This window comes from Rhyacophila brunnea, unplaced genomic scaffold, assembly GCF_057557595.1.
Source record: "Rhyacophila brunnea isolate RB1 unplaced genomic scaffold, BYU_Rbru_1.0 scaffold_1, whole genome shotgun sequence".
Taxonomy (NCBI): Eukaryota; Metazoa; Arthropoda; class Insecta; order Trichoptera; family Rhyacophilidae; genus Rhyacophila; species Rhyacophila brunnea.
The window spans coordinates 63,053,454-63,125,542 of NW_028232751.1; the positions used below are offsets into that span (position 1 = coordinate 63,053,454).

Consider the following 72,089-nt stretch of genomic DNA (forward strand, 5'->3'; position numbering starts at 1 on the left):
AAACCAAGCATTTTGCTAGATCTAGTACTGATGTTAAGAATATGCTGATTGAAAGTGAACTTTACATCATACAATACACCCAAATCTTTTATCTCCGTTACCATACTCAATATTATACCAGACAATGTGTATGGGAACAATAAGGTGTGCCTTGAACGACTGAATGAAATAATATTACATTTGGAGGTAGCGAATTCAAGTTTATTCAATATAGACCATTGCGAGATAGCATCTAGGTCAGACTGCATGATCGCACAGCATAATGGGGTTTCAATAGTTCGAAAAAGTTTAAGATCATCTGCGAATAGCAAACAAGAAGAATTGGTTATAACTTTGACAATATCATCAAAAAATATTAAAAACAAAATTGGGCCAAGATTTGAACCTTGAGGAACACCAGAGTTTGTTCTAAAAATCCGCTATTCATTCCCATGGTAATCAACAAATTGTCGGCGATTTTGCAAATAAGAAGCAAAAAAACATATACTATATGACGCGCCAAATGTACAAAGCTTTTGTAATAAAATATCGTGATCAACACGATCAAATGCCTTGGAAATATCAGTGTACACAGAATCAACTTGAATTGACTTATCTATAGAATTTGAAATAAAATTATTATACACTATAAGATTTGTTACTGTGGACCGCCTAAGTCGAAAACCATGCTGCGAATCAGAGATAGATATCTAAATCCTCTTCATACAACACTGGTTTCTGTACCATGTGCGCTCCTGATTTACTCTATTTAGAATACGTTCGCAACACGGAATTCGTAGAAATGATTTGTTCAAAAAACGACGAAGATTAGCAAACGTTATTTTCCATGGCTACATCAAGTTCGCAGATGTTATATTCCATGCTGACTTTTGATTTGAATGTTATATCGACATCTATTGTCAACGATGGATTCTCTAAATTTTTGTATTATCGATCGCATAAACCCCGCAAAAAATATGTACTGATTTCACGTCCATTTGCACATTTCTATGCCATGTTGTCAACGTCTTAGACTTAAGCACTTTACTAAGGCTCAGAGTAACTGTATACTAAGCTTTGAGTACCAGGCCACATTCTGAGGATGCCTCATCCGAATTTAAATCTGGCTAGTCTGTTCTTCAAGCCAACCAGATTCTGACATAAAAAGAAAAAATATATATATGTAAGAAAAGATATGACATTCCGCATAATGCCGGAGGATATACCAGCATGGCGGGTTATGTATGAACCCCCGAGGGCAATAGAAGACCTGCAAGGCTGAAATTGAGATGGCTGAACTGTGCACCAGGAGATTTAAGAACGCTCTGTCAAAGCAACTGGAGATTGTCAACGCTCGATCATCCAGGAGGGCGATTCACGAATGAATCAGTATGACCGGTTGCGCAAGGTAAGCGCAAGCATACTACAACGAAGTATATTAAAAGTTGACCGGTAGTGTCGTGGAGGAAGTTTTTAAAGGAGGTCAAGACCCGCCAAGGGTTATACTGCCATTAATGATAATGGGCATTCGAACCGGAACATGATCATATTTGCCTGCATTCTAATATTGAATATATATTTTCTAATATATATTTTGAATATTCTAATATATATTTTGATACATTCTAATGTTGAATAATTATACCCATAATGTTACAGCACCCGACTATTGCTTCAGTGAAATTGTAGTACATTCATTATCGTCCCTGTCTATCAAATTCTATAAATCCACTTAAATTTTATGTTTTATTTATTTTATTCGTCTCAACAAAATTAAAATATTTACATAAATTATTATAATCTCATAATTTACATTATCACTCTTAACTAGGGAATCCAATCCCGAGCCAAAATTCTGATCCCGGGATTTCGGGATTACAATTTGACAATCCCGGGATCCCTGGACTAGTCCCGAGATTGGCATTTTTTCCATGGTTTATATGTTTTTTTTATATTTACAAATAACATTATTAAAATTGGTCAAAAATAAATTTAGTATAATTTATACTATTTAAGACATTTTTATTAATATTGTGTACGTTCAATCTTGAAAATACATCAGTTTAATATAGTAAACAATATTGTTATATAAATAATCATCATCATCATCAGCCTGAATCTATCCACTGCTGGATGAAGGCCTCTTCAAGCTGCTTCCATTTTTCTCGGTCCTGTGCGTTGCGTTGCCACGTACTTCCGCAGAACTTTATCATTTCATCGATCCAACGGCTCCTAGTCTACATTGCGGACGGACTTCTTGGATACCAATGTATGACTAGATTTGTCCAACGAATGTCTCTTGTTCGAGCTTCGTGTCCAGCCCATCTCCATTTAAGGCTTTTAATAAACTCTATTACATCGCAAACCCTTGTCTGCTTTGTTATCCACTCATTCCCCTTTTTATAAGATATAAGATCATTTATAAGTAATGGACATGGTCGAAAACAAAATGTGTCATAATATGTAAGTATTTAAAGACTACCACGTCGCGAGAATCTATATGAACGTACATTGAATTTATTACATTTTTCATCAGAATGTGTCATTGTATGTCTTGTAAAACATTAATTCGCGAGCATCTATATAAACACAAACCAATCGCATTTATGAGGGTGTGCACCGTTACGTTTTATTTTATTGATTTTAAAGTTTCTAGGTTCTAAGCATTTTTTTATAAGGTTTTTGAACACTATTTTTTATCATCTAATGTATTTTTAAACTAGCGAGCATCTATATGTACACTGATCACATTTAGGTTCTTCATCACAATGTGTTATTTCACGTTTTTTACGAGTACTGCTGGCACCATTTATTCTGCTTTGCGAGAAGCGGAAGGTTGAGAAGGCTTGAAAGTCTTGGTTGCTCAAAGGATGACAAAATTTTAAAGTAGTCAATATTCTCAGCCATGAGTATACAACCAAGAAGAGAGGAGAAGACAACTAATTTGCCAGCATCTATATGAACATTCATCGCATTTATTAGGTTTTTTTTTATCAGTATTGCCATTCCATATGTTTTAAGCTTACTAGGTATTTTTAAATTACATATTTTTGATTATATTGGAAATCACATTCATCACACGCAAATGGTTTTTCCCCTGAATGTGTAAGTTCATAAGTTTTTTCATTGAATAAGTTTATGTAATTTTAATATGTTTCTGATATTTCTTCCATCTACCTTCTGTTGAAAATAATGTAATTTCTATGACATTTTACCATAATATTAACAAACTTATTTCGGGAGTCCTAACTTTTAGCTCTACTATTAAAAAATAATAAAAATGTTAGGTAATAGTATTACAAAGATTTTACCACTGCGTTTCATTGGTTAGATTTTTATCAAGATTAATACTGTAAACATCTTTACAGTCTTTTGATGGTGGGAAATTGAAAAATCAAGAGTTACGTATTTTTATCAACATAATGAATAGCCAAAAAAAACACTGTTCTAAAAATCAGATTATCTTGATTTTTTTTCTAGCAAACGTATATAAGTATAGACATCTTATCGGTGGTAAGCTCAAAATACCTAAACTATCGACTTACGAACATTTGGCAGCAACGTATTGTATACGTTGTTTGAGAACTCATAAACTTACACATTCAGGAAAAAAACCAGTTGCGTGTGATGATTGTGATTTGAAATGTAATCAAATATGTCATTTAAAAATACCTTGTGGTCTTAAAATATGTGGAATGAAAATACTGGTGTACACCCTCACAAATGCGATTTGTGTTCATATAGATGCTCGAGAATTAAAGTTTAAAAATACATACAATGACACATTCTGAAGAAAAATCTAATAAATGCAATGTATGTTCATATAGATTCTCGCAAATAATGTGCGCACTTGCCAGACCGAGGATTAGAACCTGGGACCCTTGACGCAATATGCCAACACTTAAGCCGCACGGCCATTTTTGGTGGATGGTGAAAAACCTTATAAATGCAATTTATGCTCATATAGATGCTCGCAACTCAGTCATCTTAAAAGCCATAAAATGACAAATTCTGGTGAAAAGTCTTGCGTCTTGTCTAAATGCGTGGTACTTTGTTGTCTTATACTTACATATTATAATATAGAACATACACGTGAACAATCTTATAAGTGCAATGTATGTTAAGTTAAAAAATGGTGAATAACCTTTTAAATAAATTGACTACTTATACGGAGGCTCTCCACAACATTATCTTAACGCTCATAAAACGAAATAGGAGAAAAACTATTTGCGTGTGATGAATCTTATTTTGAATGTAGGTACCTTAACAAATATGTCATTTAAAACTCATAATTGTGATAAGTTTAAATATAAATCTAAACAAATATGTAAGTAGGTAAGTACGTTGTTTAATAACTAATAAACACACACATTCAGAAGAAAACCATTTTCGTGAAATACCTAATTGTCGAAGCCGTCAGAGGCAATAACTTTTTAAAGTACCTACAAAACTTCATTTGATATCGATTCTGAAGAGCATAATATGAAGTTTTTGTATAACACTTCTCTCCTAACATAATACCTACCAGAACTACAAGCATACGTTGCACCATCTGGAGAAACAGAGAAAAAGAATAAAATCATAATATGCAAATATTATTAGGAAGAGTTAAGTGCCTGCAAGGTACCTCCTATATATAAAATAAATATAAATGTCATTCCAATATTATTTTTTGAAGAAAATATCGTTGCATAAAAATATATTGCATTTTTCAAAAATATGCATACCAAAATGTATTCTAATAACTTATTTATTTTTATTATGGATCATATTGGTAAACAGCAGGTACATTTACCTTTAACACCCAATATTAAAACTCCAACTTTTTTTGGGTACATTTGATTGTGCATCGTAAGTGCACGTTTTTTTTCCATTTGTGCACCTATAATAAACGAAAAATTCCAATTTCAAATTGGTTGTTCGAGCTAAACGTTGGGTCACCCAATGTTGAAATTTTACTTTTTTTGAGTGCATTCGTTTGTGCACGCATTTTTTTCGTTTGTGCACGCACATTAAGGGGACGTTCTACAGAATTGGCCTTGAGAATTGAAAATATGATTTTTTAACATGTGGTCCATAATATCTGGTCTACTAGTTAATATAAAAAGGTCGTGTGAAAGTTGTTTGTGTCAATAAATTTGCTCTATGACTCGATCCGACTTATATTTCACATTTATTTCATCAGGGCTGTCGAAGACATAAATCAGAAATATTTATAATTTTAAATTTTTTATTTATTTTATGTAAGTTTTGTGCATCTAATGCCGGGTCCACACTGGCAACAAGTTAAGTTGCTGGCAACCTCATTAGATTTTCCGATAATTATGATGATTATCGTAAAATTTCTTAAACAATTATGGTAAGTATCGTTAAATTTAATGAGGTTGTTAGCAACTTGTTGCCAGTGTTGAAATGGCCTAATATCCACTGTGGTTCACGTAGTGGCATGGACCTGGGGTTAACTAATTCAGGAAGTCAACACCCATAATAGAATTTTTTCCAGTTTTGGTTGCATTATATTCCAAAACTCTTCTGTAAAAATCGTTTCCGATTTTATAAATGGAAATTTCTCGGTGTACATAGTAAACAAACCTACGAATAAAAAAAGACAAGAAGGAACATAGGTACTGATTCATCGCAGTAAAATCTGGCAATCAAATTCGCCATTTTGAAAAGTGACTATTTTGCGTAAACAAATATCACGTGGTCTGTACGTGTGCGGCAAACTTCGAATGTGTTTGTAATTTTGTGTATTTTATGTTTGTGTATCACACATTGTCGGCAATATTTGCCGGCCTTTCTGGTTGCCGTGATTTGTACACATCTTCCTTCCTGTCTTTTTTATTCTTAGAAACAAACAGTAATTGTTATTAGTTATATGAAGTTGGCCTTGAATCTGTAATAAAATAATACACAATTAAAAGATTTTGAAATAGAAAAAATTACATTTCCAAGCTTTCAGCCGTACTCCCTCATAAATGTCATTCGTCATTTAGATAAGTTGATAAGTATATACACACTTTGATGTTATCTTGCAAAGTGCGAATGTAATGTTTTCAAATAATTGATATGGATTAATTATACCATCGTACTATTTTCTCGAAATCATAAACATACTATAATAGTATTCAGTGGCGCACCCAGGATTTCATATTGAAGGGGGCCCAAGGAGGATAATGTAAATTAGTCCCATAGGATCTTTTTATTCTTCACAACCTAATTTCTCGTTTATTGGCCTTTTGTTTATTGCACTCGGTGTACCTACACCATGGTCCCCACATCCTGAAACGAGCCCTCAGGATTGGATATTTGGCGGTCCCCCTACCTACCGTGAAGATTAAAGGCAGTGTGAAACACTATATTAACGTTTTTCAAATTGTGTTTTAGTTGAAATTGAGGGAACTCATACAGTGAATTATTGGCGATTTTTAATATATCTACTTTAATAATGGAGCTGCCGAGTATCGACACATAATAATCAAAAAATATATTGCACAATTATATAAGTAATTAAAAATGTATATGGCCATGAAGTATAATAGTGCCGCAGGCGACTTTTTTTTACTATTAAAGCTAATGTATGATGTGTGTTTATCTCACTTATCTGGTCAACCCGACACGCCGGGCTCCCCACAGCCCGACCTCCCAGGCTAGAGCCCTGTCAGCCCCCCCCCCCAGCCATTACCTACACCACTCCGGAATTCGGGTGGACACCGAGAATTTTTTGACAGTTTCATTAGGGATTGGGTTTCTAAAAAACCTGACAATAGTGTTTCGAAATTTTTGTGTTAGAAATTAAAATCTAAGAAATTTTTCTAAAAAGGGTGCTGGAGAATTACAAATCATTTTTTTGCCGTGTTTTTATTTGTCTAGCCCAAAAGTATAATTTATCGGCTTTCAATTTCAATGTTTAAAATCATTCTAATAATTTTGGGGGGTGCCAGGGCCCCTTGCCCCCCCCCCCTGGGTGCGCCACTGATGGTATTTGACTATCAACCTATGTTGAATTTGAATTGGGTTATAATAATAATATACCCGTATATATATCAAGAGAATGTTTGCTACAAAATCCACCCAAGTTATCAGTACGTACTTGTACAGGTTTGATTAAAAACTATGATGAATTAACATTTAAAAAATATTAATTCATAATATTATTTTGACAGCCCTGTTTTATGATCGGCGTACATCTTGCAGGTGTTTATAAAATAATAATAATGTTCAGCGGCCGACATAAAATCTCCGATGATTAGTGATTTTTGCGAAAAGATCGATTTCAATTAACGTACTTACAACGCCGAGATCCTTTTTATACTAAATGATATTTGAATGTCTAGCTCTTCAGCCCCCTTAAGGGGGTTATTCGCATATTAATTTGGGTGACCCAGCTAAATGCTGGATACTTGTCTCACTAAACTTGCGTTTTCTCTTATACCTATTTAAATTGTAAACACTTGTGCGTTGGTAGTTAGCGTTAGTGCACGATTTTTTTTGCTTTTTCACCTATATTCAGTGCGCTATTTAATCTTTAAGTTTGTATGCAAAACCTGTCTAAGTGGGTTTAAAATTTTTTTTTAGTGAAATCACTTGATGCATAGCTAGTGTGCGATTCTGCACACTTTGTTATTTTTTTTCTCATATAGTACATGAGTTATCCGATATTAAATATTTGATGAACGTTAAGTAGAACCACTTCACAAACTTTTTTAAATTTTTATTATGTCATCAATATGTCTATTATTGGCTTACGTTTGAGCACATGCTCTTTTTGTTTTCTCGATTATATCGTGAGACATATTATTTTTTTAATTAAGTGACTTGATACTTAAACCATTAAATTTGTCCTAAAATTTTTTTGTTAAGTGAATCTGATTAAATATAGTTATGTTTATTTTTAAAATGTCTTTTTCAATTTTTTTTATCTGTTATATTAAGCTAGTCATTTGATTTTGAGTGGCCGTCAAGTTTTAACACCAAACATTTTTTTTCCACATTTTTTAAATGCACACCTTTGAGTAATTTAATTACATGATTTTTATTGTTTGAAGTTTTATTGTTTTTCCGTTTAAAATACTCAAAAAATTCGCATTTTTTCATTTTCACCAAGTACTCCGTCAAAATGTCCCGAACAAAAACAACGCATCCGTTTGGAACGTCCAGTCAAAATTGCCAAAACGGTATAATGCTCACTAAATATGTCGGTTTATAATAGATAACCATAAAAATGATATTTTGATTACACAAAAGTGTCAAAATTACAAAAACATTAAACATTCTTTACATGTATCTTTTTATTTATGATTTTGAATGGATCAATGTCAGTTTCATAAGGAAAAAAGCAGTAAATAATATTTATACTTACCTACTGTTTTTTTAACATGATCCGTAATAAAAATAAATAAGTTATTAGAATACAATTATGTACTTAGTTAGGTTTGCATATTTTTGAAAAATGCAGTAAATTTTTATGCAACGATACTTTCATCAAAAGATAATATTGGAATGACGTTTATATTTTTTTTATGTACAGGATTTACCTTGCAGGGATTTAACTCTTCCTAATGTCAGCGCTCCATTGGCGAGCCAAAAGTCCGAGGACAATAAGTCTTCAGTTTTTTCTACGTTCTGCTACTGGCTAACAGACGTTCAACGAAACGAGGTATATTATTAACTTGACGAGTAAAACCGTCGACTTTGACAGCATAGATAATATACGTAAATTTGACAGTTAAATCGTGATGGCGTTAAATGATACCGACGTTTTGTGTTTTTTCGGTTATTGGGTGGCAGATAATCTAATAACGAATCAAAGGGTACACAAATACTGGGTGAAACATTGGATAAGGAAACAAACGACATTATCCCACACAAATTTAATACGAGAATTGCGTTTGCAACCGAGCGATTTCCGCAATTATTTGCTAATGTCGGAGGATGTATACACAGAACTGTATAATTTGGTCTCCCCATTTATTAAAAAAAAATACTATTATGAGGGAAGCTATTTCTCCTCATGATAGATTATGTGCAACCCTGCGATTTTTGGCTGCAGGCGAAACGTTCACTGACTTGCATTATAGAACTGCGATTGGAAGACAAACTCTGGGCAAAATAATTCCCGAAACTTGCCAAGTCATCATTGACGTTTTGAAAGGAGAATATCTCAAGGTGTGTATTATATTATACGTCATCTAATAAAGTTGGGCAAATTTACAAATATATAATAAACAAGTAGACATCGGTTGGTCTTATAAAGTGAACGTTTAGTGGATTGTTTTACCTATATAACTCATAGACGGCAACAGCATAAGAATGACAGACAAGATGCATTTGAGATAGGTATATAATATATAGTCACAAATAAGGCCATCGTTGACATGCTAAATATTCAATAGACCGTCAGAATTCTGTACCTAGCCAGGACTCTCCATATAGGCTGTAAGCAAGCTACTTAATTATTCCTGTTGAATGTATTGTAATACTAGTCATATTCTTCGAAAAGCAAGCATGGAATTTGATTTCTAAATGAGGCCACATAATAATATAGGTATGCTAACATAACTCAAATACTTACCATTTGTTGTATCGCTTAAGTCTTAAGGTTTATAGGCATAAAAAACAAACAAAAAAACAAATATTTTACAAGATATTTATTCACACAAAAAACATTAATTTATTATACCGGCTTTTGTACATTTTTGCTTAATATACGATAAACTGGTTATGTACCGTATGAACAGTAGTTGCTGGCATTATTTTGTCACTTTGTCCCATAAAGGCAACTTCATGCATCAGCTTCTCGGCCAGCAATCTTTGTCCCTGTGACATCGATCGTAGTTTCATGGCCATCATTTTGCCAAAAACATCAAATTCATCTTCAGTCTTGCTTAGTTTGTCGGTGATTAATTCTAACACTTTGTTGGCGCTATCATTCGATTTTTTTCGTTTGAACGATGGGGGTTCTGGTGCTCTATTGAGATTCGACCTTCGAGTAGTCGACAACGTTGATGTTGATGGCGAATATTCTATCTGTAAATAAAATATTGATTATTTTTTGTTGCAGTTCCCTGATACGCACGAAGAAATGGAGACGATTGCAGAAGAATTTAATAGTAAATGGCAATTTCCAAATTGCCTGGGCGCAGTTGATGGGAAACACATTGCAATCGTGCCACCTGCAGGCGCCGGCTCCCACTTTTATAATTACAAACATTTCCACAGCATTATTTTGATGGCGATTGCAAATGCTAATTATGAATTTATTTATGTTGATGTTGGAACAAATGGACGTATTTCTGATGGAGGCGTACTGAGAAAATCTGATTTTTTCAAACGTTCAGACGAAGGCAGATTAAAAATACCTGCACCAAAAAAACCTACTGCCAATTCTGATGCACTGCCATTTGTTTATATTGGCGATGAAGCCTTTGCATTACGTAACGATTTCTTAAAGCCGTATTTACAAAGGCAATTAAATCACAGTAAAATAATATATAATTATCGGACATGCAGGGCCAGGCGAATTATAGAAAATGTTTTTGGCATTTTAGCTGCTAGATTCCGCATTTTTCAAGCTCCAATAAACATGAAAATTGAAAATATCAATACAGTTGTATTAGCTTGCTGTGTGCTGCACAACTTTCTTCATCGCAAATCAACACATTCTTTTACTCCTTCTCATGATCTTGATAGGGAAAATCCTGAGACAGGTTTAATAGAGCTCGGAATGAGGTCACAGGACACCTTAGCGCCTTTGGAAGCAACGACTAATCGGAACTCGACTGCCAATGCTAAGAAAGCGAGAGGAGATTTTGAAAAATATTTTAATACTACCGGGGCTGTCACATGGCAAGAAAGTATGATAAGCAATAGATAAATTAAACCAATGTAACAATTTAGTTAAAATGTTTTACCTCAATACAATCTTCGTTGTTTAACGAGTTGGAGTAACTCTCATCAGGAGACATGTTTTCCAAATCGTCCGCCATGCTGGATATTGAGCTCGATTCTGTAAAACAAAATGTAAATTGTTAAAATACAACATAATACTCAAACTTGTTTTTTATTATCTCTCCCCTAAGTACCCATTCCTTCATACGGTTAATATTGATATTGGTATAATTGGTGTAATCCAGTATATCGGGTATTTTCAAAATGTGTTTTCCGCTGTATTCCTCATAACCAAACTGTACCATTAATTTTGATTGATGATTGACGATTTATTGATTGTCTCTGAAGGAACCTAACTCGAGCGATTTTTGATTTTATGATCATTTCTTTTCTTCTTCTTTCGACCATGTCCGATCATAATATGGACCTCCACGGAGTGGAGGTTTGTATTGACAGATTTTGTTTTTACGAGAAATGGATGTCAGCCACTTGCTCAACATATTAGGTCCATACTCTGACTCATACACAAATTGAAATTCAATGTGTACTTGCCAGACCCAGGATTTGAACCTGGGACACGACCACGACTCAATAAGCCAATGCTTAAGCCGCGCTTCCACCGCCATGATCGTACCTATATATTATTATTTCTTACCTACCTCAGCAAAGAATAAGTAATTTTATTGTGACTAGAAATGATTCATAGCTGTATGTTTTAATTGCTTAATAGTAGCTAATCTAATGCGATGTCACTTTCAGAGCTACGACAATGTCATAGTCTGCACGTGTATAATAAATAGCTTTGAAGCATTCCCTCGTACCTATATATTATTATTATTTATTACCTACCTCAGCAAAGATTAAGTAATTTTATTGTGACTAGAAATGATTCATAGCTGTATGTTTTAATTGCTTAATAGTAGCTAATCTAATGCGATGTCACTTTCAGAGCTACGACAATTTCATAATCTGCACGTGTATAATAAATAGCTTTAAAGCATTCCCACGTACCTTCCATTTGGTCGTTCAAGAACTCCAAATTTTTATAGTACTCGTACCACAGTTTGGGTAGATATACTGCGTCTGTGCCGGCTCCGCTTCGATATGATGTCCTTACTTTATTTCTCTCCTTTCTGTAACCCGACCTCAATGTCTGTATTTTCTTTTTGACATCGTCGACCGTTGCCTGCGGCTCCACCTTGATTAATATTTCCAAAAGTTCCGCATACGCCAAGGACTTGGCATCACGATTCTTGTATAGTGGGCTGGTCGTCTTCCACAACGACGGGTTGTCTTTAAAACAACTAATAAAATCTTCCAATAAACTTTTCGAATGCACTCGTAGATCTACCATTGTTGTTTTCGATGTCCGAACACATTGAATGACAGTAAAATAATGATGGCGCTCATAGACTAATATATGGCGCTGTCGTCCGTCGGCATATATATAAATAATATGACGGTAAAGCGTGATGAACGTACAAATTTCAGCGGCTCGGCGAGTAAAATATCAAACATGTTTGAAATCCAACGAGCCTGGTCTGCGGATTAAAAAGTCCGCAGACCTGGGGTGCTCCACGCGAAAAAAATGTCCGAAGACTGTAAATCGTCTGACTTGCGTGCCAATGGAGCGCCGGCATAGCCAATACGAGCTTGATTGGCGAATAATTCGCTGCGAATATTCGCTTTGGTTTGGGGGAGGCTTAATAGGGGAAGGTATGATATATCGTACCACTTCGTACTTAACTCCTTTTATTTATCGATTGAAAAGAGTCTGGAAAGTGAAAGAGGATTTAAATGAAAGTTTATTTAATTTCATATAATATTTTATTAAAAAGAAAACTTTTAAATAACTGGAACATATTAAAATATGAAGTTTTAAAAAAAAGACTTTCGGTACGATTTGACGAATTGGTAGGATAAATCGTACCACAAGTTCGGTAAATCGTACCTAGGTTCAACATCTCAAATTTGCAAACAGGAAAAAAAAAATTCTAACGCATGCACGAATCGCATATATCCGGATTATTTGTGCAAGTTTCGTGTACCCATCTACCGCACCGCACGCACTGAATCCAGTCTCGTTTGGGTCCTTTCTTATCAAAATAATTGCCCATGCACATGTGGCACGTGTTTTCATCATCCAACGATAGATCCGAATCCGAATCATTCAAAACCATAACAGTATCAGATAGTTCATCATCATTGCTGCTGCTAGAAGCAGTCTTCTTACGTCGAACAAAATTTTTGCCTCTACTGGGCTTCTTATCCTTTTGATTGATGAAGACTTCATCTTTAATCTTTTGGCCAACAACTAATTTTAATTTTGGTAACTTGGCAGCCGAACGCTTAGCAATAGAAGCTTCCAGATCAATTTTGAAAGGGCTTGCGGTTATTTCAGCAGCTTTCTGAGCAGTTCGCTTATTTTTGGTCCCCTTATTCTTTGGAATAGGAGAAATCTCATGAATTGAGACTTGAAAATCTTTAGTCAATGTTGGTTGCTTAGATGTAGATGGAATCAGGTCCGATGATTGCTCCAATGACCCAGGAAATACTCCTGGCTGTGGTTCTGAACTACTTAAAGCTTCAGATGCAACGAAGAGGTGGTCTTGAAGGATATGTCTATTTGGTGGCCAAATACCCGAACTTTTGAAACCATTAACAGCATTTCCAATAGCTGCTGAACGTTCGTAGCTCTCGTTTAGTAATTGCGAAACCTGATATTGTGTTACTGGCTGTCCAGCATTTGCCCGCAGCCATTTTTCCATAGCTTGTGTGTAGTAGGTACTCAAAGGTTTAAAGAAAGACACATCCAAAGGTTGAAGCCGATGAGTGGTATGTCCAGGCAAATGCAAAAGAATTATACCATGTTCTCTTGCAAGTAAAAGTGCATCTAAATTTTTAGTGTGCGTAGTATGGCCATTGAGCAGCAGCAATACTTTTTGTTGAAGCGTAGGCTTAACAATTTCAATGAAATGTTTCATCCACGCGACGAATAAATTGGCATTAATGTAGCCTGTTTCAGACACCGTAACAATACTCCCTGCAGACGCGCCTTGTTGAAATTGTGGATTCATGCGCATTCTTTTAAAGATAATCATTAGTGGAACATAATGACCAGCAGCTCTAACAGCACAGACCACTGTTGTGTTGACACCTCGCTCTGCGCTTGTAATAACGCCAATTTGTTTCTTACCCCTCTGCCCGATTATTTTCTGGGGCCTTTTCTGCACCGTGGAAAATCCCGATTCATCCATATTGTAGATGGCAGTGGCGGTAATTTTATTTTCATCGATGACTTTTTCCAACAAGTCAAAGAAATGAGTAATATTTTCTCGATTAAACCTTTTGGCCCGGTTTAACGATGTCGATTCTGGCTGTCGGATGCTCAATTCTGGATGGCGTTTCATAAATGTATAAAACCAACAGTTACCTGCCATTTTATTAATTTTGCTGAAAGTATGTGAAATACCGTTTTTCTCAGCAACTTGATAAGCTAATCGACGGACATCACTGATGGTCAAACCAAACATATGAGCCTCAAGTGCCAGTAAATGTTCAACAAGCTTATTTTCGAGCTCAGGTATAAAAATTGTTGGTCTTCCTTTTTGCAAGATCAAATCATTTGCGTATACATTCCGTTTTTGCATATGTCTCCTGAGTGTAGGTTTAGAAACTTTGAATACTCGCGAAGCCTCATTTGGTCCCATTTCATTATTGTTGATTGCCGAAATTGCTGCTTGTAAATCTGTATTAGTCCATTGGTAGTATTTTCTTGTGGATGTCATCTGAAATAATAACAGGAAAACAGTTTTGTCACTAAACAACAACTAATGCTTTTATTCAGTGCTCGAAATGGAAAATTTCACGAACAGGAACGCTCTATAATTTTCCGAAAAAACGGTATGCTTAATTTTTTTCTTTACATACGTACGTATGTTGGATGTATAAATGCAACAATAAACTTTGAACTTCTTACGCGGATGTATATTGGGCAAGTGGGCAAGGATTGTCAGCGCCGCAGGCGAAAGAACCTCGTCTCAACAAAGTATACCGTCAAGAATTGTATTATTCTTTACTCTTACTTTATCTACCACCCATAATCAGCAGGCATGTTACTTCTACCACCACTCGTCACTGCTTATAACTTATATTACTGTGTCATTTGGGATAGTTCAGTTTGTTAATTAATTAAACTTAAAAAACAACATATCCACATACCTACCATAAAGATTCAAATTAAAAATTAATTTACATATAACAAATTTTACAGATTATAGATTCAAGACGAGCACAGAATATTTTAAAAAAAATTAAAGAAATAGTATTAAAATAGTGTTTAAAAATAAAGAAATAGATGCAGCAACTATTAGAAAAAATAGTAGGTACCTATACAGAGACGAGTAAATACAAAATTTATACAGGTCATATCTGTATACCGATAGAGCTAACTACGCCATTTAATTATTTAAGAAGTTATCAAACTAAGAATTTATAAATCGTTCACATAAACTCCTTCTCACGCAGGAGGAATATACCAATATCCGAAGCGACTTGGTTGAACATAGTGTGTAAGCGTTCTTAAGATAAATCAATCGGATAAAGCCATGGATGGCATCCACACAGCTTCAAACAAAGGATCCTCAAAGATTTCTTTTGGACCTTCTCCACCATAAGGGCCATTAGGCCATACCTACTTCTAAGAAAAGCTTCAAGCCATCATTACCAAACTACGTAATTATAGCATTTTAAATTACCAATGGTGTATCATTAATTATCGGCTTTTGAGCTTTGAGAATCGATGTCTCCGCCGAATCTTAGGGGTACATTGGTACGACCGCGTTACAAATACCCGAGTTCGTGAGCACAGCAGCCTTCGGTGATTGAAGTTATCACGAAGAGACGATTTACGTGGCTGGGACACGTATTCCGGATGCCGCCAAAGAGTGCGGCACTTCGTACCCTTGTGGCACAGCCTCAAGGGTTCCATCGCCGAGGCCGCCTCTCCCTCACCCTGCAGCGTTGCTACAAAAGCGACCTATTTGCTGCAGGTCTGACATGGCGGGAGGCGCATGGCGATGGACCGAGGGAAGTGGCGCCAATGCTTGCCCTATGCCCCAATATTAGGACATGACAGGGTAGAAGAAGAAGTATCATTAATTATATAAGATAAAACATGACGGAAGGTGCAACTCGAGTTGCTAAACACGATTCCTATAGAATAATATAAAATTGTCATTAATCAGTAGGTACCTACCTATATTCAACATTATAAGGACTAATATTGTAGTGTATGTATATACCTATACCATAGGCCCCACATCGTGAAGCTGGCCCCCAGGCTAGGATCTTTAGTGGGGCCCCCTTCTTATCGCTAAGAATAAAGGCAGTATGTACGGGGTAACAATAATCTGTATATTTAGTGTTTTATTGTATATTTTAAAACATCCATACGAATTATGGAGATGTCGAGTATTGATAAACAATTAAGAATTGTTTCGTATAACCACATAACTATAAATAATAGTATTGTAAGAAAATTCTTTTTTTTTACTATTAAAGCAAATTTGTGATGTGTGTTTATCTCACTTATCTGGTCGATTCGCCTTGCGGGGCTCCTCCTGAGCACGGGCTCCCAGGCTAGAGCCCTTTCAGCCCCTCGTTGTGGAGACCATGACCTATATGTTACAATGATGATGCTTTGGTTACCATTATTGTAATATACGTACACTTACCACCTCAGATTAAAGAACTTACCACCGTTTTTATTTAATCTTATTACTATGACTACCATCTAAAATTATTTGTTGTCCGCACTGAACACGTACCTACCTAATTTGTGAGTGTATTTTAAGCTAAACGATTCAATTTGTGATGTTTTTCCTTACCTAGTCTCATTATAGTCATTATTATTGCCACGGTGATGAATAATGATAATACAGAACAATAATTTATTATTATGATAGTAATAAAATTTTATTGGAGGATATTCCTTTTTTTTAAAACAAATTTACAAACAAAAATTAACTAAAAGTTCTCTACATTTTTTTTTTTTTGACCATGTCCGATCCTGATAGGATCATATGGGCCTCCACAGAGTGGAGGTTTGTATTGACAGATTTTGTTTTTTACGAGAAATGGATGTCAGCCACTTGCTCAACCTATTAGGTCCATACCCTGACACACACAAATTGAAAAACAATATGTGTACTTGCCAGACCCAGGATTCGAACCTGGGACCTACGGCTTTATAGTCCAACGCTTATGCCGCGCGGCCACCGTCTCTACATAGTAGGTATCTATTATTTCTATTATTTTTAAAGTAGCAAGTTACAACGTATGTAATAACACAATAGAAACGTCCCTTAAAAATAAACTAATTACGGTAGGCTATTCAATAGTTTCATACCAAAAACATTTTTGTAGGAAAATGGCATAATGGTGCATTTATTTATTACTCTTGTAAAAATAAGGGTTTACGACACGTCATAAATATTTTTAATACGTCGAGTCAATTGTCGAAATGACATTGAATCAGAAAACCCTGTTTCAACTGTATTGTCGATCTTAAATGCTTATCGGAGTGAATTCTTATTTTTTTAGCAGATTTACACGAAGTACCTACTACTTAATTAAACCTTCATAAAATTTATAAATATCCACTCATATTTATCATTTTCAAAACGAAAAAATTCTGCTTGTGGCCACTGGTCAACAGCATTATATGTTAAATCAGTTTGGATACCAACGACAAAAAATATACTTATATGTAATATATAGAAAGGTATCGCCTGCTGAGATGTTTAACCAAATTTCAAGAGAACAAATTTAAATAATACAAAATGTTTTAAAAAACAAGCGATTATCACTAATAAGTAGATTTTAGCGGAATTGTACGATTTAAATTACCAAACTTTATCATATTAATTTTACCACCGAAAATTTTGCCCGCAAAAATAGACGTGGGTATAAAATTAACACGGCGATTAGATGGCGATGAAAATAAATAAGTTTTATCACTCACAATAAAATATAAGTAATAAATTAGTAGGTAAGTAAATTCGCAATGCATACCAGTCAAAGGTAAAAGCGAGACTGTACTGATATATTTCATACTTTAGAAATTATTATACAAATATGTAGGTGCCATCTTTATTTTTAATTGAATTTAAGTTATTTAAGTACAAAAGGTTTTCAAACAATGTCAGCAAAGGCACAATTCTTTTGTAGCTTGCAGCTGTAGTTACTTTTTTTATGTAAGTATGCAATTATTTGGAGTGTTTAGACAATGCATTTAGACACGGATGTATCGACACAAAAAAGAAAATTGAAAGAAATTTAGGGATGTCATAAATTTTATTTTTAACCCTTGCACGCCCGGCATGACATAACTTCGTTAATTTTTAATTTTGAGAAAAACTTTAAAAGATACATTCACACATAAATACCTCAATCTAACGAACCGCAACGCAATTTTAAATGAATCCACGAGCCGGAACGGTATATTTGGAATTCCACGAACCACAACGGCGCTCCGGTGCGTTCCTGTCCATTTCGAGCGCTGCTTTTATTGTGGTAAGGTAAATCGTACCGGTACGACTTACCAAACCATGGGTGGTACGATTTATCCAACTCTGAGTTTTGTAGAATTAATAGCACCAAAACATAACCTATACGTTTAAAACATTTTTTCCGTGACTCAATATTAAACTGTATGAACATGTTAGCAGAACTTTGTTTGAAAAAAAATTAAAAGACTTACCTTCACCTTGGAATCACCTTACGCAAGATCCGAAAAAGTTAGATGAAGAATGCAAAAAAGCCAAACTACTTAATAACAAACGTACGCGTGCATCGAACAAAATCAAAAATGACAGGTCGACTATGAAGTTGATTACGCTTCCCTGATTGTTGCTAGTCTTAAAAAATGTTGGTTAATTTTAGAGATATTGAAGTGGTACGATTTATCTGACGGTACGATATAGCATACTTTCCCCTATTATTATCCTAAGAGATTTTGGAAAAAGCACCATTTTTTTTATTTAAATACCATTTTGTTTATTTTTAAACTATTTTAATTCATTTTTTAGAGTCCCGAATCTACTTCCATTTGAATCCGGCACAATCTGATAAAACTCAACACAATCACAGATAAAATCATTTTTAAATCGCGTTTTATATCCGTCACCATAAATTTTCCCTACTTTATTGTCTATTTACCGCAAATTGATTATAATGTCACTTAACTTTCTATATAATCGATATTTCACAAATCAGAATGATTATTCCACAAAACTATTCCAATCTGAAATCGCCACATTGGTGTACTATGAGTTTTAACAAGAAATAAATGCATATTTCCTCACTAATTACTACAAAATTATAATCAAAAACGACGTCACTGTCTTTTATTTGTCAAAGTAATAGACTAATGATTGTCACGCCTATAACAAGCTCATTTGCGTGTCAGAATTCAAATTTAAAATTTAGAATTTGCAGGAATATTCGAAAAAATGTGACATTTCTATTGACATCCATAAATAATCACAACATTTATTATTATAAGACGAAGATAATTTTAATATTGCTATGAATAAATTGAATAATTTCAGACTTACGAGTAGGTAATATAAGAAACTACATAATATTACGTTCTTCTCAACATTATAGTAAGTATCACATACTATCCTGATTCAGTAATAATTGTATTATTTTTACATTTAGGTACCTAGGTAAATGAAATTGATGTGACGTTTAATACAAATACTTAATTCAAAATTAACAGTGACGTCCCGTGGGGGTAGGCAGATTGAGCGTCGCTTGGGGGCGGCAGTTACCCAAAGGGCGGCAAATCGATGGGAATCATAGCTACATAAACTTAGTAATAACGGAAATATCTTTCCATTAAAAAATTCAGCTCACTGGTTGGAAACAAAATATATCTATTAATTAGTTACCTACAATAAAAGTTTTAACAGGACTTTATTTTTTTGTCGGGTTCGCGATGTCTAGTTTACTTCCGTTGTCCTTGGACGTCACGTTCTTGGTGAAAAGCAATGACACGTGCATACCTAATTTAAAATTTATCCAAATAGGTTTGCCAATCACTAGTGAGTTTTGGAAGTTGTCAGATGTATTTTTAAATGTACCTATCTACAATTTTATTGTAGACTCGCAATATTGTCTATAAAATCAGAGATGGCATTTAAATTAGATTTAGTGGTATACCTATGTCATGTTAGTAATGTATCCATACAACACATTTCTTAGATATTGGAGTCATGAAAGGATGATAAAAGTACTGTACAAAAAAATGTGGCGGCATTTTGGCACTGCCTAGGGGCGGCATTTTGTCTAGGATCGTCACTGAAAATTAATGATGTTTATATATTTTATAATAATTATATATAAAATTACAATAACCTTACTTCTTCTTTTATATTATTAGTAACTGTTAATACTCAATAAAAATTTAATTTCAATAATGTTTCTTTTAATAATGACATTATGCATGTGGTTTGCTATTTTATCGTTGATCACTTCTAAGTGAAATATAATATACTTATAGTCAAATATAATCAATTATGACCTTTTTACGACACAATTAAGTACAATTAGTAAGTACCTGCTACCTTTTCCATTTTTTTACATGATAAATATATTTTTTTCCCCCACCCAGATAATTTGTTAAATAATAATTTTAGCATGTTGGAATTGATTCATTAGTATATTGACGAATTTTAAAATAACATACTCGTACCATTTTTGCTCCTAAGCAGAGCATATGGATACACCCCTTCAGAATGGTAATTACGAGTATGTTGAAAGACTTATTATGAGAAATAGTTTTTACATTTTTTCAATCTATTGGGATCTTCCCACACTGAATTAAATAAAACGTACTATAACGCAATAGTCTAAATGTATGAAAAATAAGACTATCCTGCAGTGGCGATAGGTGGAGTGGATCCAACATAGATAGTACAGACTAAAACAGGGGGGGGGGAAACTTTTTGGATAGAGAGCCAAATTCAAGAATTCAAAATGAGCGGCGGGCCGCAAGTAAAATACCATTTTTAGATATACAATATCTATTATTCGCTATTGACTCTGAAGTCCCTTGAGATGTTGATCGTATTTTTGCCTTGTGTTCTTCTGCGCTGGCCCCTTTTTACCCCCTTTTCTTCTCGATTATTTACCTCTCTGGTTGTTCATCTTGTTTTTTACCGGCTGGCAGGACTGACGCTTGTATCGCGGCGTGCTTTGTCTTTGGTATTCAATTGTTTGATTGTAGTGCTTTGTTCGAAAGCGAAAAATTTTTGTCAGTGCAGTTAAATTGTGAAAATTGTGCAATAATGGAGCGTAATGAAGCCAGTAACGTCGCGGAGGGACTAGCGATGGAGACCGACTCGAATGAATCGGAATTGCTGTTGGAAGATCCAGTGGGTGAGCTAAGGGAAACAGTTAGATCCCTGGACAACAAGGTATCACAAATTTTTTCAATCTTGACCCAACAGGGTCTGCCTGCAGTGGTGCCTACTCCGCAGAATCCGATGGTAAACATCGACTCTCCGGTAAGTTTTTTACGGCCGCCCGCAAGGCCTGAGACAGCGGAAAAACCCAACAGGATTCCGTTGCCTGTATTTAGCGTCATAGTTCAGGAGCCTGCTTTTCCGACGCCAGACAAAGCTCGGGTAGCGGAACTTACCAGGCTCCAACTGTTCGACACAGATAATTGGGCGGGGGTTCGCTACGCTGAAACCCAAAAACAATATTTGGCGGCCCCGTCTTTCGTTGAGTTGGGACTCAACGATGAGTTACGCCCCTACGACCATTCATCGCAAACAATACATTTAATGGAGCGTACGATTGCCGGCCTCCAAAATGCAATGCTTGCTCAAAAAGAGTGTATTCGGGACGCGTTGCAGCGAGTGGTCGACTCTGTCAGCGACCACACCATCGGTACGGCTCTTTTTGAGACGGTCGTAAAGGAGTTCGGGCCCTCTTCAGCACTCAACAAAGTGTCTGAGGACGTCACCCGAATCCTTTGTGGAAAGCGGGCAGAGTTAGTTCAGACGAGGCGGAAGAAAATCCTCTCCGGTATAAGAGACACCTTCACCCGAGAGGCTCTTAACAAGATCCCACCTAGCGCCGAACACATCTTCAATAAAGATAAACTGGCGGTATTCCTAGAGAGAGGTGGGGGTCGAGAGAAGGTCTTCGATCAGACCACCAAAGTGGTTGACCAGGTCAGGGAGAGTCAACCTAGCACTTCGTCAGGTGGACGCAAGGACACCTTTCGGAGGCAGGGATATACGAGGAGGATACCAGATCAGGTTAGGGGTGGCCTGCCGAAAGGCCCACGCCCATCCAACCGAGGTTTTCCCAGAGATAACCGAGGTGGTGCAAGGGGCACTTACCCAAGACGCAGGTGACCGGGTCTCCCTCACCACGTTCAAAGGGGGACGCCTCCAGCATTTCCAGGAAATCTGGCAGGCCAAGGGTGCACCACCACCATTATTAAAAATAATAACGGGAACCCGTATTCCGTTTATAAAGAAACCCCCTCTAATAATGCCTTCCGTGCAATTCCAGAAGGATTTCCAAACGCGACAATCGCCGGAGATCACTTCACAAATCGCGGAACTGAAGGAATCGGGAGTATTGGAATTGGCAGAACCATCTCCAAGCTTCCTCTCAACCCTGTTCCTAGTAAGGAAGCAAGACGGCAGTCAACGACCCGTCTTCAACCTAAAACGCCTAAACGGTTTCCTACAACCAAGGCCGTTCAAACTGTTCCACCACTTCAAGGTCCCAACATTCCTGCAAAGGGAAGACTGGTTAGTAAAAATAGACCTAAGCCAAGCGTACCTACATGTACCTATAGCTATACAACATCGCCGATTTCTTCGGCTAGTTTACCAAGGAGAACTCCTTCAATTCACGTGCCTTCCATTCGGACTGTCGGCAGCACCAAGACTGTTTGCCTCGTTAACAAACTGGGTGGCCGAACACCTCCGGGGAAAGGGTATGAGAATCGTCACTTACTTAGACGACTTTCTCATGGCAAATCAGTCCAGAGAGATTCTCCTGTCGCAACTGACTTATATGATAGATTTCATGCAAGCTCTAGGCTGGATAATCAACAAGAAAAAATCTGGTCTGATTCCAAGCCAACAGCGGGAGTTCTTGGGTATCACGTGGGATGCTCACAACAATCGGAAATATCTATCAACAGAGAAGTGCACATCACTTCGTCACCACCTGCAATTGCAGATCCAAAAAGGCAGTTGGTCGCTCAGGCAGGCCCAACGCCTCCTCGGGCGACTCAACTTTGCAACCTTCGTCACTCCACAGGGGAGGTTGCATTGCCGACGTCTACAACGTACGAGCGCTCAATTATCGAGGAGCCACCCTCACAAATCAGCATAGATTCCTCCACAAGCTCGAGAGGACATCATGTGGTGGATTCGAGCGGTGGGCTCCTCAGGAAAGATTCACAGGGCAACCTACAATCACTTCCTCACCACAGACGCAGCCGATTCAGGCTGGGGAGCGCAGTTAGACGAGTACCACCTATCAGGTACATGGACAAAACGCCAATCCACGTGGCACTCCAACCGAAAAGAGCTGTTTGCGGTACTTTCAGCCATACAACTCCGGGAACAAACGCTCAGGGGATCAGAATTACTCCTACAAACCGACAACAAAACAGTGGTGGCCTACATCAACAACGAAGGGGGCACAAAGTCCGCAAGCCTACTAAGTCTTTGCTGACAGATCCTGGAAATCGCCAACCAGGCCAGTATATCATTGACTGCACAATACCTTCCAGGAAAATACAACTGCGTGGCAGACCATCTCTCACGCAGCAAAATTATCCCAGAATGGCACCTAGTTATGGCGGCTACAGCTCCCCTATTTCAAAGATGGGGACTCCCAGACGTAGACCTGTTCGCGTCCAACACAGCCCATGTTGTCGCAACCTATGTCTCACGAAATCCGAACGATGCTCTTGCACTGTTCCACGATGCCTTCAGTCGACAGTGGGACTTCAAACTAGCCTGGATATTCCCGCCACCGAATCTAATTCCACAAGTATTGGCACACCTGAACATGGCAAGGGGAAAATATTTACTAGTGGCCCCATGGTGGAAGAAGTGTTTTTGGAGCGCAGACCTACAGCAGAGATCACTGGAACCCCCCTACCCGATCCCGCACTTGGAGTCATTTCTAGTGGATACAGTGACAAACCATCCACCTCCACAAGTCCGGGACCTATCACTCCAGTTATGGATAATTTTGGGTGGGCAGAGTTAATTTCTAGCTGGTCGGTAGAGGACAGATCACTTCTCACTTCTGGCTGGCGACCATCCACTTTGAAGACTTATAGACCGGCATGGGACAAATGGAAGACATGGTGCATGGCCAACACGATAAACTATAATACCCCCGAGCCGATTGAAGTGGCTAGATACCTGGGTCACTTATACAATAAGGAAGGTCTTTCATATAACACTATTCTTGTACATAAGTCAGCCATAGCTACCTTTTGCAAACCTATGATCAGTAAAGACATCAGCAGTAACATAGTAGTGCGTCATATGTTAAAAGCCATATCCACCCGCAAGACTAGACCTACAAAACCACCGATTTGGGATCCTAGAATAATCGTGGACTACCTCAAGAAAACAACACCACTAGTATACAACCTATATGAGGTTTCACGCAGAACAGCTATACTATTATTACTCGCATCGGGACGACGGGTTCATGACCTTACCCTACTCAGTATAGCGGATAATGGCCTAGTCGATAATGGCGACCATATAATTCTATGGCCAGTGTTTGGTTCCAAGACGGACACATCAAGGCACCGCCAATCTGGATGGAAATTAAGCGCTTCCAGTTGCCAAAACATCGATCCAGTTTTTTGGCTACGAAAACTTATCTGCGTTTCCAATGAGAGAAGAGAAGAGGGTGGTAATATTCCGGCATTATTTATCTCGTCAAGAGGCCCCCCAAAACCTGCGACTCGAGCAGTCATTGTAAATTGGGTGAAGTCAGTACTCGCTGATGCAGGGGTACAGGAATCACCAGGCAGTACTCGATCAGCAGTCGCCTCTCTAAATTGGTTAGAGAACTACCCCATAGATGACATCCTGCAGAGAGGTAATTGGCGCCAAGAAGCTACTTTTAAGACATTTTACCAGAGACCGATAGACACACAGACTTCTACAGCGGGAGAACAAAATATGTTAACCTCTCTATTCAGCCCGGTACACTGAGCCTAAAAGCAAGGAGATGTTATACCTAATTCTCATGTTAGGTTCATCCACCTTATCTTGCAGGATCTATCTTGCTTTACCAGGTGATAACAAACAGATATCTCAAGGGACTTCAGAGTCAATAGCGAATAATGAAAGGAGTTTTACCTACCATTAAAACTCTTATTATTCTTGTTGACTCTGAAGTCCAGAGAACACCTACCTGGTTTCCTTGAGACATATCAAATTGAATACCAAAGACAAAGCACGCCGCGATACAAGCGTCAGTCCTGCCAGCCGGTAAAAAACAAGATGAACAACCAGAGAGGTAAATAATCGAGAAGAAAAGGGGGTAAAAAGGGGCCAGCGCAGAAGAACACAAGGCAAAAATACGATCAACATCTCAAGGGACTTCAGAGTCAACAAGAATAATAAGAGTTTTAATGGTAGGTAAAACTCCTTTCATTATCACGAAAAATAGACATTACAAAAAAAATTAAAGAGAAGAATGAAACTGTTGTAGATTTTTGAATATTTTTTAAAATTCAGATGTAAATTTTGTAATTGATATTTTCAAAACTGCTTCTAAATGGGCATCGGAGATATTTGATCGGCAAGAATTTTTATTGAGGTTTATGATCGAAAATGTTTATTCACTTATATAGGTTGATCTAAAAATAACGATCATTTTTCTTGCATAATCTTTAAGTTCGTCGAATTTGTCTGAATTAAGGGCATTGTAAAATTTGGAGATTCTTCACGACGATGCAATTCTCTTAAATCAGTGTCACACTGCAGATCAATAATCTCAAGTTGTAGCTCTGTCGGTACACTATCAATATCGATTGATTTACATACAATATCTACATCCAGAGCTTACAATCAGTTACATCATAAAGCAGAGATTACAATCCGATATTTCTTTCCATTCATTTCTAATCGATGTTCAACGTAGAAAATAGTGGTTACATGGTGTGAGACGAGACGCAAGGAAGACGTACTGAGATAATACATTAACGAAACAACAAATTCTTCAAATTTTAATCTATTGTCAACATTTAAAAAAAAATATATAAAAAGTTATTCGTAATCAGAAGTACAATTAATGACGGCGGGCCGCAAAAAAATACCCGGCAGGCAACGGCAGGCCCCTGCCTGGACTAAAATTTGTCAGTTATTCGTATTTGTTTACATTGAACTAAGACTACAATTTACAGGTGGTGTTGGTTAGTTTTTAAAATTCAATTAAGACCTGGGAAAACAAAGCCATAATACACATCTGTCTATGAAATATTTAAAATTATGCCATTAAATCAAACATCATTTTTGGATATTTAATAAATAGAATAATATTTTTAACTAAGTACTATTGTTTGGTTTAGGCAGCGTTTAATAAATAATAAAAAACTAACCAACAACGATAGTTCAACGAAAACAAATAAGTATGAATGAAAAAGTGCAATATATAAACATATTAGGTATATTCTATTAAAATTTCAGTAGTAACAATCGGCGATTGCCAACTGTTCTGCTAGGCCTATCAATCTGAAGTGGTGTCAGACGAAATTGTGAAAGCCAGACTCCAGAATAGACTACCCATATGACTCCAAATTTATATTGGGTATGACGACTTGCAAATCGTAAAATTGACAAATCAGCGAAATGTCAAACTGTCTGAGGTGAATGTAAATCCATCCCGAAGGGAAAACTATGGCGCTGTCTATGCATACTTCACAATTATATTAATATCCATCACCGCCAAGCCGTCTGCAAGACCTAGCGAGACAGACTGGCGACCGCCAGCTGGCTCTGCTAGTATTAATAATTATTGTATTATAATTTTGATCCGCGTACTATGTACGTACGATACAAAACAGGTAAGGTACGTATAGTAAGCCTAAAACACTATAATTTTGAATAGGTATCGGAAAAAATATCTAAAAAGTACAAAAAATTCGCTATTTCCGTTGATAAATTGGTGCAAAGTACTATATTTCGCAATATTTGGAGAACTTGGAAAAAAATGAAAATATCCCTTGACTGGTCTATTATGAAATTTCTTGAATTCAGCCTCCCCCAAACCAAAGCGAATATTCGCGGCGAATATTCGCAGCGAATTATTCGCCAATCAAGCTCGTATTGGCTTACGGGACAGAGCACGCTTGCGCGACCGCCTTGCGTCTTGAGTGCGAATTTGCAGCGAATATTCGCTGCGATTTTCGGGAACTCTGTCGACAGCGAATTTATTCGCGGCGGACAATTTCGCCAAGGGAATTAGTAAAATCAAAATGGCGAAGACATTGAGCAGCTGATCGAGTTGGTCCGGAAATATCCAATCCTTTATAATTTCTCTGACAGTGACTACAAAACATGAGAAAGAAAGATAAGATATGGGATGAAATTGGCAGGGAAATTGTTGAAAATGGTATGAAGGTCGTCATAATAATATCTTTTATCTTTGTCTAACCAAAGTATGTAAAGTTTTTTGACAGGATGAATACGCTATTATAAATAAATAACTTTAATCTAAGGTCCCGATATTTAAAAAATACATATTATTAATTTGCGTCATGCACAGCCTTTAATAACAGAAACTTTATAACTTTGATTGTTAGGGCACTGACAGTTCTAACTTATTGCGATCGTTTGACGTTTTGGTTTCGACTTTCGAGCAGTCATATCAATAATGTTATAATTAGGTATCATTTACAATACCTACTTCAATCATATTCGGTATCGGTCACGTAAATACCCATTTTATATTCGTTGATAATATTTTTTTAGGTTAGATAGGTAGTCTTTAAGATTATTTTTTTGCATCTAACATTATGCAGCATAGCATTTCTATTGTAGCTAAAGATATAATATACATATAGGTAGATAAGTAGGTACTCCATGTCGTCATTGTGGTATTTTGTAAGGTTTTAGACCAAAAACCTTACATACTACTTACTATCGGGTTATTTACAGTAGGACATAGGTACCTAGGTTGTTTGTTTTTTGATCTCAAGAGACCTCAATCACAAAAACGATATTATGTACCTATATACCTACTAGGTATATATTTCCTTCATTATGTATAGGTATATTGAGCTAATAAACTGGTTTTGCCCAGTGCCGACCGCGAACCAAGATAATATCTACATGTTCCATGTACCTACCTAACATAACCAATGTTTTCTGTTTCACATAAATTTGTATACCTACCTACAAACATTTTAAACTTAATTGAGATGTTCTTAAACTTCTGTTCATGTAATATTATGTAGGTAGGTATATCTTGGTCTGCATTAGGCAATAAGATTAATAATTTTATGTGCATGTAAATATAAAGGTCAGGTACCTCCTCTAAGTACATAATATTATATTATCATCATGGATACCTACCTGAATGATGTTGGAGATATACTAATGCTTTGTGATGAATTTAATTTTAGCAAAGATCTTCAACCTTTCAACGTAGGTACAAAGCACCAGAAGAAATTAAAAATGAAATCCCCGGCATTAACAGGAATAAAATAATATTTCATCATCAACATCAGTCGGGGTCATTCCACTGCTAGATGAAAGCCTCTTCTAGCTCCTTCTACTATTTTCGGTCTCTAGTTCTTCGCTGCTACATACTTTTATTGTACTTCACGTGAACAAAGAGATCAACTAAGTGAAGTGTCAATCAACAAAAGTGGCATTTGTGCACAATGTTAATGAATTTTCCAAAACATTAAGTGTGATAATATAATATACAAGGATGAATAAGGCGTGGGCGAGGGCCAAGGTCCATTTTATGATTCCTCTATTGATGTACCTATTTTTATTAAGAAAAATGTTTGCCGTAGAATGGGGTGAATACTGAATAGACCCTTTTTAAAATTTCTATTTTTCTGCTACACATTATTCGGACAAATATGAATGACTTAAAACCTGTTTCTATGGACATAATCATACTCTAAAATATTTTTCAACTACCATTTATTATCAAACAGCCAATTTTGTGTGATGTCTCTTTATATCCAGCGTTGGGGTGATTATAGACATGGCGGGTGGATAGAATCGAATAATGGTAATTTCCTAATGTTAAAAATGTAATTAAGTACCTACTGTACATTACAAATTTATGTAGGTACATTTAAGTATGTAAATCAAAATCAAAAATATAAATTTAAATGTTATACAACACAGTATCATGTAAGTATTTAAAAAAACATATACTTACATAAACATCTATTTATCCAAGAATTATTTGATACTTGAATCTGTATTTTATATACCATATTCGATGGATGTATGTGGTGTATTTTGTAAAATATTTGGTATGTATTTATTATTTAACTAAGCGTATTTAATTTGCTACGTGACCTGTAGCTCTTTTATAATCACAAATTATTGTTGAATGTTCCGAAAATGAGTTTATGTGCCGAAACAGCTGTCAAGGTAAATGACTCATTAACAAAAATAACTATATTTCAAAACCATTATAATCCATCTACCATATAAACACCATTTCAAGTAATAAAGAAATAAAAAGTCACCTAATTAAATAATATTATACTAGAAAAAATATACTATCTATATACCCACTTAATTTTCATTTAAAGTTGTAAAACGCCCGGTTACTAAATAGAGGAAGGACAGAGTCTTCTGGCACGACCGAATCACATTGGAACGGTGTTATTGTCATTTGAAAGTAACAATACTGACACCTAAATGAGTCGCCTGCACTGCCAGAATCATCTGAACCCTGTCACCTATCTATATACAATTTATTGTTATTTTTTTTCATATTTGTCCATTTTATTACAATATCGTGTTACTTTTAAAGCTCATTGTAATTCTAATAATTATATAAATATTTTTCTTGTATTCTGTGCAAAAATGATTATTAAAACTTTCTTAACCTAAACCAAGTATTTTTTATTGAATGATCCTGCAAAAAATTCAAGTACAGTTAAGTGACATATTTTGTTTCAGTGTATAAGCCATAAATAAATATACATAAATTATATTTAATATATACATGTATACTGTATGTATAGCCACGGTTGGTCTTGCACTTGTTGCTGTAGCTATGCGATCTGGTGTGGTCCATTATCCAAAAACACTCAATCACATCCCTGGTCAAACAGCGGGCAGCCGTGTAGTGAGTCTGGCTGGCCTATGGTGGCACTAGAATGATTTCAATATACACAGTCTGTTAATTTGAATATGTTTTCGACTGAAAGTTGTAAAAATATTAGAAATCAGGATTTAAATAATTAAAAAACTGTTTCATTAAATATCATATTCATACCTATGCAAAATTTTGATTCCTTTGAAGTACCTGTACAAAATACGGATGAATATAAACCAAACAAAAATATTTGTTACTGGTACTGCCATAGTAAAGTAAAGTTTAACATACTTCCCTAATAAAACAAAATTCCCAATTCTTGTCGTTCTGTAGATGTTTCATTTCAGTTTTTACCAACGATCCACTAAATATGAATTGGTCATAAACACTCAAAGGAAATCTGGCACTCACTGCCAGAATGTCCATGTCAGACATGTCAGATACCTGCATAAAAATAAATGTCATGTTATGATATTTATTACGAATTTCACATTTACAGAAAATTTTCTGCGCTCATTTTTGAAAGTCTCCAAGTATGACGGGTATATTCGCACATGGGTGCAGTTAATGCACCCAATGATTTTCGGGAAACCTGCCCTTTCTTGAAGTCTGAAATTAAAAAATATTTTTACCGACACAAAATAATATTCCCGTTAAATTCTTATTGAGTAGGTAATTTACTTGTTGTGTCTATGCGCAGTTACTCTAGTTACATGACATGTACATTGTAATATTGTATAAATTGATCAGAGGGTATCAACACAACACTAAAGACTGTCAGCGCTGTATGGCGACTGTATGTAAGTATTACTAAGCACTGCTATTATAGCATCGGACACGTTTCCTATGCATCTGCTTACTGATGCCTGGCTCATTGCGCAGAAGACTTGGCCTACCCGTTTTTGGTACGCTCCCTCTGCGTAGAAACGCAAAATAGTCAAAACCTACAATTCAAATAACGGAGACATGTTATTTCAATAGCATATTACCTTCAAATCCTGTTAACCCTTCATGGTAAATGCTTATTTATAATATGTGCAGTTATGAAACTGAGTAAATCTATCTTACCTATGAGCCATGGCAATCTTGCCCTGTCATAAAGTAAGGTTATATTAAATGTCGATGTAATTTGTCGCACGCCATCTCATTATATCTTCAGCGTGTAATAAGCATTCAGAAGACGTGTACATTTTGTCAACACACAACTGTCACTTTGACATTCGTATATGTATTTAGTCTATGGCTGCATCCAATGCTGCCACCTTGTTTCAGATAATTAAAATACACTTTACGCAAAGTGGGTAAAAGTTGTAGCAATTCTGAAAGCGCTATAGTGTACGTGTATTTTTTATATTTAATTCATAAAAATTATAGAATAATTGGCGTAAAATATTAATAATATTTACAATTTTAAATCTGGCGCGTAAATAAAATTATTTAGTCTATGGCTGCGTCGCTGACGCTTTGGTGTGGGGCCAAACGCGAAATTCGCATCAAATCCAAGCGGTAGCGACAGCGATAGCGAGGGCGTTGCGAATTCGCTGCGAATATTCGCTTTGGTTTGGGGGAGGCTTTCTTCGGTAAGCATTTACATTTTTCAACAGAAATGACAACGCGTAATATATTTTTTCCCTAAATACTATGATTTTGGAGGTTCTGTACTATAATTTCACTTTGAAAAGATGGCAACACTGGCGACAACGGACAAAAATGTCCAAATGACATGTTTTGTTTGATTGTTTGTTGTTTGTTTGAGTTCTTTCAACACATTAAACGGGACATGGCGGACGCGGACCATTGGCAGACTCCGGGTGAACTCTCGTATATGAACGCGACGTTCAAAAAACGTATTCTCAAAAATCGTGGCGTTCGCAAACGAAAAGCATCAAATTCAGACGAAGGTAAGCTAATACAGCATCATGTAGGCATATTATTCGCCGGTTCGATCAACGATAAGCTGCATTTTTTCATCGATTTTGTTTCATTTCAATTGGCGGTAAATTTCTGCAATGATGCCATCTATATTTTGAAGGCGATGGCAAGATTGTCGTGCCCTCTCGAAGACGAAAGATAATCCAAATCGCTAGCGGCTGTTCCAAATCGAAATTGAAGCCGGCAGACAAAACGGAGTCCTCTTTTAATGAAAATTCTTCAGCGGTAAGTGTTTATGTGTTTTACAGACTCCATGTAAATGTGCGTTACAAAAGTGTTGTGAATAGTCTCGTTTTATAGGCATATTAACCTTTGCAATCCTTTAGTTGTTTTGTTATGTAATCTCTGCTAACGGCATTGTTAATTAGTTGTAGTTTCTGGAAAACATTGACTCGAAGAATTGCTATGTCCTTGTGTATTGTGAATTTTTATGTTTATCCGCCATTTTGTTGTATTTTGTGCAGTTGAACACATTAATTTCTATATTGTAATCCATCGATTTAACTTATTTGATCGGCTGTAAACGCGAATTATTCAGAATTATTAGGCAGTGTCGTGTCCCTAGTTGGTCCCAGGTCGGAGATTGTACAATTGTTTGTAAATTTTTGCCAATAAACAAAATGGAACAGGTACACCATACGAATTTGCGTGCTTTATAGCGCCTGTACATGTGCATGGGTTTACTGGCAACAGTGGCGTGTGAATTGAATAATAACACAACTACCGTTCACTCTACAAAAGTGCTGACCGTCTCAACTTTTTTGACCTGCAATGCAGTCTTCAAACTTACACATAAGGGACAAAGCCCACCAAAAGCGGCGGATCGGGGCGCTCACTAGAAAGTAGGCCCTTGAAGCATGAATACAACCAAAATGACACTCTTTCCACCCGCGCAGTACCCTTCCCCTATGTTATAAGGAGCGCAATAAGCACAAAATAATTATTATCAGCGCCTCATAACAAAGCAATAACAATATTATTTTATTTGTCGGCGGCTTGTAATACATATTCACAATGACATAATTCTGCTAGTGATAATATCGCACACCAGCAACTAAACTGGTAGTACTGTTCGGTTATGAGGAATACAGTGGAAAACACATTTTGAAAATACCCGATATACTGGATTATTTGTTAGTTTGGGCTAGGTTAGGTTTGGTTAGGTTAACCTAACAAATAATCCAGTATATCGGCTATTTTCAAAATGTGTTTGCCGCTGTATTCCTCATAACCGAACAGTACCAGTGTAAATGTTGCAATACGATCTGGTCTCCTTAAAATCCATTGTCTTGTCCAAAGACGTTTATCTTCGCGCACTAATTCATTCAATTCTTCCATCAGGTATGGTATGAGCAGCTTAGTGTATTTTTTAATGTACGTTTTACGATCCATGTTTCGGTGCATAAAACTAGCCTGCTTTTTGATCATAAGTGAATTGACTCCCCACAAAAGTCGGAAAGACAAAAATACGTATAAACATTCGCCCACACCACTCTCTCGGCCTAGTGACATTTTGCTGTCTCGCCACTGTACTTGTTACGTGTAATCAAGGCATTACTTTCGCGCACATATAGTAGGTGTGCAAACGCTGCATCTGTGTGAAAACTTTACAAAGACAAGCATGAGAATGTGACTGAATATTTGTGTTGAAGGAAGGGTAGATTGTTATATATTTTTTATAGAAAACGATTTTTACAGTAAGTACAGTAGGCGTTCTTTTTCACTTATGCTGTATTGTCAGAAATGCCGGATTATTGGATTTCTATACGAAATAATAAATAATCTGTCAAGGTCAGGCACCGGACTACCGAGCGAACGGCTCTCCACTCTGCAATCCGGCAGTTTAATGTGAAACCTGCCGGATTATAGAACAGGAGAGCTGAGTTGCAAAATGCCGGATTACTGAGCGGCTGCTGTATGTGTTTTTACAACAACTTTACTGAAAATACCAATTAAAAGACATTTGAAAATTATAATGAACTGTGATTGGGTCATCGATATATTTAATATGTATCTTCTACTTATTAATAATACCGTACTGTAACTTGTTAACAAGTGGTTTAAATGGTCTCAAACCCCAGCGGGTTTATTCTATACACAAGCCTGCTTTCCGTCCGCTATGGCTGCTAAATAGGGTAGGAAAGTATGGAATAATTAACACTTATTGTAACAATAGGACACGTATAACTTAGTGGTCAACGCAGATGGGCGCAGGTTCGAATCCTGCCAGGTGTCATATTGTCGTTATTTTTCTACAAACTTATCTCAAAAAGCACAAGTTTTCAGGCAAATGACAACTTTATTTTGTTCGTTTTTAATTCAAAAATAAATTTTGTTCTATGAAATATCCATTTAGAATAGTTGAACATATTATCATGAAAAAAATGTTATGTTTCTTCAATCTATCGCACTATACTTTCGACCGATCAGTCATATTGTCGGAGATATAAGAATGCGTTGCAACTTTACTGTGAATCATTCCACAATATTACTGCAGTAAACACGTATCTTGACTTATGAGAAGAATCATCTGCCGGAGTTTTTAGTATTTTGTGTACTTACAAACACGTAACTCCTCAAGATAAGAGTTGATAATATTTATAAAAGTCTTTTATTGTGATATGATTTTTTTTGCATTGCTTAAATCTATTATGTCATTGTTATTAGAAAGTATGTTTTGAGATACATGTGAATGGGATATTCTCAATTCATTACATCAAACAACTGAAAACTGACAAAAATTGAGATTACGTGTTTGTAGAAAATAATGACGATCTACATTTTCTAGTGGTTATATATTTCTCAGAAGTGTTTTCGAATTATGTATGAGTCGCATCGGTTCCGAGTGTTTAACATTGATTGTACACTTCATACTGTTGGAAAGTTAACATCTCAATTTATTGTATTATAGGACTGTCATATCTTGGCTGCGATTCTCCTCAGGGATGCCATATCTTGGACCACCGCAGACTCAGTCTTCCGATCCGGTACATTGAAGAGAAGCCTCAGGGCACCATCTGCTCGACGGAGTCACCCACCAGCCGGGGATCATTGTACTAGTGTACAGTTTGCGGTTAGTAACCTTCTTTGTGTGCACCGTTGAATTATAACCATTTACTGATTGATATTTGTTGTTTGAGATAGACGTACAGTACTCTCTCAGTAATCTGCCACCCCAAAAACAATTAGTGAAAACGGCGGATTATAGTGCATAAATACAAAATATTGTAAAAATTAAAACAGGTATTTCGTAAAAATAGTTTGTTTTTTTGAGAAATTTGTAGGTACAGTACACTCAGTAATCCTCCGCTCGATTATCTGATAACTACTATAATCCGCTGTTATTTTTACTAGTTGAAAGTACAAAATCAAGCTCTATAATTCGCCGGAATTCGATTGTCAAATTTAGTAGTAAGCCGCGTACAATTATACAACGCAGATGTTATGTTATTAACAAACTCATGCATTATTCTATCTTTTTCAGATTCCACCGTCGCCGACTGTCCTGCTTCTTTCCTGGCCAAGCCGACTTGAACGCATCGTATGAAGGTTATTCAGCAGGATGAAGATGAAGATGGGACATGGAGATATTGAAACCCTCAAGAGGTGCAGCATGCGGCTGCCAGCTTGTTGCCGTATTTTCACACATTATGTAAGTCAATAATGATGTACCTTTCGCAATGTGCGATACTGCACTTTCCAAACGAGTCTCACGGAAAGTTTGGATTTTCAATCCGGTCGACGCGTTAATTGTTTTATAATTTATTAACCTTCTAAGCTATAATGAATACGGAGAGTTTAGCCGAAGAAGATTACAGGGCAAGTGATTTAGGAATAGACACATGTGGATAATTTGATAATACAGTATAACCTCGATAATTCGAAATCCAAGGGACCCTGAAAATTTGATTTCAAGAGCGAAAATCGTTATAAATCGAATTTTCCGAAAAAAAAAAAAAATTTCATCAATTTGTATGGAGACGATGTAGTATTGAAAAATAGTGTTACGTGGTATTTACCAATGAAAAAGGTAATTCAATGGTGAAATAGTTTGAAATATGTGTTACATATTATCTTTGTATGCAATTTAATGTTTATAAAATATTAAAACCTCACGCAAAAAATGTTTTTATAGCACTTTTACAAGCACGCAGCAGATTTTACAAAATAAATATTGTTTTTTTTAAAAAACATAAAACGACAATCACTAACATAACACAATGCTCAATAAAACTGAAAAGTTTAACACATCTTGAGCGGGAAGGGTATTTCTACCCGCGCGTCGTACCGGTGTTCGTCGGCGGGACGGGTAGAAATACCTTTTACGCCGGCTCCACTTGAAGTGCGGGAAAGGTATTTCTACCCGATTATTGCATACGAATATTTTATGTCAACGGTTTGAAAATGTTTCAAACTACACACACATCTACAAAAAAGAAAATAATTTACCGTCGATTCATTTACTTACACACACACTCTTGCGCAGCCCAAATGAGAGCTTGTGCGTAATCAGGAAATTTGTTTAGAGTCACTAAATCAGCGAACTATATTTCTGTAGACGATAAGAATGCTAAAACTATATGCGTCTTCTTTTTACACTTGTTTATTTTTTGATGGGTGAGCAGGAAGACAACATTTTGTGAAATATCGATGTATTCTTTAACCCGGCCGGCGCCGATGTCACACACCTTGTACAAATCGGCCAAATTCGCAATGCGCATGTGTATAAATCGATGCCACCGCGTCCATATTTATCATACGGGACTGATTTTTTCACGTAAATTTGGCCTGATTTGTCCTTCTCCTGCCACCTATGACATATTTTAAAAGCATTGGTTCTAAATATAAAATAATCACCAAAGTTTCGAACCAATTCGTACGGCCAAGTTTTGCCGGTCGACAGAAATCAGTTTGAACTGCGCGCCGCGACTGCGCAGTATACAACAGACTTTCAACCGAGCGGGCCATTGCGCGGGATTGTATTTATCGCATACAAGTTGAATATTTACCGCAATCGTTGATAAATACTTTTTTTGCTGTCTGGTGTACTTATCACATTAAAACTGGCATGATTAACTATTGAACGTATGATTTTATTTTATCGCGATTTTTAAAATACTTTTTGTACTGTCTACCGTGTCCCATTTTAGTGAATGTGAAAATTAATACTATCAATAACTATGGTGTGTGAGTTTAATGGTTTCTGTGATTTGGCGTTTCTTAATACTGTAGTTAAACATTTTAAAAACATTTCATAGTTTTATAGTGCGTAAATATGGAGGAAGAAAATGTGCGTACTAATGAGGAATTGGACTCAGATTATGACATGTCGGAAGAGGAATTGGAACAACATGAGACTGATCATGATGTTGACGATACGGACTCTGACGAGCCAATTGAATTTTTGCGGTCATGGAGAACTGGTCCGTATATTCCAATAGTTCACGAATTCAATGATTGTCGATCTGGCGTGACATCGAACGACTTGGACGAATCCTCTCCCGAATGTCTTTTCTTTGAACATTTTTTGAATAAAAATATAATGTCGGAAATAGTGAACCAAACGAATACATTTTTTAACCATTCGTACAGTGCGGGAGACCTCGGACCGAAATCGCGGTCACACAATTGGACAGACACGTCAGTGCCGGAGTTGTATACATTTTTTGCCGTATCAATGCTGATGACTCGAAATAAGCACACGTCGATAGAGGAACATTGGAGTACCGATCCTTACCTGCATGCAGACATTTTTGGGAAAATAATAGCTAGAAATCGATACCAACTTATTTTACAAATGCTTCATTTTTCTGATCCTAGTGTGACCGCCTCAAATGATAGACTAGCTAAAATTAGATTACTGTTAGAACACACAAGAACAATTTTTAGGGAAACGATGATACCGTATCAGAATCTTTGCATAGATGAGAGCATAATCGTGTTTAAGGGTAGATTAATTTTTAAACAATTCATTCCTACCAAAAGACATCGATTTGGAATAAAAATGTTTGTGATGTGTGACGTAATGACAGGATATATTATTGACTTTATAATTTATTGTGGGGAAGGGACTGACATACAAGACAATGAAAATCTCGGTATTTCCGGTGCGGTAGTGACAACGCTAATGAAAGACTATATCGGGAAAGGTCACACCTTATGGTGTGATAACTGGTATTCGAGTCCGGCGCTCTTTAAATACCTTCACTCTCACAAAACGAATGCTTGCGGTACAGTGAGTAAAAATCGTAAAGATATGCCAGAGTTCAGCAAACTGAAAAAGGGAGATACCGAGGCTAAGTACAATAGTCCACTTTTGGCTCTGAAATGGCACGATAGGAGGGATGTTCACATGCTATCCACCCTCCACGATGCATCATTTGGACCAACGGGAAAAGTGAACTATAGAACTGGCGAAAACATTGAAAAACCAAAATGTGTTATAGATTATAACAAAAATATGGGTACGGTAGATAAGTCCGACATGATGCTTAGCAACTTGTCGTGTATGAGAAAATCGATCAAGTGGTATAAAAAGGTCGCATTCCACATGATCGACTTATATTTATTAAATGCTTTTTATTTATATAAATTTATTAAATCTGACAAAAAAACATTGGGCGATTTTCAACTCTGTGTAATAAAACAACTAGTGGACAAATATTGTGTGAGAATTTCAAATGCACCCCTGCCTAAGCCGACAGCGTCAACTAGCGATAATCCCGTACGATTATTGCCCAAAAGTGCAACGGGACATTTGCCAGAATACATTTTACCGACACAAAATACCGATAAGCCTAGAAGAAGATGTTTCGTATGCGGGAATTCTAAAAAAAATCCGAAAAAAACAAAACTCTCGCTATATGTGCCCAACGTGTGATGTTGCGTTATGTCTGTCACCTTGCTTTAAAATATATCACACATCTAAAGAATTTTAAAATAGGTTTATTATTGTATTTATTTTTTTTTTTAATATGTGAGTTCGTGTTAATTTATCAATAATATTCAATAAGTGAAGTGTTTGTGTAGTTTAAATATATTAAAAGGGTCCCCTTTATATTTGTTTACGACTCAACCCGAAGACATTAATATGTGATTTATCGATATGCACTTGAAAATTAGTAATGCTCGATTCGTGGGAACGTATGCACAAGTGTCGAAATATTACACACCGCGCAGAGCTCTAACTATTTGCTACAAAATGGCGACTGCGGTAAGTTCTTTCAAATTTGGATAGCATTCGTTTGTTCGAGTGTTTCTGATATTATAACTGATTTATTACGGTTTTTTAGTGTGTCGAAATTATCTTAATGGCTTTGGGTTCTCGACTGGAGCTGTGACATATTTTTTATTGCTTTTTTTAGTATAGAACAAAGACGATAATGAAATTCATGCGTAGTTATGGTGCGTCATACGATTTTTGAGGCAGGTGCCGGGTTAAACATGGTTTGTTCGCTGTACTGTGAATGCGATTATATGTATATTTTTATGATGTGTGATAAATACATAGGCCTCCTTTTCATACTATAATATTACCCTTTGTGAGCGAGTGAAAAGACGACAATTTGTGATAGACGGAATGCATTCTTCGCACTTGTTGTAAGTGATATTGTGCGGTGCGATAACGCTGGTATGCGAGCGGAGCAATAAATTATAACATAAGTGTAAACCAATGTTATTTAGATGTCTGTAATCTACTACGATCTATATTGAATATCAGTATTGAATTTTCAGTCTTGAAATACGGCGCTATAGAACGGGTGTGTTTTTACAAGTGAAATATATTTAAGTAATCGATATTTTATTTAATCTTTAAAAAATGGCTTCAGACAATTATGAAAGCGATGACGAAATATTTGCCGATAATTTGTCTGCCTATTCTGGTGAAGATTTACCAGAATTAGGCAGCGACAGTGATAGCGACAGCGATAGTGAAGAGTTCCCTCGCACGAGAAGGGTACCAGTGATACCGTTACAAATCAGTGATTCTGAAGACAGTGAAGTGGAGGAAGAGGAAGTCATGGAATGGTCTGAAATAGACGATTTAGATGAACGACGATGAGACGACCTTTAGATGAAGGTATTATACCGTGGCGGGGAAGACTTGTATTTAAAGTATATAATGCATCTAAGATAATAAAATACGGTATCCTAGTGCGCATGGTCAGCGAAGCCACTACGGGATACATCTGTAATATGCTCATTTACAGTGGGCAAGGAAGACCACTATTAGACACCATCCAATTGCTTCTTGGTCCGTATTTAAATTTGTGGCATCATGTCTATATGGACAATTATTATAATAGTGTAAAAACCAGTGAAGCACTTTTAGAAAATAAAATTAGGACGTGCGGAACAATGCGAATAAACCGAGGCTTCCCAGAATGTTTTAAACACGTCAATCTTAGTGCAGGACAGAGTATTTTCCGTCGGCGAAAGGATGTATTGTTACAACTCTGGAAATCAAAGAGAGATGTTCGAATGATTTCAACAATACATCCATCTACCATTTTAGAGAGTCACAACACCGATTGGAATACGAGACTACACATTTGGAAACCGCTATGTGTTATCGAATATAATAAATATATGAAAGGGGTTGACCGTGCGGATCAGTATCTCTCTTACTACTCGATCATACGAAGAACAAAAAAATGGACAAAGAGTTGTCATGTATTTGTTAAATTGTGCTTTTTTTTAAGTCTTTTAAAGTTTATAAAGTATTAAATCCGACCAAAAGGCTAACTTACAAACAGTTTTTACATAGTATAAGCAAATTTTGGATAGCCGACCATATCGTTGAAACCGACGCAATTTTGGAAGAAGCAGGGCCATCTACATCATGATTACCAAGAAGAGTGGGTAAAAGTGATCATCCTGGTAGGTTATCACTCGATATGAAGAAGCATCGAATGATAAAAATTGTTACAGATGGTAAAAAAAATACCCACAAAGACAGTGTCGAGTGTGTTCGGTGCACAAAAAGAAAAGTTTGACTAGTTATATGTGTACATTTTGTGACGTCCCCCTACACAGGGGTGAGTGTTTTCATAAATATCATACTTTATCCAAATATTAGAATAATAATTTTTGTGCGGGAATTTATTTATAGTGAATGGAATATTTTTTACGAAACCTTCCTGTAAATATGTGATTAGCACCATGTACTTATGTTATTTTAAACAATTTGTTTTAAAAAGAAACAGCACTGAGGAGCAATATATGGTGAGTGTGAATTCCAAATTTCATTTAAAAATAACTGATAGTTTGGAAGATAGAGCGATTTTTGTAAAATACGATTTTATTTCAATTGCCGCTGGTTTTCGCCCGCTGCGTGTACCTGTGAATTTGTACTGAGGCCCGCGCAAAATGTGTTAATTTAGTAAAAATCCAAATTACACTCAAAAAAGAACATAAGAAATTATTACAATATTTCAACCACTGTGGACTCAACTCAACATAAAACTTGTAATAATATGCGACACAATAAAAGCTATTATTTTCAATATTTTTAACGGCATTTTTAAGTGTTTCTAACATGACTAAAATAAAATTAGTGTCAGTGATTTATTTCTTTTCATAGGCGCACAACCACAATGATGCGTTTTTACGTCACAAACATGGCTGCGTAATTTTTCGGTACAAGGGACTATGGACGATTTTATTCAAGTATTCACAGCTAAATTCAACAATCGATTCTATTTTTTAGTGTGGCACTTCGAACCTTATGTATCTAGGCATGATAACAGTAATACCAGCTATTTTTAATTGCCGTATTTATCATAATACAGCGAAGCATAGCATTTAGAAAAATGGTACCGCAGAGAGGGCCCCTTTCATATTGAAACTGACGCGGCGGCCGGGTTAAGCACTAATTACTGAGTAATCAGACATCAGGTTAGATGGGTACCTACCAAGAATAAAAATTCATAAATAAGAATGTTGTTCCTTACGAAAATCTAATCTAGATTCATACAAATTCGCAGTAAAAACGGGTACCTATGTAGGTGTGTATTGTATTTAAAATAAAATTCTTTAATCTAATATATAAAAATTAATGTTTGTGTGTTTGTGTGTTTGTTTGTTCGTATTTAATGCGCAGCCATACCGTTCATCCGATTGCGATAAAACTTTGTAAACTTATTGCTTGCACTTGCGGGAAGAGTATAGGCTATACTAATATATAAAAATAAATGTCTGTCTGTCTGTATGTCTGTCTGTCTGTGTATCTGTCTGTCTGTGTATCTGTCCCGTATGCGTTCCTATACCATTCATCCGATTGCAATGAAATTTTGGTAAGTGGTTGCATGCACACCCATGAAGGTTTCTGAATCAGAAAAATCATCATCTTCTTCTTCATTATATTTTCTTTTATTCGTATGGTTCCTATACCATTCATCCGATTGCAATGAAATTTTGGTAAGTGGTTGCATGAACACCCATGAAGGTTTCTGAATTAGAAAAATCATCATCTTCTTCTTCTTCTTCAGTCTATCTTCTTTTATTCGTATGGTCCCTATACCATTCATCCGATTGCAATGAAACCTTCGTCAGTTGTTGTGGTAACACCCGCAATGGTTTTTGAATTAGTACAACCATCTTCTTCTTCTTCTTCTTTTATTCTATATTCTTCTATTCGTATGCGTTCCTATTCCATTCATCCGATTGCAATAAAATTTTCGTCAGTAATTGTGCCAACACCCGCGAAGGTTTCTGAATTAGTACAACCATCTTCTTCTTCTTTTACTTCTTCATTCTATCTTCTTTTATTCGTATGGTCCCTATACCATTCATCCGATTGCGATGAAACCTTCGTCAGTTGTTGTGGTAACACCCGCAATGGTTTTTGAATTAGTACAACTATCTTCTTCTTCTTCTATTCGTATGCGTTTCTATTTCATTCATCCGATTGCAATAAAATTTTTGTCAGTAATTGTGCCAACACCCGCGAAGGTTTCTGAATTAGTACAACCATCTTCTTCTTCTATTCTATCTTCTATTCGTATGCGTTCCTATACCATTCATCCGATTGCAATGAAATTTTGATCAAGTGTTGTGCTCACGCCGCAAAGGTTTCTGAGTTGTTACAACTATTTTCTTTTTCTTCTGTTTGTATGCGTTCTTATACCATTCATCCGATGCGATGAAATTTTGAACAGTTGTTGTGAGCACGCCCGCGAAGAGTTCTGAATTAGTACAACCATCTTCTTCTATTCGTATGCGTTCCTATACCATTCATCCGATTGCAATGAAAATTAGATTATGTGTTGTGTTCACGCCCGCAAAGGTTTCTGAATTGATACAACCATTTTCATCTTATTTCTCTTCTATTCTATCTTCTTCTATTCGTATGCGTTCTTATACCATTCATCCAATTGCGATGAAATTTTGACCAGTTGTTGTGCGCAAGCCCGCGAAGGTTTCTAAGTTTGTTCCATCCAATTTCGGTTTTTTTACTGCATATTAATAACATTAATAACATTTGCATATTTTGGATTCAATTTTAATTTAGTGGTCTTTTGTTTGACATTTACTCAATCGTCTTCTTCTTCTTCTATTCGTATGCGTTCCTATACCATTGATCCGATTGCAATGAAACTTTGGTGAGTTGTCGTGCGCACGCCTGCGAAGGTTTCTGAATTAGTACAACCATCATCTTCTTCTTCTATTCGAATGCCTACTTACACCATTCATCCGATTGCAATGAAACTTTGGTGAGTTGTCGTGCGCATGCCCACGAAGATTTCTGAATTAGAAAATCATCTTCTACTTCTATTCGTATGCGTTCCTATACCATTCATCCGATTGCAATGACATTTTGATCAAGTGTTGTGCCCTTGCCTGCAAAGGTTTCTGAATTAGTAAAATCATCTTTTTCTTCTTCTATTTGTATGCATTCTTATGCCATTCATCCGATTATGATGAAATTTTGACCAGTTGTTGTGCACACGCCCGCAAAGGTTTCTGAATTAGTACAACCATCTTTTTCTTCTTATATTTGTATGCGTTCTTATGCCATTCATCCGATTGTGATGAAATTTTGACCAGTTGTTGTGCGCACGCCCGCGAAGGTTTTTGAATTAGTACAACCATCTTCTTCTTCTTCTATTCGTATGCGTTTCTATACCATTAATCCGATTGCAATGAAACTTTGGTGAGTTGTCATGCGCATGCCCACGAAGATTTCTGAATTAGAAAATCATCTTCTTCTACTATTCGTATGCGTTCCTATACCATTCATCCGATTGCGATGAAACTTTTGTCAGTTGTGTGCGCACACCTACGAAGGTTTCTAAATTATTATTATATAGTTTGTTTGTCCCATCCAATTTTGATTTTTTTTTACTACATATTAATAACATTAATAACGTTTTCATATTTTGGATTCGATTTTAATTTAGTGTTCTTATGTTTGACCTTTACTCCTATTAGAATTATTTTCATATTGCCATATTGTATTACACAGATATTTTAATAATAAAAAAAATAATTACCTCTTATTATTTTTCAAATATCTAAGATAAATATAACCACGAAGCGACCCTGTGCGAAGCCGGGTACTTCAGCTAGTATTCTATAAACAATAAGAAAAATGTGAAGTGAACTCATCATTAAGTCAATTAGTGAACTAGGTAGCCCTGTCAAACAAAGGGTCACTGTGTATTCATTATTGCCAGTTTAATCTAAACATTCAGTTATCAACATAAATTTTAAAAGAAAAGAAACTCATTGTTTATTAAAATATGTATTAATTACGTAATTCTGTCAGTTATAAAAAATGTCACAAGTTAGTTACTAAATAATTACGAAATTTCGTGAATAAATGTTTTTTTTCCACTGAAAACCATTTAATGGCTATGTGCTAAGATTACCTTGTAAAACAACATGTTTGTCATATTAATAAAATAATGGATTCTGAATTTATGAATGATAAGTAAATGAACATTGATTGACATCCACTGCAATAATATTGATGCTTGGATAAGTCATTTGTGTCATAGTATATTAGGAGTTTTTGGGTATTTCCACAACCTAAACTTTGGGTTTTGCCTCCCATCAGTAAATTTGCAGGTGTTTGCCTACTTAATTGCAGTCATTAAATTTATTACTTCCCAAGAAAATAGGTATTTTACTATTATTTATTTCGATTTATATGGATAAAAATGGCCTTTGCGACCAAATTCCATTTCGAATTACGAAATAACGAATATTTCGATTTATAATGAACTTTTTGTATGAAAAATGATTCTTGGGCGTTAAAATTGATGAAAAATTCGAAAAATGGCGAAATTCGAATTATCGAGGTTCTACTGTATAGTCGAACTCGGTTATTACGATCACAGATATAGCGAGATCTCAGATGTAACAAGGAAACATTCGTTGACATTTATGATTTTCTCCATACATTTATTCACTTTTATAATGAGCTACTTATCGGATATACCGAACAAAAATATCATCAAAAACTTTCTTAAAACTGTTGATGTGTCGATCGTTTAAAAACATTTACAACCCTAAGCAATAAAATCTGACAGTAGACTGGTGCCGCCGGGATCGGATTACGTTTATGACACTAGTTAAGTGTCTAATTGTACCTAATTGTGTGTTTTCACTGACAAAATTGAAAAATTATTCACGCATATGGTTGAAATTTCATGTAAAAAATTCAAGCGGATGTCAGTAGGTACCTACCAGCGTTCATTACAATAAACAACTTCTTTTGTAGTTCATGAATGCCATGCTTGTTTTGGGGAAAAATTTTAATTGTGTATTCTTGTTTGAATTGCGACTTTTTGTGTTATGTGACTGCTCATTTAAAAATACCTATTCTCTGATATAACGAGTAACACTTATAACGAGCAAATTCAGTCGGTCCCATCTTTATCATAATAACCAAGTTCGACTGTATGTAAACCCAGTGGCGTCCCTAGACAGAATGCCGTCCCTAGGCAGCGCGACAATGCCGCCCCATTTTTTATACAGTATTTTTTATCATCCTTTTATGACTCCAATATCTAAGAAATGTGTTGTATGGAGACATTACTAACAAAATATATATCACTAAAACATACAAATTAAATTTAGATATAAAAAGAGAATAAATATAATATCTTCTTGGTCGTGCACTCATGGCTGAGGATCGATACCGCATTTAAATTTCACCATCGTGCCAATTTTTTGAATAATAAAATGCCCAATTCTTGTCAATTTTTTTTTTTAAATTTTAAATAATTTTAAGTAAATAAATAAGTAAAATTTTTTATTTCACTATAATAATGTCAACATAAATTTTACTAATATTTTTATAAATGCGATTAAAAATTAATAAACGTAAAAAATCAAATGTTTAAAATAAATTTAAAGGATAATAAGGCTTCAAAATTATATAAATAGATTATCTACAATGTTTAAGGAATATCCAGGATCATGCTTTGAAAATACCATAAAAGCTCCATTTTGACCTACGCGGCGCATTTACCCCCTTAAGAAATAAATACCTAAAGTAAATGAATTAAGTGTTTTTTTGACTGAAATCTAATGCTAATAACAAACCAATGAAAAATTATGAAAATTAAGTAATAACATAATGAAAGTAAAGAAAGATTAACAAATACTAATTAAACACCCTCTGTATCACTTCCGACATCAGGTTCTGCATTCCTATTAATAACGCTGGTTGAGCTCGGCAGAGATTGGTACCAGTGGTAGAATTCTCGTGGTGTCATACCTTTTTCACATAATACCATTAAATCTTTATGCTTTTGTGAACTTATTGATTGAGACTTATACGCCTTTGACAATTCATTCGGAAAGGTTGGAGCACGATTCCGAAGAGCAATATTAATTTGTAAATATTCGTCGGAATGGCCATATCGATATTTCATAATTGAAGGACTATTTTTTTCAAATCTTAAGCATTTCACCTTCAACCAGTTAACTTTTTGTCCAGCCGTGTTCCTGGTTTTGTTTTTTAATATTTGTTTGGACAGGGACCTAAATCATAAAAATCGTTGTATTTTAGTTCTTTTGAGGTATACGTTGTCGCAGTTATCTTATTGCGATTAGATTGAGCAGCTGAAATTTTTTTTATCCAGTCATGCATCGTATACACGCTCATGAATCTCTTCTGTTTCGCAATGGCACTGTGCATACCGTCACATTCCATCATTGAATGTCCGGATTCTAAAAACTTTTGCTCCAATACTTCAATATTGTCTGAGCTCTACACCATCAAAAGGGCCAAAATATTTTGATTGTGGTTCTGGTCACCACACGTGTCACTAAAAATGGACGCTTCTTTTATATCGCTAGAACTATACGAACATGTACCAATCTCTATGCTACCACGCTTGCCATTTACCTCATGCCAAGCATAACAGAAAGCACTATTAGGCGGAGCTCCTTCATAAATTGTCAAATTGTAGCAACAGAGTTCTCTGCTGTAATACAGAGATGAGACATCGCTACTTGGAATCTGTAAAACACTCTGCAAGTCAAAGGTTACTGTTTCAAAAGTGTTTTCTCTTTGGTGAGTTTTGTTTGTTTTAATTTAGACCAAAGCGATCTTATTATAACAAGCTAAAGTAAACTATTCCTGTTTGGTTATTTTTGCATATTTCAGACAAGTATTAGAAGTTTTTAAATGACTAAATCAGTAAAACTCACCATCCACAGTATACACTTTTGCTTGTATATTTATAACAAAGGATTTATTTTTTTATAGAGTCTATAATCTTTATTCACCTATAATGACTTGTTTTCATCATCAGTCATTTAGTGAAAAACAAATAATTCGGATTTAAGTAACATTTTACTAACTAATGTACCGTGGTGACTTTTGCATCTTAAAGAACATAATTTTACGCTTTTAACTTACGCTGCAGCAAAAATTGGTTTTCACTGTTGTCTGTGACCAAGCGAGTGCGAGTGCCCATTGTAACATGTTTACGTGCCCAGCGCGGTGTACGGGTTAAGTGAATCTCTTTGTGGTGTGTTCTGAGAAAATTAATTTTCAATCATCGGGCTTCCCTCAGCTCCTTCCGCTCTTCTCGGGTCCCGGTCATTCGTTGCTCTACATCAGCGGCCAAGGATGGAGGCAGTCTTAAGATCCGACATAAATACGAATTGAAAGTACAAATTGCAGACGATTAGTTTTTAAAAATCAATTCAACCCTGCCTAACCGAACTGTAATACAGTAGAACCTCGGTAATTCGAAATCCAAGGGACCCTGAAAATTTGATTTCGAATTAGCAAAATTCACTATAAATTGAAATTTTTGAAAAAAGGCGTGAAAACTCCAAATGTCTCAAATGCAATTTTGGTAGGCAAAATTAGAGTGGAATTTAGTATTGAAATTCTTTGTGTTTATTTGTGCAAACGCCAAATTAATCACAATATCAACAATACCTATTAAAATGAATTATAAAACATTTAATGAAATGATAACTTGTTTGTGTATTTTACATTGATAGGTTAAGTTACATACAAAACACGTCAAATATAATAAAAACACTAACCCCTATAAGTTACTGTTTGCACAGAAGAAATTCTGATTAAAAAAATCAACAAAAAATAATCACGAGAGAAAAAGATACCTATAATTACCACAAGACATTTTACTTTTAGTACTTTTGACATTGCAAGGCAAAACAAAGTGGCAATCTATTTACCTTTTTGTCATTACCATAGACATCAGTACCATAGACTAATATTACATTATTGTGTATTGCCAGTCGTGATAATATTTTTAATGGGACAAACAATAAAACACTAAATTCATTGAAAGTAGGTAATTAAACAAACCCGCAATAATTTTATATGAGCACATTGTTCAACATGACAATAGGTATAGTTACATAGGTGCACAATAAAACACTTCAAATAAGACACTAATTAAAATACTAAAAAAAAATACTAATTAAAATACTAAAATAAATCACTTAAGGGCGGATGTGCTCAGCATGGGTCAAAATGGAGCTTTTTTCTATTTTCAAAGCATGATCGTAGACATACGAGGGTGGGTCAATAATTCCTTAGAAAAAAGCATTCAAACAGTTTTTTTTTTTTTTTTTTTTTTTTTTTTTTTCTCAACATAATCTCCTTGGAGCTCAATACACTTGGTTAGACGTTTCTCAATTTTTTTTAAACCGTCAGAAAAATAAGTTTTCGGAAGGTCATCAAAATAAGCATTTGTCCGATCGATGACTTCTTCATTTGAAAAAAAACGTTGTCCACTTAGCCATTTTTTTAAGTTTGGGAAAAGGAAAAAGTCACTGGGGGCTAAATCTGGCGAATACGGTGGGTGGTCGACCAATTCGAACTTCAATTCTTCAATTTTAGCCATTGATCGTAAACATGTGTGAACACGGGCATTGTCCTGATGAAAGAGCATTTTTTTCCTGTTTAAATGAGGCCGTTTTTCTTCAATTTTGTTTTTTAGCTGGTCCAATAAAGATGCATAATAATCCCCTGTTATTGTTTTTCCTTTTTCCAAATAGTCAACGAAAATAATTCCACGTGCATCCCAAAATACAGTAGCCATAACCTTACCAGCTGATTTTACGGTTTTCGCCTTCTTTGGACATGGTTCGCCTTTCGCAATCCACTGCTTTGACTGTTCTTTCGTCTCGGGAGTATAGTGGTGTATCCATGTTTCATCTACAGTCACAAAGCGACGAAAAAATTCATCCGGATTGCGTTGCATGAGCGACAACAGGGCTTTATTGGCCACCACCCTATTGCGTTTATTGTCGACTGTGAGCAAACGCGGCACCCATCTTGCAGAAATTTTTTTCATGCCCAATTTGTCATGTAAAATAGAAATGACGCTACCTTTTGAGATCCCTGTAACCTCAATTATCTCACTCAACTTTAATCTTTGGTCACTTAACACCATATCGTGGATTTTATTGATCATTTCTGGTGTAGTCACCTCTACAGGACGTCCTGAGCGTGGTTCATCCTTTGTTGATGTACGACCACGTTTAAATTCATTTAACCAGTTATAAATAGTTGCAAGTGAAGGAGCAGATGTGCCGGGAACTAAATCCAACTCATTTTTTATTTCCTTTGCTGTTAACCCTTTTATATTAAAATGTTTAATAACAGCTCTAAACTCAATTTTCTCCATTTTTTGTAAACAAGCAAATTTTTTTTTTAAATGTACGAGAAACACACAACAACCCGACCAATCTGATTGAAACTTCGCAGCATACTGAATCGGTAGTGCCGCTGCATGAAAACAAACCGCTTACAGTACTAGTCGCGCCACCTGTCGGCTTTTCTAAGGACTTATTGACCCACCCTCGTACCTTAAACGTTGTAGATAATCTATTTGTATAATTTTGAAGCCTTATTATCCTTTATTTCCTTTTGATTGTACTGTCTCTTTTTATTGTATGTGATGCTTCGCTTCTGAATCCTACCATTACGTTGTTACCTCGGCGAAGCTTACTTACGTCGTTCACGTAAATGGAAAAAGAAAACAAACTAATTTGACTGCAGAGTAATTTATCTTTATAAATCGGAATGCGAAAAAATACGAACTCACCAAAAGTAGCAGGATGAAAACAAAAAAGGGTCTCTGGAACTTAACCTATGGGGCATAAGTAATTTTCATAGGTTAACGTTTTATATGCGAAAAGTTTTAGGAACTTGAGTATGATAGTATGCAGATTTGTATAATGTATGTAGCTAGTAACTTGTACTTCATTTTGTAAGTATTATTTTTTTTAATATAAAGAATAGTGTACTGCTCTTAACATCATCATAATATAAAAAGTAGTGGTCATAGTATAGGTATTTAATAACAGAATACGTCAGTGGCGAAGACTCCATACTAGGTGATTATTTAAAGCCTGCCTTCTTAAGAAATATAAATTTAAATATTTAACCTAAAAACATTAAAAGGTAAAAAAAATAACCAATAGAGCCACCCGTCTCTAAGTTTTGAACTAAGAATTTACATACACACAAATTAATTCAAATCTTTTAAACCTTTTACTACCATATAAACACAGACTTAGTATGTAAGTATTATAATTTATAGTAATTTAATGATGTACCGTTTAAAAAAAAAAGATTTTTTTTTCGGTTAGGTACATGTTCAAACACGTGCGTTAACATGATCTTACTCCCTACTTTAATTTTAGATTGGTCAATTTATGGCTACGGCCGTATGTTGTAGGTTAACCACTGGGGGATGACAAAAGAAATGGCGTATTTCAAAAAAACACTACCTTATTCTTAGGTCAATAATTATTATAAAGCAAATCATCATTCGTAGGATGTTTATCACACATGAATGGTCAAAAGACATAGCTTATAATTAGTATCTTTAGAATTATCTTCAAATGTGTTAATCTTGCCGATTTTTTGAATAATAAAATGCCTAATTCTTGTCAAATTTGGGATCACAGAGATTATCAATATAATTTTTTATCGTAAATATTTTACTAAAATTATCTCGTCATAAATTATACTAATGGTTTTATAAATGCGTTTAAAAATTAATAAATGTAAAAAATCTTAACACCACTGCACAGTTATGTACCGAAATATGACTATATTCTAAAACATTAGAACGAGAGGTTTAAAAGAATACTATTTTATGTAATAAAAATACTTTATGCAGTCATCAAATGCTTAAAATAAATATAAAGGATAAGGCTTCAAAATTATATAAATAGATTATCTACAACGTTTAAGGTATGTCCAGGATCATGCTTTGAAAATAGAACAAAAGCTCCATTTTGACCTACGCTGAGCATGTCCCCCTTAAAGTAGTCCACAATTTTTCCTTGTCTCTTTTTACAATTTAATTCACTTTCCCTTATCAAATGTCTAGATATTTAGTCATAACAATCTAATATATTTTGCGGCATATTTGATGTTCCCGACATGACGTGCATCTGCATGATGTCAAGGGCGTTAGATAATTCAACTTTTTAGGGGAGAGGCAAAGGAGGTGTTTCATCGGCATCGCCTTCATCTTCCGAAATTGCATCATCCACTACGTCATCACTAGGGCCCGGATTTATATGCTAGTGCATGTTTTGTTAGGGTGTATGCAGAGCTATGAGAGTTGCACAGAAATCCGTTTTGAAAGTCGCAGAATCCAAAAATAAATTTCTATTGTGCATATAAATGCATATTTGAGACGTTAGAGCGTATTTGAGACATTAGTGCATATTTCATAAATAAATGCATATTTTAGAGCTTTTGAATGTATAATTTTAGTTTTTTTTTAAATATTTTATTGAAATATAACTAAGTTAGGAAGGAAGATAATTTAGATGCACTTGCATTTTTAATGTCATCTCCGAGCTGTGGATTTATCAGTGGAAAAGTGAAGTCAACTCGGGCACTATTATTTAAAATTTGCCCAAGTGGAGGTTGAGAGGTAGTTTTCCGCATATAAACAAAATACTGACGGATACCTATACGGAAAAATTTAATGCCAGAGCATAATATTGAAAAAAATAATGTAATTTTTTTTCAGGCAAAAAACAGAAAATAGTATTTAGGAATAGTTAAGTGTGTCGTTTTTGTTTTTTAAGCTATGTTTGGTTTACATTGAATTTATTATTCAATTATTTGTAGGTACATGTGAAAAAACTATTTTGAAAATTGTAATTGATTAACTTTATATTCTTTGTTTGTGTTTTTTGTTCTGATATCGTATTATGTTGAAAAATTATTAACTAGTTATTCGATTTTTTGTCAGTAATATTGGGTAAAGTGGGTATTTACAATTTTTTCCCACAAAAAATGTCAATTTTTAACTGCATATTTCTTCGGTTTTAGTGCATATTTTGTTGATTTTAAATGCATACGTGCATGCATATAACCATGTTTTTTGTTGCATACAAATCCGGGCCCTAGTCATCACGTTCACGCTCCGCTGCAACTGACGCGGTCCCTGTGTCATGCACAGCAGATGTCACCAATCTGTCGTCGCACGAAACGAAATCACTAAAATTAGCTGGGTTTAATAAGACATTTTCCGGTATCGAGTCCTCCTCGAGGAATCGGATCGACCGGGTGGCACAATATTCCCGATTTTTTAAAACAATTCGAAATTGTCTCTCTGGTGACTGATTGCCAGGTGGTCGACATTGGCACTTAAAACTATTTATTATGCCCTGGTCGAGTGGCTGTAAAATACTAGTGGTATTCGGAAGCAAAAATAAAAACTGTACATTTGGCGTATTTAGCTCGGGCACAAAGTGAGCTGTACAGTTGTCGAGCAGTAATAAAATTTTCCGATTCAATGTGGCCATCTTTCTCTGTAGTCGTATCACGAATAATTTAAAAATTTCCCTTGTCATCCACGTTTTTCCATTGTACTTATAGTGTATTGATAAACTAGCCATATTAACACCTTTAAAACATCTCGGTTGCTTGTATTTGCCAATTATGGTTAATTTCGTCTTTTTCGGATCCGTCTATGTTTGTTCAGAAAACAACTGTCAGTCTCTCCTTACTTCTTTTGCCTCCGTGGCATTTTTCGCCTTTTATAGCCAACGTCCGGTCTGGTAACAAATTATAAAAAACACTCGACTCATCCATATTATATATGTCTCTTGGCTGATATCCATCAATGACATGTTTGTTGGTCTGCAACCAATTTGAGACCTCTGTCTCGTCGACCTTCTGAGCCACACACAGCCAAACATACAATGTTGAAACATTTTTTAAATCGAGTCAACCAACCGGATGACGCTTTAAAATCGACAATATTCATATGATTGGCTAACGATTTCGCCTTTTCAACTAATAACGGGCCCGATATCGGAATATTAGCCGACCGTATATTTGAAAAATATTCAACTAGCTTTGACTCTAATTCTTCATGACTCGCGTGTCGCAATCGAAAATTATCACCATTCATCTTGAATTGATGAAATGCCATTTCTACCTTTTCCCGATTTTTCAAGATGGTGGACAACGATGAGTTCGGATGCCGTATATAATTGCCATCTTTCCTTTGCTGTCAACTTTATTGTCGACATCACGAATCAAATTCATTATCACGAATCAAATTCATTTTTTCGGCGATCGTAAGAGCCTTATTAACTACATCAGCCATTGTTACAAATATAAAATAAAAAATACGAGAAAAACACAGTCACAAGAACGCCAGTCCGAAACACTATCGATAAACAAATGTCGTAAATGAGAACACACGAGAAAAACACTAGTCACAAAAACGCCAGTCCGAAACATTATCGATAAATAAATGTCGTAAATAAGTAAAATACGAGAAAAACGCCAGTCCGAAACACTAAACAATAAACACAGGTATACAATATAAAAAAATGTCTGTAGCCACATTAAAAACAACGAGACTAACTGCTAATATAAATACACGGGTATTACGAATACACACGTTTATTTGTTCTCTATTGTATCGATAATTTTGTATGATAATATTATGTACTGAACGCGGTGCGCGGCTGTGAGTTGATAACGAATGAAACGAACACGGCTGATGCTCAGCTGTGTGTGAATGTTACTCACGCTATAACCGTAGATGTATAATAATAATAATTAATCGCCGATTCGCCCACAGCTGGCGGGAATATGTATGAATTTAAACAAAAATAAACTTCAATTTATACGAATAATAATAATTGCTTGTGCGGACCAAAATTCATTTCAAATTACGAAATAACGAATATGATTTATAACAAACTTTTTGTATGAAATTTTGGGTAAAAATCGAGAAAATATTCATTTTAGAGCGAATTTCGATTTGGCGTTCGAAATACCAAGGTTTTACTGTAATTCAGTCTACCGTACGAGTGGAAATGTAAATTTACTATTGTCTAATCTCATATTTTGCGTGTCCGCTTTCAGAATGCCTCGGGAGTATGACGGCGCCGGATATTCATCGTGCACCGCATCGTCGGAGAAGAGGAGACAACAGGAGTCAAGAGCTGATGTCTTATTGATCATCGCAAAGTTTGTGTTTAAATATTCCAAGGTTTGGCGTGCACGGTGAACGGACCGACCGACACCGAACTTTGTCTGAGCGCAACGTCTAAAGCGTTTGAGAATGATCCGCGTAACGATTTCAATTCACCTCAACCTTATCCATTGTAATAATGAAATCGGCTATCTTGGATTTCTACCCTTCACTGTGGACGCCGACCTGATCGTTATTATGTCAAATGCATTTAACTGTGTCCTTCACAAATTTTCGATTTGTGTTGACAAATTTAGTATGTATGTAGCAGGGTAGGTATATAAGATGGGCGTGGGCCCGCTCGTGCGAATCGACCGAATGATAACTTATCGATAGATTTGACAGCATGGGTGTTCAATGTTTTCACTATAATTGATTGACTGATTCAACGCAGTGTCACAGTGACTATGGTAAATTTCGTGTAATCTACACCCAAACGGATATAGACCACATTTTCTGAATACATTTTTGATGGTTTCGTCCATATTGAGGTTGCTCGAAATGTCTTTAAGTGGTTTGAACACGCTGACACTACCGGATGCATCATGTGCATCGTGTTTGGAGGGAGTGCATATAGAATTATTTGTCGCTCGCTGCAAAATTTGCTCAATTCTAATGTTAAATGGGATTTGTGACCGTCGACAAAAAGAATAACTGGTCTTAATCTTATTTCCATCAAGCCATATATCCACACCGTTGGCCACATATTCAAAAAATGTCTCTCTTTTCATCCATTTAGACTCCGTCTAACCCATAAACCAATTTGTCGGCATGCTGTTAACAATATCTTTAGGTGGCCTCAAATACGGAAATACAACCATCGGTGGTAACATTTTACCATCGGCGGAAAACACTTTAAGAACTGTTATGGTTTCTTTTTCGTTTCCGGATTGGACCTGATGAATGTTTTTGTACCTTTCGAGGCAATCACCTTGCCTGTCTTTGGTCATAAACAGAAACTGGTTTTGTCTCCATTCAGAATTCGAAACGGGTCTTCCATCCTACTAATAAAAAGTATCACCATAGTGTGTATGTTACTGCCTTCTTCCTTGGAAGGGCAGTAATGGCTGTTATTTTACACATGTGAGTCTGGACAAAGACCGTTGATTTTGTAGTACAAGCTTATATAAAATATATGCTTTAGCGCGTTCTGTAAAACACTGAGGAAACAAAATTGAAATTCCGTAAATATAATTACCTACCTTCCTTCAGCAGGCACCCTTTACTACTTACTGGTAGGCATGTGGATATACTATGTACATGGGCGTGAAGCGGTTTCTGGTTGTGGGGAGATGGATTCCTTTACATTTATTATCTAATTACTCACTAGGACGTTTTAGCTGGTTGCACGGCTGAAAATGCTGAGATGAGAGGTCCAAGAGGAGAGAAGGCTATTTGATAACCAACTGGCGTATAAGTAATATTCCATTCATCTAAATTATTTGTAATTTTTTCATTCCTGGACGGCGGGCTCGGATTGAACTCCCCTAATTGTGTGATAATGTAAAATAAGAAACAAATTGATTCTTTTGATAATTTGAGGTATAAAAAAGACATTTGTATTCCAAACTTGGTCAAAGGCTTTCGCAATATCTAAGAACAAGCCAACCGTGTGCCTGTGGTGGTTGAAACCGTCTGTTATGTATTCTGTTGCACGTAGCAGTCGGTAATTAGTAGCGTGACCTGCTCGTATGGTACGAGGTTTTTCTCATAAATGGTGATTTGAAGTCTGGAGTTTATGATTCTCTCTAAGATTTGGCTCATCATAGGGAGCAGGCTAATAGCCAGTGATCGGGGTGGGTGTGATCTTTACTTTGTTTTGGTAAGAGGTGATGTCATTAGTTTCCAGTCATCTGGAAAATATTGGAGTTCTAAGCGGGCGTTAACCCTTTGATTAGTGAGTTAATTATCTAGCATACGGGCATTTTCGCCAAAGTTTGTACATGTTTGAAATTTGGGTTATATTATTTTTTCACTCAAATTAACCATTTTTATATAGCTAGCAGATTCCTTGTTCTATTGCTGAATTGGTGATACAATATTTATATCATTTTTTTTATGACATTGGGCATAATAAGTTTCCGTTCCGTGACTACGAAACTAAGCTTATAAAACATGAATGAGACCTTTTTTATCACTTAAAAGAGCTCTATTAGTTAAAAAAAACCATACACTTAAAAATAAAAGTACAAATAGTCAAAAAATATTATTGAATTTTATTTCTTGGGCACATTTCGTTCCACTCCGTTACCCTATGTCTATAATGGCAGAGCATTTTTCCTTTAGTATTTGAAAAAACCAATCAATGTTCGTTCTGCTATTTTTTTAAAGACAGTAATCACTTTTACTAAATTTTATTGGAAAAATATATATGTTTCGTTATTTAATAATCAAATGAAAATTAGTTAACGTTCAACTTTTTTGGGGACATTTTCGGAATGGAACGAAATGGTAACGGAGTGTAATTTGTAAAGCTAAAGTTACATGTTACCATAAAAACAAATTTTTGTTTTATGAAATTTATTTGAATTTTTTGATAGTCAGATATATATTCAACGTGCGTCACAATAACAAAACAAATCAAACTTAATCACTAAAATAGACATATTTTATAATAAATTTCACAATACTAGTAAAATAAGGTAGGTAATAATTTTGACACACTATAGATTACCATAACTTTTATTTGGCATTTATATTATTTGTAACTCAGATAAAAAATATTTTAAAGCAAATTAACAATATATGAAAAAAATTAAATCAGCAAGGGATTCGGACGCGAGTTTCTAGCGCGGCACGGAGTATATAACTTTTACGAAAATAATTACAGTCGAACTCAGTTATTACGATCTTGGACATAGCGAGATCTCGGATGTAATAAGGAAACATTTGTTGACATTTGGTTTATGATTTTCGCAATACATTTAATTTATTCACTGTTATAACGAGCAACTTATCGGATATACCGAGCTAAAATACTGTTATGTGTCGATCGTTTTAAAACATTTCGACCCTAAGCAATAAAATCCGATTGGACAGGATGCCGCCGGGGTCGGATTACGTTTATGACACTAATGAAGTGTCTAAGTACCTACCTTATTGGTGTTTCGCCGACAATAATAAAAAAGTATCCACTCATATGGTTGAAAAATCCAAGGTTTGTGAAGTTCGTAGGTACCTACCAGAGTTCATTACAATAAACAACTTCTTTTGTAGTTTATGAATGCCATGCTCGTTTCGGGGATTTTTACGATGGTTTCCAAATTCTTTATTTTCGACTTTTTGTGTAATGTGACATGCTCATTTAAAAATACCTATTCTCTGATATAACGAGTAACGCTTATAACAAGCAAATTCAGTCGGTCCCATCTTCCTCGTAATAACCAAGTTCGACTGTATGTTGTCTTGAAATTTACTTGTATTCATCAACATAAAATCTAGCTATACAGGTTGATTGTAATCAAGACGTACTTTTCTGACATTTCGCGAATACCTACAGTTCCAGGTATTAAATCTAATAGGGTACACATTTCTATTAAACGTGACAAAAAAAATACTTTTTCACACATTTTTATAAATTTCTATGCCTAAAATGTATGGAGAAGTTTTTAAATTTTGGTGGCGTATAACAGAAAGAGTATGACAGAGCCAGTGCTTGTCTCGCAATTATTTCAGTCTGGTGTTTTTTTCTTTTCCTTCTGTTGTTTTTGTATCTCTCCATACTTTTATCTGCGCTAGTTTTGCGTATTCAGACATATCACATACTTTTTTAATCTTTTTTATATAGTCAGGTTATTTTCTATATTTTTTAATGAAAATATTTTTGTTTTTCATACGAACAGACAAAATAAAACTTTTTATAATCTATGAAGAACTAAACACACAATGTAAACCCAACTTTATGCATTCCATTTCGTTACTTTTACATTGGACATATACGTTACCACCAATATAGTTTCGGAGTGGAAGTAACGGATTCTGTTTTAGAAGTGGTTGAAGCCAAAATTTAGCTTAGTTTTATTGTTAAACCTGCGATATGTTTTATTATATCTGTAGTATGAAAGATAAGATCCATATGTATAGTATGTGAAATAGAAATATGTGATTTCTTACCTTACAAATCGTGGTAACAGTAGTGGAACTTCTTAAATGACCAACTCAGAAAGCAACCTGTTCCGATAGCGATACCGACACACACCGACAATTTAAATTGTAAATGGCGATCAGTGTGTTGCTACATTAATGTAGCAACAAAAGTGTTGCTACATTAAAAAAATACATATTTATAGTGGAAATTTTTCGCCTTCATGCTAAAATCATGGTAACGGAATGTAAAATTCCACTTTTTCAAATATCCTGGGACACACTTTAAACGTGATTTTTTCAATATTGGTCAAAATTTACGGAAAAACTGTATATTTTCCAAAAATATATAATGTAAGCTGTTGAAGACACTACGAATTTAATTTTACACACTCAAAATTAATGACGAAATCAGACTTTGTTTATTTGAATTTAGGAGTGGGACATGGTAAAAACACACTACCTTTCGATCTAAATAATCAATTAAAAATGTATACAGGTCAGACAGTTGTATTTAACTGATCGAATAAAGTAAATTAATAAATTTGCATGTTAAAAATACATAACTTTCCAATATTCTATAATATAATAACTATGAAAAAATCAATCAAAGTCATGGGACATGCCAAAAATGCAATGTACAAACTTTGGCGAAAATGCCCATACACATACACATCTTGGGAGTGAGTTAATTTAGAATATTTTTTTATTATGTACCTACTATTACTTTTTTTATTACACAATACATTATAGCAGTGCTTCCCAACCAGTGTAGAGCGACAGCACAGTATAGTAAAAGCAAGGTCAGTTGTTCTCAACATTTTATAAAATATATATTTTTATAAAACTATAATACTACTTGGATAGTGAATTATAGTCAAATAAATTCAGTAGTTCTCAACATTTCATAAAAAGTTTTTTTCTAAATAATTTTACCTCAGACTTTCTTCGAATGATTATTATTACACCTATTATATTATCTTGATTGCATAATAAATTTAATTTTTTATAATTATTATTATAATACTATTCTTATTTTGGTTGGACAGTAAAATATTGTAAAATAAATTCGGTGGTTCTAAAGATTTTATAAAAATATATTTTTTTCTAAATTCACCTGATAAGTTTTGTTCCAGCGATTGTTATTCTACTATAATTTATTATTTTGATTATATAGTAGACTATAGCAAACCAGCGGCTCTCATTTTTTTTGTACTTATAAGAAATTTCATTTTTTTCAAATGATTAGATATTATTATACTGTTCTTATTTTGATTGAATAGTAATATAATTAAATAAATTTAGCGGTTCTCAACATTTTATAACAAGAAATCTTTTTCTCGTATTGTGTAATAAAAATAGTAAAAAATAGATATAAAATGACAAAATCACAAAATAAATAATATCGAATAATTATTATTATCGCGATCCAATTTCAATGCATGCAATCCGACTCCTAAACGACTTCTAAAATTTTGAACACAGCCGTTTCCAATTTGAGCCTGGAATCTTCGACAGGAATTCAAAATGTTTTTCAAAAGAGCATACAAGGGGATGTAGGAATTTTACGGAAATAGATTTTGTTCGTAATATTTGTGTTTATTTACGTATTTTTTTCTCACTAGAAACGAATATTTATTTTATAATAACATTTAAAAATTGATGATAAGTGTATTTGTGTATGTCTGTAAATAATAATTAACATCGAAATTATAAACTTTGCGTAGAAAATTTCGAATGAAATGGTGTCTATACGGATCACTATACTAATCAAATCTACTATAAATAATCTGTCAAAGCTAGTATGCCTTTTTTGGTAAATGCCTATCATTCGTTGGCAGGCGCTTTGCGATTTTTAAGTCGCTTGATTAAGTATTCAACGTCTCGAGTTTAGGCTGGGATTATCGGAGGTGATGGCTTGTCATGGACTATAGCGCTGGCTCTACTGATGGTAGAGTTAACGTGTCGTCTGAGTGATTATTTGTGTAATCTAACTCGTTGGGGGTAAATTGATTTTGGAGGCTATCCACAGATACCTCAAGTTTTTCCTCTGTGGGAGGATTTCCCCAGAAGGGATTACTGCCCTTTTCTAGATCTCTTAGAGTTTGTTATTCAATTTTTTCTCTACGTGATCTGCGTTTAGATTTCTAACGTCTTTCCTCAGTTTTTTAAACTGAGCGTCAAACGATTTCATGAGGCTGTAGAAGCTCTCGGCATATCTTCCGACCTCGCTCCGGACCGAAGGATGGCGGCCAGCTGCCGCTTTAGCACGAGGAAGCGGAATGCTTCCTGCTCGAGTCCTGGATTATTCTTTGCAATAATAGGAATTACATATTCATGTCATACAGAAATCGTCTCTCCGCCGGGATCTTTCACCCTGTTCTCTACGATTCTTCATTTATGGAATTCCAAAAAATGAACAATGTCCTCTGGAATCACTATAAATGGGTCGCAACCGTCCAATCTCGTCCTCCACATATATTCGTAAGACTGGAGCAATATTCTTTTTATTACCCCATTTCACTGATCCCCGCATTCGCTCCGCCTTGTGGGTGTGAGCTCGTGTTATAGGGTCGACGAAATCACGATGGTCAAATATTTCCTTATCGCCTACGTACAAAAGCATGAGTCACAAGTGTATTGATTTTAGGACATTTGCTAAAAATATATTTATGATTGACTGTCGAGTGTTGAAAATACTTACTTATATACTTTGGTGTATGACCGTCATAAATCACTAAAAATAGGCCTTATTTTTGGAATAAGGGTAGCCGCTGACCGATTACAATAAGTGTGGGCGCACTGCCACTGATAATGTTGGGAGCCTATGCTCGATCCGATGATGGAAATTTAATTCGCGGCCTGCGGTTTTTTTCAAAGTCACGGTTCGCAGTATCTCATAGCAGACACGTCAAGAGCAGATGTGATCGAACAGAAATTTCCGTTGAGATCAATCGGTGTTGTGGTAGCGTCACTTGAGCTTGTCTTTGTTTTCCATCATGTCTTGGTGAAATTCTTGAATCTGTCGCTCGATGCTTGTCTCAATTTCGGTATTCTCCATTTCGTTTTCTGGGATCTCTTCGGGGTCGGTTGTCGGGGTGCCAGTGTCGTCTACTTCCAGGGACTCTGGCTTTGGGTGGTCTGATCGGTGTAGTAGGTGATCCGGTCGGTGTGGGTGGGACTGCGGCGTCGGCAGTGCTATGCTCATCGTCCTATGTCTTGCCATCCTCTTGTGCTGTGTTGTCCAGGCGGTGCGTGGAGTTCTCAGGGGGTAATTCGTCGGTTCGCATTTCGCGTTTCGTCTTCTGCCTGTAGATCCGGTCGTTGCATCCGACTGTTTTGATCGAGTAAGTCGTTGAGAAATTGTAGAATTTCCTCCGACTTGTGTGTGTTCTGGTGTTGGTGATGCTGGTGTCGTGGTCTGTTGTAGTGGGTGAGTTGCTCGACTTGATCTTGGCGGGTGGAATATCTAGCGCATTGTTGATGACCTCTGCTGATGTTTCGTCTTGGTAGCTCGATCTGTATTCTGTGGTAAAGTGCTTGTTTCAGGTTGAAGATTTGCTTCCCTCTGTCGTTGTCCAGGAGTTTGACCAGGACAAGAGGCATCGGATGTTGATTCCTGCCCCGGGTCATCCTCCGGACGCTGATGATCGGGAAGCCTTTGTGCGTTACGTCGTCTGCGATGTCTTCAGTGTTGATGCCTATCGGGAAGCCTCTTATGACTATATTTAGGCGATTGTCTTCATTCCATCTGGATGAGGGAGGGTCTGCTTCCTTGACTGGCGTCGTGATTGTTGGTGATCGGTGGGTGGATTTCTGGCTCTGATTGGTACATGTGTATGTAGTACTTTGCGGCGTGTTCTTTGTTGTGTTGCTACTGGTGTGTGTGCGGGTGGATGGTTCGACGTGAAGTGATGTTATGGCTTCGTCCTGATAGGCAGTCAGCAGTAGGATGTGTAGCGTCAGGAAGTCTCGGAGCCTGGTCGGTCTGGAGTTTCCCAGTCTGGTTAATTCGGACTGTGTCTGCTCCATGGTGTTTCCAGGCAGTTTGGTCTTTTTTGGTACTTGCGGTGTTGAAAGTAATTTGGTAATTTGTTAGTATGTCTCTGGAATCAGGGAATCAGTGTTCAGCGGATTATCGGAAGTAGATAATTCGGCAGATGGAATTAGATCTGGACAGGTATCGGAGCGCTTAGTCAGTCCGCAAGTGTGACTTTTCCGTACGTGTCACGAATTGAACACAGGGCATGCGTCGTCGGCCCACAAATCAGTTTGAAAATGGCCGCCATTTTGTAATGAAAATACTAGCGCATTGATTTCTGTTCAACACCCCACCCCAGCAGCTTCGTATTTTTTCGGTAAGATTTGGGTCGTTTGTCCAGTTGCTTCTCAATAAATATATTTATTTATGTCTATGTTAAGAATAGTTGATCATATTGGATGCATATTAGTATTGAAATATTACGATTTTTTGCAAAATGTCGACTGAAATGAAGACAATGTTGCGTGTGCGGTCACTATTGACAGTTGAGTCCATATAATATGTGTGATGGTGACAGTTGGTAATCAGGATGACAGGATGATAAAATGACGAACGCACCAATTAATAGATGCAATGGTCCAAAGAGTTTTATTGGTTATTGTTTACGTTAATTCAAGTTTACAGACACAATCACAATTTACAATACAAAGGAACACAATTAAGTTTTATAGTTTATAACTACATACACATTTAAGATTAAAGGTTGGTCACTAAACAATTATAAAATTATTTATTTTATTTTATTTTCTGTAATTATTTTTTGACGTAGCCTGTGGGTCATTTGAAGGGATTAAGTTGGTAGAGCACGTCAGTGTGCGGTCACTGTTGACAGTTTAGGCTACACTATAATTTATAGAAAGTTATCCAATAATATGCTTCGTTTCAAATTTTCATTGTTAATACTATCAACTGAGGGTACTTGATGAAATTTGAATTTAAGTTAGTCAGTTATTATTAGTTGGCCGCCGGAATCTTCCAAGACATCTCTCACAAGGATATTTTGAAAACTTTTCCGATCCCAAATATTTTGAGTAAAACTGAAATATATTTATGATAGTATACTATATTCACAATAAAATATAACTATACACAGCTGCCTAAGCTGCTTTTTTATTTTTAAAATAATTCTAGAAGTCAGCCGTGCGAATTGCAAATTTGAGGTTATGTACTTTCCGCTTGGCAATAGAATGATGAAACAAGTACTCTATCACAATATATTTGTAAAAAATATAATGTAAATCGATAAATAAATGCATACTAAATACTTATGTACATACCTTTTTTCACAACACATAATATAAATGGCAACAAAATGACTTGCAAAGTCAAGTGTCACTTGCGAATTCGTCGAGTCGCGACCGCAAACGCGCAATGGCTGATACATCGACCAATCATTGAAATAGTGTCTTGCGAGCGATTGACGTACACTTCATATTAGATGGTTTATTTCATAACCAGAGAACGTTCTCGACAACGTCTTGACGCACTAAGGTTGATATTTCCATATTTAGTGTATGACTTATAGCTCATAAATGAGGTGGTCGAGAAATGAACCGTTTTCGACCTTTCCCTTTAAAGGGTTAACCTCGTTCTCTACCGTCGCGTGCGGCGGACTTCGACTCCGCCCCTCGAGGTCGCGGTGTTATACTGAGGGAGAAGTGCACGCACTTTTTAAAGTTTTATTATCGAAACAAATAAAGTTTAGAGAAAGAGAAAAAAAATAACGAATGAGTTCATAACCTGAAACAACCAACTGCAGTCTTTAAGAGGTAATGTCAAACCACCCACGACCCTGCATCTTACCCCTAGTCTCATGCCCCGGAGCCTTGCCTGGGTGCCTCGTTCTCGTTGTCCATGTTATTTGTAGGCTGGTCTTTAGGGTCGGCGGACTCATTCCGGAGGAAGGAGTCCCTGGTTTTCGACCTTGTCTTATGTTTTTTTTTTTTATTATTATTGGGGGTTGGTCCGGCGTCAGCGGCTTGATAGGGCCCCGGAGCGGATTCTCCCCTTCGCCGTATTCAGTTGTTGTTTTCTGGTCTTTAGCAGTTCTCTTGGCTGCTTTGGCCTCGTTTTTCAGAAACTCATGCTGTTCCTTTCTCCTTTCCTTTGCTTCCTCGTTTTCAAAGTGGTATTTGACAGAGGACTTGGCTTTGGCCGCCGCCGAAGCAGCCGCGCGTTTGGCGCTTTTGGTCTCGGTCGCCTCGTGTTCAGGGCGATCAGTTGTCTTGCAGCGGGCGACATCGTTCGCTAGCATCGCGTATTGCTTGCATCTCCGCCGATATTGCAGCGTTTCTGGCTTTGGCTGCCGCTCTGCTCGACTCGCGCGCATGCTAGATTCTTTGGTCCGTGTTTCAAGACGGGTTCTGTGAGTGCCCAAAACAAACCCACCGCCGACCGGGACGCGTCCCGTACTGTCGGCCATGTTTGGATTCCTTTTAAGTGGAACAAGTTTGTTTTTATTCTGAAAAATCTGAATATAAAGTTTATTCAGAAACGGATGTCATCATCATCAGCCGGGTTCTATCCACTGCTGGATGAAGGCCTCCCCAAGCTTTCTCCAACTCTCGGTCCTGCGTCGTTCGCTGCCACGTATTTCCGCCGAACTTGATGAAACGGATGTAATAGTATGCATACCACATACGCTTCAATTTTGCTAACATCTTTACAGTATCGGCATGGATGCTTGTGTGATCCCATTTTCCGTCAAATTGTTTTCTGCAAATTGTACACTTTATATTTTTAGTTGACATGTTATTTATAATTCCTTCTGAGTAAACGATGAGTATCAAATGACAATATTACTTTTTGCCCGAAGTAATGAGCTCATTCCTTATCGTTCCGATACGATCTTTGGATCCGCTGGATGAGTTGGTCCATGGCAGACTCATTAGTTTTGCCTTATTGGTTCAATAACTCTTGGTCCGGTTGAGTTGACATCTTCCATCGTCATTAGGTGTTTTTGTAGACCCTGTACAGAATGCGTAAGTGGCAGGTTGTTTAAATTTATGACAAATCCCTATATGCTCTTCCAACGTTGCATATGTAATTATATGATATACGTATTTTCCCCCCAGAATAAGGCGAAGTTCCTTCGGATTATTTCGTTTTAAGACTTCTTTAATTGCTGTTTGCGGGCCATGGGCTTCCTGATCTTGCAAGTCTTTCGAGGCTACATTACACGCTTCAATCGTTGGGTAGAATGGGACGCGTCCCGTACTGTCGGCCATGTTTGGATTCCTTTTAAGTGGAACAAGTTTGTTTTTATTCTGAAAAATCTGAATATAAAGTTTATTCAGAAACGGATGTCATCATCATCAGCCGGGGTCAATCCACTGCTGGATGAAGGCCTCCCCAAGCTTTCTCCAACTCTCGGTCCTGCGTCGTTCGCTGCCACGTATTTCCGCCGAACTTGATGAAACGGATGTAATAGTATGCATACCACATACGCTTCAATTTAGCTAACATCTTAACAGAATCGGCATGGATGCTTGTGTGATCCCATTTTCCGTCAAATTGTTTTCTGCAAATTGTACACTTTATATTTTTAGTTGACATGTTATTTATAATTCCTTCTGAGTAAACGATGAGTATCAAATGACAATATTACTTTTTGCCCGAAGTAATGAGCTCATTCCTTATCGTTCCGATACGATCTTTGGATCCGCTGGATGAGTTGGTCCATGGCAGACTCATTAGTTTTGCCTTATTGGTTCAATAACTCTTGGTCCGGTTGAGTTGACATCTTCCATCGTCATTACGTGTTTTTGTAGACCCTGTACAGAATGCGTAAGTGGCAGGTTGTTTAAATTTATGACAAATCCCTATATGCTCTTCCAACGTTGCATATGTAATTATATGATATACGTATTTTCCCCCCAGAATAAGGCGAAGTTCCTTCGGATTATTTCGTTTTAAGACTTCTTTAATTGCTGTTTGCGGGCCATGGGCTTCCTGATCTTGCAAGTCTTTCGAGGCTACATTACACGCTTCAATCGTTGGGTAGAATGGGACGCGTCCCGTACTGTCGGCCATGTTTGGATTCCTTTTAAGTGGAACAAGTTTGTTTTTATTCTGAAAAATCTGAATATAAAGTTTATTCAGAAACGGATGTCATCATCATCAGCCGGGGTCAATCCACTGCTGGATGAAGGCCTCCCCAAGCTTTCTCCAACTCTCGGTCCTGCGTCGTTCGCTGCCACGTATTTCCGCCGAACTTGATGAAACGGATGTAATAGTATGCATACCACATACGCTTCAATTTAGCTAACATCTTAACAGAATCGGCATGGATGCTTGTGTGATCCCATTTTCCGTCAAATTGTTTTCTGCAAATTGTACACTTTATATTTTTAGTTGACATGTTATTTATAATTCCTTCTGAGTAAACGATGAGTATCAAATGACAATATTACTTTTTGCCCGAAGTAATGAGCTCATTCCTTATCGTTCCGATACGATCTTTGGATCCGCTGGATGAGTTGGTCCATGGCAGACTCATTAGTTTTGCCTTATTGGTTCAATAACTCTTGGTCCGGTTGAGTTGACATCTTCCATCGTCATTAGGTGTTTTTGTAGACCCTGTACAGAATGCGTAAGTGGCAGGTTGTTTAAATTTATGACAAATCCCTATATGCTCTTCCAACGTTGCATATGTAATTATATGATATACGTATTTTCCCCCCAGAATAAGGCGAAGTTCCTTCGGATTATTTCGTTTTAAGACTTCTTTAATTGCTGTTTGCGGGCCATGGGCTTCCTGATCTTGCAAGTCTTTCGAGGCTACATTACACGCTTCAATCGTTGGGTAGAATGGGACGCGTCCCGTACTGTCGGCCATGTTTGGATTCCTTTTAAGTGGAACAAGTTTGTTTTTATTCTGAAAAATCTGAATATAAAGTTTATTCAGAAACGGATGTCATCATCATCAGCCGGGGTCAATCCACTGCTGGATGAAGGCCTCCCCAAGCTTTCTCCAACTCTCGGTCCTGCGTCGTTCGCTGCCACGTATTTCCGCCGAACTTGATGAAACGGATGTAATAGTATGCATACCACATACGCTTCAATTTAGCTAACATCTTAACAGAATCGGCATGGATGCTTGTGTGATCCCATTTTCCGTCAAATTGTTTTCTGCAAATTGTACACTTTATATTTTTAGTTGACATGTTATTTATAATTCCTTCTGAGTAAACGATGAGTATCAAATGACAATATTACTTTTTGCCCGAAGTAATGAGCTCATTCCTTATCGTTCCGATACGATCTTTGGATCCGCTGGATGAGTTGGTCCATGGCAGACTCATTAGTTTTGCCTTATTGGTTCAATAACTCTTGGTCCGGTTGAGTTGACATCTTCCATCGTCATTAGGTGTTTTTGTAGACCCTGTACAGAATGCGTAAGTGGCAGGTTGTTTAAATTTATGACAAATCCCTATATGCTCTTCCAACGTTGCATATGTAATTATATGATATACGTATTTTCCCCCCAGAATAAGGCGAAGTTCCTTCGGATTATTTCGTTTTAAGACTTCTTTAATTGCTGTTTGCGGGCCATGGGCTTCCTGATCTTGCAAGTCTTTCGAGGCTACATTACACGCTTCAATCGTTGGGTAGAATGGGACGCGTCCCGTACTGTCGGCCATGTTTGGATTCCTTTTAAGTGGAACAAGTTTGTTTTTATTCTGAAAAATCTGAATATAAAGTTTATTCAGAAACGGATGTCATCATCATCAGCCGGGGTCAATCCACTGCTGGATGAAGGCCTCCCCAAGCTTTCTCCAACTCTCGGTCCTGCGTCGTTCGCTGCCACGTATTTCCGCCGAACTTGATGAAACGGATGTAATAGTATGCATACCACATACGCTTCAATTTTGCTAACATCTTTACAGTATCGGCATGGATGCTTGTGTGATCCCATTTTCCGTCAAATTGTTTTCTGCAAATTGTACACTTTATATTTTTAGTTGACATGTTATTTATAATTCCTTCTGAGTAAACGATGAGTATCAAATGACAATATTACTTTTTGCCCGAAGTAATGAGCTCATTCCTTATCGTTCCGATACGATCTTTGGATCCGCTGGATGAGTTGGTCCATGGCAGACTCATTAGTTTTGCCTTATTGGTTCAATAACTCTTGGTCCGGTTGAGTTGACATCTTCCATCGTCATTAGGTGTTTTTGTAGACCCTGTACAGAATGCGTAAGTGGCAGGTTGTTTAAATTTATGACAAATCCCTATATGCTCTTCCAACGTTGCATATGTAATTATATGATATACGTATTTTCCCCCCAGAATAAGGCGAAGTTCCTTCGGATTATTTCGTTTTAAGACTTCTTTAATTGCTGTTTGCGGGCCATGGGCTTCCTGATCTTGCAAGTCTTTCGAGGCTACATTATACGCTTCAATCGTTGGGTAGAATATCATGACCTTACATCCTTTATCTAATTCTGTCCTATCCTATTCTAGGCTATTCCCTCTTTCCCTTTCGGGAACTTGTTAATAACAGAATCTCCCATTTCTGGCAGTTAACAGTCTAGTATGGATTTGTCTCTTACCTCTGTTATCAAGAGTCCGCATACCTAGTATGTAGATGGATATATTGTGGCTGTGATTGCGATTCTGGGTATCTTCAACAGTTGAGCTATTGACTCTACCGCTAGCACTTCCAAGCTATACCTTTAGTTTATCTCATCCATTACAAGTAAATCTACTTGCACATCTTCCATGGTCGTGAGGAAGTGTCCGTAAGTTGTATATTGTATGACAACAGTCCCAGTGTCTCTAAACAATCCAATCAACATAACAATCAACACAATGAAACACAAAGTACGATATTAAATCATCAGTGACAACTCATCGTCACGACTAATTTGTTATGCTTAGGTCTACAAAACTGTTCAGAAAACAGGCCCAAATCGGTAAATGTTAACTAAAACTAAGAATCTATTAAGTAATACTAATTATTATATTTTAAAAACTAACCTCAAAACTGCTTAAGACATCGAAGGCATTTTCTTGTTTTATAGAATAAATGTTCGCGTCTGGACCGTTACCACACGAATGCTGGTCATTTGTTTGAGCTTCGAGTTCAGCTGGTTCACGTTTTATATCCATTTTACGTCTTCAATTAAAACCATACCATTCATTATATAGTTTAAATAAATGGGTGCAACTAAAATTGTATGTCGCCGTATAATATGATAAGTACTACATACAATTTATTTTACTAAAATAAGCACGACGTAAATTACCATAAGTGATAGATACAATATTTTTTTTCAGTTTTTTTCGACGTAAAATATGGTAAATATTACATACAATAATAGTTACACGCAAAGAAACGACGTAGACAATGGTAAGTATAACTTACGATACTTTTTGTTGTCGTACGAGAAAAAGATTAGAAAAATTAACTTACCTTGAATCCTAAAGTCACAAGTTTCCCTGGGTAGAATTTATTTCGTCCATTGTTGTTTTACTATTATTATCCGTTTCTATAATATTATACGCTGTACTATTAATTGTCCCATCTGGCCTAATCACACATCTTTGTGCACGCATAGATTTTCTATCAATTTTTGTATTCTTGACACTAAAGTCCTGTAGGGGCGGGTATATTGCGCAATATTTATTGACATTGTCTAGATCTCTTCATTATGGTATTTAATATTTACCAAACCATACAAAAATACAATATAACCGAAAGTTCACAGTGGTAGCGGTGTGTCACCTCCCGTCCGAAGTGAAGTATCGTAATTAGCAGTAACAATACACCCGCGCGGCAAGATCTCCGTGCGTTTCCCGCGTATAATGTTGCTAAATACGTTACCATACTTCACGTCGGAAAAATTTCAAGAAATTTGAAACTTGAAAATCGCACTTATAATACGAATTTTGAAATTCTGTAAATGGCATCATATGTAATACATACTATGGATACGAAAAATGAAAAAAAGTGTAAAACGCCATTTTGTTAGTTACAATATTATACGTAGGAGGTGTCGATATTGTTGTTTTTATTTAATAAAACGCAATTTTTATGTAGTACTTATTCCACTTTTAATCAAGAGATTAGGACCGGTTTCGTCCGCCTCAGAGGAACATTTTCAACATAAAACATTACATAAAAATTGCATTTTATTAAATAAAAACAACAATACAATGCAGTTGAATTGACAATTAACAAAATAAAAGAAATTTTAAAGATAATGAAACAGTTATATCACAAAAAAAATCAATCAATATTTTATAGGCTTAAATAAAAAAATAAGATTCCAGTATTTAAATTTACATTATGGTGTCATTAAAATTTATTGAAATCGTATTACTGAATCAATTTGCAGTTCCAACCTTATATGTAGGGGGTGTCAATATATGTATTCGAATCCTGTTTCAAACAATGAAAACTGCCCCAAACTAGTTCATTAATTACGAGTATATTATGACAACTCGGCATCTCAATTGATAATTTGGAACATCTCGCAATAAAATTGAATACTATTACTTCACCCTGTCACGCCCGAGTGTTTGAGCATACGGCAAGTGCACTTACCTCCGTCCGTTGCCACTTCACGCGTCTCCCGCTATGTGAGACCTGCAGCGCGTGCGTATATTGCTTTTGTAGCACCGCTGCAGGTTGAGAGAGGGGTCGGCGACGGAACCCTTGAGGGACCGACTGAAAATGGAGCATTCTACAGTCATCGTAATTAAGGCTCTGTGCTTTACCATTTTAAAGTATCGGTGTATTCATTACATTAATCATGCTGAAACTTTTAATACACTATTAAACTACTACTAATAAACTAATGATACACAAC

The 72,089-nt window shown here is 36.1% G+C and overlaps 2 long non-coding RNA genes across 2 annotated transcripts; one reads left to right on the forward strand and one right to left on the reverse strand.

Moving 5' to 3' along the window:
• Positions 1–30,034: 30,034 nt before the first annotated feature.
• On the reverse strand, positions 30,035–31,471 carry LOC147080059 (uncharacterized). The gene is made up of 3 exons (XR_015070754.1): positions 31,312–31,471; positions 30,424–30,687; positions 30,035–30,299 (listed from the first exon to the last, which is right to left on the reverse strand). It is a non-coding gene; the product is annotated as an uncharacterized LOC147080059 (long non-coding RNA).
• A 530-nt stretch (positions 31,472–32,001) lies between these two features.
• On the forward strand, positions 32,002–57,893 carry LOC147080060 (uncharacterized). The gene is made up of 4 exons (XR_015070753.1): positions 32,002–32,144; positions 35,087–35,248; positions 35,660–35,827; positions 55,037–57,893. It is a non-coding gene; the product is annotated as an uncharacterized LOC147080060 (long non-coding RNA).
• Positions 57,894–72,089: the final 14,196 nt, after the last annotated feature.